Source organism: Coffea arabica, chromosome 2e (genome assembly GCF_036785885.1).
Source record: "Coffea arabica cultivar ET-39 chromosome 2e, Coffea Arabica ET-39 HiFi, whole genome shotgun sequence".
In the NCBI taxonomy this organism is placed as follows: domain Eukaryota; kingdom Viridiplantae; phylum Streptophyta; class Magnoliopsida; order Gentianales; family Rubiaceae; genus Coffea; species Coffea arabica.
Window position 1 is genome coordinate 32,641,764 of NC_092313.1, and position 72,089 is coordinate 32,713,852.

Here is a 72,089-nt window from a genome sequence, read left to right on the forward strand (position 1 = left end):
TATAGTCACGAAAGTGAATTTTCTATCAAATCTAGCTGTTCATCTAAACAGCAAAAATCAAACTTTATATATATATATATATATATATGTAAACCCCCTGCCGTGTTGAGTCAACACGGCAAGGGACAACTTTTTTGAAAAAAAAAATAGTGAAAGGCTGTCACTGTGACAGCCTTTGCCAGACAGATTCTCCACGTGACCCCCTCTTTTTTTGACTTGACCGAATAGCTACCATGCTGACTGTGCATTGTAGCATCAAGCTTTTTTTTTTTAACTAACTTACCGTGGTACGTCAACATGGCAGATATAGATTAGTACATCCTCTATGTCAAAGCTACATATGACCGATTTTTTTTTTTTTTTACTTATAATCTGAGGAATTAGCCTCCTAAACTAGATTTGCCATCATGAAACACATTTAGTCAGATCTTTGATGGGAAACTCCGCTACAAAAGCAGCCTTTGGACGCATTCTTGAAGATTCAAGATTGTTTAATAGCTTAGGAGACAATGTCAATATGTTTTTAAGTTCAGCTATTTATGTCAACTCTTAGTTAATTATCTGTTCTCGAAGGTGCTCGAACCATTGGATATCATCATTCAGTTCATTCACTATGATAAGCAATTGTTTGGGTAACATGACTGAATGGGGAGATTTGAAGCATACATACACGGACTCATTTAATTTTAGGAACATCGAATTGTTGATGCATATTTTGCGTACAATATTATGCATACTATTCATCGAAGTTGATAAACATAGCTCCATAAAAGCTCATAGTTTAGCCGTTATTACCAGAGTCATTTAACCTTTGATTGTAGCACATATACAGTAAATGAACGAAACTTTTTCGGTTGATAAAACACAGAGAGTATTCAAGTTAGTAGGCATGTTCCACACCACAATATTACTTCTAAATAATTTGCTTGATCTCGAAATTCACTACTCATCAATAGAAATTAGCATACCATAACATATTCCAAATCCATGCTGTCTAGAGCATATTCAACAGCTTACAAATTCTCTTAAAAATAGATGTTTGCTTAAAATCCCCCAAGCTAGTTCATTAGCATACAGTATAGGAAGCGAGTCTTTGCAAGCTGTCTGCAAAAATAGAAGCTAAAGCTTTCCTCAAAATAGAAATATAATAAGCGTAAAGGACAGTGACGTCCACATATGCAATGAAAAGCAATTTTCTACAAGAGAAATAACAGAAATGTGTTCAAAAGAATCATTAGAAAGAAATAGCACAGAAAGAGGAGAGAAAGGAGATGCCCGCTTAACCAAGAGAAAGTATTACCAATTTGAGTAATAAATTTCAAATTGGTGAAGAGATGTTAAAAAAATCCGGTCAATTTCTTGAACCTTAGCTTCTAATCTGTCACAAACACGTAGACATATAATCACTTTTGATGGTTGCATGGATGAGAATGTGCATAACAAAATATAGTGTGTGAATGACAAAGCATAAGGTAGATAATGAAAATCTCTATCTATCAAAAAGTTCGAAGTAACTTCAAGGGTCTTTCAGAACCAACACCTTGAGACCTAGATAGCTAGTTGTCGCGCCCCATTTTTATAAGATAAATATAAATGGTTTAAAAAAGTGAATTTTGGATTTTGAAAAAATTGATTTTTGATTTAAAAAGAAAATGGGCCTAAATGGGGTTTGAAAGTACGACGATTTTGGGCCCAAATTTATAGTTTAAAAAGGGTTTTTTGAATAAAAAATTGGAGCCGCCACTTGGTATAGAGTTAAGGTGTACCAAGTCACCTAAAATGAGTTCTCAAAGGAAAAAGTAAAAAAAAAACCCCTTTTAAACGACTCCTAATCTACGAAAATCAAAGGAAAGGTTCGGGAGTCACATTTGACGAAGGAGAAGGCAAGGATAAAAATCCAAGGCACCCTTTCGACCTAGCCAAGGCTAGTTGCGTGATTTTGTCAAAAATTTTCTCATTTTAACCTAAAGATTTATCACATTTGGATGTATTATATGAATGCAAACCCTAGACCTAGGGGGACATCAGGGGACAAAATTTCTCTTCAAAACTTGAATGGTGCCAATCACATTAATTGTAATGCCCAATAATGATCCTTTGGAGAAGTCACGAATAATGCAAAAATATGAGACTCTAAGAAAAGGAAAAGGAAAAGGATAAAATAATTATAGAAATATACGTGTCTTAAAGGAATGCATCATGTCGGGTACGGGGGACTAATGTTTGTGACTCAATTTTCCCTTTTAATAGAGGGAATACGAGCGTGCTAAAGCTAGAAAGCCAAACTCGTCCATATCCCATATTAAAGGGGTAATCTCTAGTCTAATCAGGCAAAATGCACTAATCTACCCCCTTAATTTTCTAAATGAGATGCAAATCTAAATGTTATATATACATAGGGGTAAGGGATATTTTATTAGAGGAAATATTATGTGAAAATGATAAAGATCCTAAAAATGGAAAAATATGCATAAAGTGTAATGTAATCATACAAACATGATCTAGCAAGGGAGGTCCCTAAGGGTCTAGCATTGGACTACCCCATGTCTATAAATCCTCACTAGCATTGGACTAGTGGAAAATCGGAACAAAGAGCCACAACTAGCGTTGGACTAGTGTGGTGACGGGAAAGAAATCACAGCTAGCATTGGACTAGTGTGATAACATGCATTTATTATAGGCTAAGAAATCAGATAAAGCATAATAAAGAAAATAAACATGTAAATCACATAAGACACATAGCACATAGGCATGATATCTAGATGCACGTCCTAAGAAAGCGGTAACACATAGCACATAGGCATGCAAACCACACACAACAAAAAAACAAAACAAATAAATCCCTATCTATTACATTAGGGAGGCCCTACTACAATCTAAAATGGGGAAATGGAATAAGTAATTAAAATAAATACCTAACTATTACAAATTTGGCATTCAAGTGCCTTACAAATGATCAAAATTGAACTAAAATAAAGATACCAAAACTAAAGCCAATAAAAAATAATAAATATAAAACACTTTCAATAAGCATGCAATTAAACATGTAAAGTCACATAGGGCATGTAGGATCAAATCAAGTGAGAAATAAGGGTCAGGGTGTACATCCCTTGAGTTGAGGCCCCTAATGAAGTGAAATGACTTATTTACCCTCCAAAAATAATAAAGATGTCAAGGTACCATTTTAATTGAGAAAATCAAAGAAAGTATGCAAACACAAGCTCACTTGGTCAGAAAAGCCCTTAAAATTATGAATTAAATGCAAATCAAACAAAGGATGGTGGCTAATTGAAGTAAACAAGCAATGGAGTTGCCAAATTAGGGCGGCCAAGGACCCAATTGTAAATATTAGAAAGTTTTTAGGGCCTGATCAGGATTTACCAGGACTTTGGGGCTAAATTGTAATTTTTGAATGTTATCATCTTCTTCACCGAGAAACTGAAGCAATCATCAGTTAGCATTTCCGTTGTTGTTGATCAACAATACCAGAGATTTGTTTCAATTCCAAACCAACGAAATCCACCCAGAACATACCAAAACAAAATTCATCTCCTATCGCTGATTCGGATTGGAGCAAGAAACAGAGAAACAAAACAAAACATCAATTCATCAAGATTTCTGAAATGCAAGGAAGTAAGCTCACGGACTTATCCGCCTTCTCACAAAAATGCAGATGAATCATTTTCCAGGAAGAATTTTCAATCCGGCATTTCATCGAACATTAAATAGACATTAAAATTTCACTGCCCTCTTAGCTAAATTGAGTTTATAATCTGCCCCAAAATTATCAAAAACCAGAGATTTCAATCCAGTCAACACAGAAAGCGCGTATGTACCAAAATCCATGGACAATCAGCATAAAAATTGAAATAACAACTTCAGGGAAAACATGCTTTGACAGAAAACTGAAGTGTAAAGGAAAAGGTTACCTTCCATTGGCTTCTCACGGTGACAATTGGCGGGCGGCAGTGGCGGATTCCGACGAATTTGGTGACAATTCTGATTCTTCCCGTAGCTAATTTCCTTCTTTTCCTTGCTTGCTTCACTCTCAATCAGCCCGAGGTTTCCATTGCTTTTTCTTTGTTTGATTTCTTGCTTTTCCTAAATTTCTCTAAGCTGTCCGAGGCCCTCTCCCAATTTTTAGATTTTCCTTTTCTTTCTCTGTTTTCTTCCAACCCTCCATCCGCCGCCCCTGTTTTATTTTCCTTGCTCCACCTCTCCTTTCTCGGTTTTTACTTCAGCCTTTCGCTCTCTTTTCCTTTTGTTCTTTATTTTTCCAGATTTTCCCTACTCTTGCTCTCTCTCATCTGACCCCGAAGTTCGCCCCCTCCAAATTCCAGATTTCCCCGTTGCCTTTCTTTCCTCTGTTTTTCCTCCAACAAAGATGAAGCCTCCTCTATTTTCCCTCTTTTTGTTCCCTGTTCCGCCGCCCCCTTTTCCTTCCCTCTATTTTTCTCTTTTCTGTTGTTTTTTCTCGAAGCTTTCATGCCCAAAACCTAGCCGTTCTTTTTCTCCAGCTCACTCCCTTGCGTTGCTCTCCTTCAATCTCCCTGTTTTTTTATTCACCTCCCCCAAATCTCCCTTCTAATTTTCCCTTGACCGAAGCTCCCTCTATTGCTCCCCCTCAAAAAAAATTTTTGTTCCCTCTCCTTGGCTTTTTCTTTTTTTCCCCCAGCCGGCTCCCCCAAATCCTTTCCTTTTTGATTCTTTTATTTTTTGTTCCCCCCAAAATTTCTTAAGCCACCAAGTGTCTAGACATCTAATCCCTTAGGTGTTGTGTTGTCTAATATCCAAAGGGACACTTGTCCCTATTGCATATTCTCCTTTTGTCTAGCATGCAAACTTCCACCTATTTCACACATTATTTTGTATTTTTGTATTTTTCATTTTTTCCCTTTTTTTTGAAATTTAGCATGAAGACAAAACTAAATAGATAATAAAATAAAATGAACTAGAACAAAATAAAATAAAACCCTAGAATTGCAGCAAAATTAAATTAATTAAACCAATAAAGTTAAAAAATCAAAAATTTGGTGTCTACTTACCTGTGTCATTCGGTTGCCATTATTCGAACGACTGCCGTCTTTGAAATGAGCACTGACCCCGACAAAATTTTTAAAAAATGGGACTGACTCAGATGAGAAATTTAAAACGAGACTGACCTGAACAAGAAATTTAAAAGGGACTGACCCCAACAAGAAAATTTAAATCATGGGACTGACCCGAACAAAACTTAAAAATCATACAAAACTTAAAATCATGGGACTGATTCGAACAAAACTTAAAATCATGGGACTGATCCGAACAAAATTTGATGTACTCATTAGTGGGACTGACCCATGTTTAGTGGCAATGCAAATGAAGTGCTCACTGGTGGGACTGACCCATGTTCAGTGACAGTGTAAATGAAATGCTCACTAGTGGGACTGACACAACGGCTAGTGGCGGTGCAAAATGAAATGCTCACTAGTGGGACTGACCCAATGGCTAGTGGCAGAATAAAAAAAATGCGCACTAGTGGGACTGACCCAACGGCTAGTGACAGTGAAAAAAATGAAATGCTCACTAGTGGGACTGACCCAACGGCTAATGGCAGAATAAAAGAAATGCGCACTAGTGGGACTGACCCAACGATTAGTGGCAGTGAAAATAAAATGCTCACTAGTGGGACTGACCCAACGGCTAGTGGCAGAATAAAAGAAATGCGCACTAGTGGGACTGACCCAACGGCTAGTGGCAGTGAAAATGAAATGCTCACTAGTGGGACTGACCCAACAGCTAGTGGCAGTGAAAATGCACGCTAGTGGGACTGACCCATGTTTAGCGGCAATGCAAATGAAGTGCTCACTGGTGGGACTAACCCATGTTCAGTGGCAGTGAAATGGAAGGTTCACTAGTGGGACTGACCCAACGGCTAGTGGCAATAATGATGAAATGCGTGCTAGTGGGACCGACCCATGTTTAGCGGCAATGCAAATGAAGTGCACACTGGTGGGACTGACCCATGTTCAGTGGCAATGAAAATGAAATGCACACTAGTGGGACTGACCCATGTTTAGTGGCAATGTAAATGAAATGTTCACTAGTGGGACTGACCCATGTTTAGCGGCAATGAAAATGAAATGCACATTGGTGGGACTGACCCATGTTCAGTGGCAATGAAAATGAAATGCACACTTGTGGGACTGACCCATGTTTAGTGACAATGCAAATGAAGTGCTCACTAGTGGGACTGACCCAACGACTAGTGGCAGTGCCAATGAAGTGCTCACTAGTGGGACTGACCCAACGGCTAGTGGCAGTGCCAAAATGAAATGCTGATTTTGTATGAAGAAGCTGTATAAGACTTAATTGAAATTTATCCAAAGATTTGCCCCAGTGTGTTGTGTTGTTATTTTCATTTGAAATTTTCCTGTAAAAGAGAAAAATAAAGAAATTGCCACCATCATTGTATCCGCTCGCCTTCGAAAATCGTGTAAACATGAGTTTTTGTACGACCTTCGTCAACTTTTTGCTGTGGCATTTTTCCAGGCTGATCCGGTAAGCACTTTGCCATGTTGTGAAACTTGCGTAGCCGGCTTTGCTGAATCTCAACCATTTCCGAAAGATGACTGAACCCAAGTATGCTTTGCATAAACCATGGGGGTTGTTATTCACCAAAATTCGATGATTAAGAAAAAGTAATTTCACATGTCATGCAGAAATGAATAGGCAAAAGAATGTAAACACAAACAACTGTGCTTAAATCTACAAAATGCCATGAATACAAGCAATCGAGGAAAATTGAGTTCCATAAAAAAAAGGTATTTGCAAAAGAATATTTTTACAAAGTAACACAGTTTTTGGCCAACGGATGTCATATTCGAATCACCGGATATCTTTGTTCTGGAATTCAACATTGACGGAAGTATTACAAAACGAAGAGAAATCTAAATGAACCAAGTCACCAGCTATTCCTCCTCGTGCGTGCTTACTACAAAACCTACCTTGACGCCCTTTCGGGTTTTCACCAAGGTTGCCCCCACCCCTTTTATTTTGTTTTTCTTTACTTTTTCTTCTTTTCTCTTTTCCTTTCTCCTTTTTTTTTTGAGGTGCCCTTTCGGGTTTTCACTTAAAGAACGATGGAAAAACTCGGCCATGATCGACTCAAGAATGTGAGTTGAGGATTACTGGCATCAATAAAATGCGCTTCCCTTATAAGTTTAGGTGAAGGCATTATGGACATCACTTGCCAGTTGATTAGTGAATTTCTTAATAGAAATACAGCAAGTGACGAAAGCCAGGACTTTGGATTTTTGTAATGAGGTCAGGTGGGGTGTTTTCAAAAAAAGTTGAGGCTTGAAAGCAAATTTTTGATGAGAGGTGTAAAATAACCTGAGATTGCATCATTTTGAGATCATCTCCAATTTTTGAGCGAAACTGAGGAGAATTTGCCCCAACTTGATTGAATTCTTCTCTTTTTGCATTTTCTTCATTACAGTTTCCTCACTTTTACATTTTTCTAAAAACTAAATTTGCTCCAGTGTGGGGTTTGCAATTCTCAGGGGTTGCCAAATGAAAATGATTGTTCTGAAAGCTCAAAGGGGATGACTAGAGGTGAAATGTTTTGATTGGAAAGGAAGATGGCCTGACTTTTGTCTCGTCCCTTGCATGACTTCCTAAAAGAAATTTGCATAATCAAATAAAGAATTTCTTACATATGTCTGAGTTGACAAGTTGAAGGAATGTCTGTCCATCCATCTCTGTTAGGACAAGTGCTCCGTCCGGTAGCATCTTTTGAATGACAAATGGGCCTTGCCAGTTTAGAACAAATTCGCCTTCGACTTCATCTCGCATTAGCAAATTCACTGTAGCACTTTGTTCCCTTCTTCAAAGATCGCCGGTGGACTTTGAGTCATGTGTTTTGGTAGTTTCGGCCGTGACATAGCATTCAGACATTTTTTATCAATCAGAACCAATTGTTCATGATGTTACTTTGGTCAATCAGCTTCTTCCAACTTGGCTTCCATTAAAATACGCAATGAAGGGACTTCAATCTCGGCAAGCAACACAACTTCCCTTTTCCTGCTTTTCATTCAAACGTCTACTGATCTTTATTTCTTTGGCTTCTGTCTCGGTGCCATTGTTAACAATCTCTGTCTCTTCTAGGTTCGGTTTGGATTTCTCTTCATATTGTTCGAGACCTTTTGAAAAAAGAACCATATACTTTCTCATTATCACTCTCGTTTTGAATTTCGGATTTCATAATCTCAAAGTCTTGAGTGATATTGAGATTGCCATCATCGGATTCCAGAACAGTGACGTCCAAAGGTTAAATAATTTTACTTTTTGTTTTGGCCATCTGAAAGAGTTTAGAGTGAAATTAAAACTAATAAACAATTAATATAAACAAAAATGGTATTAACAAAATAATGAAAAGATGTGACTATGCATGCTATTGAAAGATTCAAAAAACAACATAGGAACTTGATAATGTAAAAATTATTTTAGTCAAAACTTGATTGAACATGATAAAACTATTTACACAAAAGCAAACAGTGACGATTTTCAGGAATTTTAACAAATGACAATCCCCAAATTTATCAAAATTCCCTTCGAGAGGGAAAATACCCGGCAATCCAATTGTGCAAAGCTCCTTCAAGATTTTCAAATTTCTTCGTTGGAGGTGGATGCCTCAAAGGTGCCCTTGTGTTCAGGAAAAAGATTTGTACTTATGCTCGGCCCTTGTTCACCCTTTTTCCTTAGCACTATTTCCCCTGCCTCGATCATGTCTTGGACTTTGTGTTTAAGTGCTTTGCAATCGGCGGTGGAGTGGCCTGGTGCTTCCGAATGATAAGCGCAAGTGTACTGTGGGTTGTATCCGCCAGGGAAGCCATGAGGGTAAGCTGGAGGGGGAATTACGCCGATTTTACCGGTGACTTTTAATTGTTCGTACAATTGGTCCAGAGGCCTGCCAAGATTGATGAAGGTGCGATAACGGTTCTGATTTTGGGGTTCAATAGGTTGGGGGTGATCATAGGTGGGTCTATTTGGTGGAGAAAATTGTTGATTGTAGGGAGTTCGGGGTCGAACTTGTTAGAAGTTAGGTTGAGATATTTGGAAAGGGACTATAGGCAAGTTGGTGTAATTACCGCGAGGTCGAGGATGAGTGATATTGGTGTGATAAACAGGACGAGGGTTTGAATAGTAAGGGTAAGGGTTTGAGTAAGTAGGGTATTGTCGAGGTCTGGGTCTTGGGATAGGGTTTCGATCCCAGACAAAAGCGATTTTCCCCTCTTTCTTTTGGAGTTGTTGTTTCTTCCCACCATTACTTTGGCCTTGCAAAGCTTCCACTTGAGTTTTCAGGGCAGACACATTAACAATCTTTCCAGCCTTCATAAAATCATCATATTCTTCAAGCTTATTGACAATAGCAGCAAATGAGCATCCAGTCATGCGAAAGATTTCCTCAAAATACGGGGGATCGTGTGCTTTAATAAAGGTGCGAATGATTTCATTTTCAGTCATTGGCGGCTCAACGTTTGCAGCTATTTTCCTCCATCTTTTAGCATAGGCTTTATGATCTTCAGATGGCTTCCTCTTTGTCCCCTCTAGTGTGGTCCTTGTCAGTGCTAATTCACAGTTCTATTCATATTGCCTTATAAACGCATTGGACAGGTCCAGCCAAGTCTTTATCTCATCAGACTTCAAATTTGAATACCAATCAAGTGCGTCGCCTTCCAGACTTTCTGGGAATAGCCTTAAAGGTAGATTTTCATCATCTGTTGGCCTACCCAACTTGTTGGCGAACAATCAGAGGTGTGTCTTGGGATTGCTGGTGCCATCATACTTGTTAAATTTTGGAGTTTTGAACCCCTCAGGCAATTGCACATTTGAAAAGAGATAAAGCTCATCATAATCCAGCACTCCTTGCTTGTTTAACCCCTGACTTTTCCTCATAAATTCATCAAAACGGTCAAGGCGCTTGAGCAACTTCATATCCATAGGAGCAGAAGATTCTCCTACTTCTGGTTTAGCTTGGACAGTATGGTCTGGCAGGAAAGGCTCTGCAGTGGTGTGATAAAAGATATGCTGCTCGGGGCGTATATTCGAAGTGATTTGGGGTTGTAGGCCTTGCATGTGACTAGGAAAGAATGAAGGATTAGGCGGGTAAGTGTATGTCAAATTTACGGTGGTATAGGTGAAGGTTTCTTCGGGTGGAATAATGAAGGGTGGAGTAAAAGTGGTTTGGGTCGTGGGCATGACAAACGATTCTGGCCCCGGTTGACTGACGGGTTCAGGCTCGGGTTGAACTCCGCTGCTAATTAGTTCGTCAATCAATTTCCTTTGGGCCACCATCTCGGTAGCCATCTCACCAAACTTAGTAAGGATTTCGGTTAGCTGAACCCCTAAACTCGTAGTCTCAGGTTGAGTTGCAGTAACAGACCTATCTGATGGTTCCGCCTGAGAACTCATGTTTACACGATTCTTCCGGGCTCGACTACGGGATCGCGTTATGATGGGGTTTCGACGAGAAGCTATGTTTAAATATTACCTGAGAATTTGGAAAGAAATTGCCTTTAGATTTAGCCCTCGCTCAGCTATTGCAATAAAGAAAAGGAAAAAGGAAAAGACAAGAGTTAGTAAATATCCAAAAGAATTCGGATGCATGTCCTATGGGGGGAACCCTTTTTGTGCCAAGGGTAGGCCTAGCATGAAAATGCAATCCTCTAGGGTAGGCACTATACCATACCTGAGAGATCCGATCAACTTATTGACATTTGATTAGAAAGTAATTTGGAAATTTCGGACCAATTGAACAGCGGGAGATCTTCCAACAAAATGAGGACAAATCCGAATGAATGATTGGTTTTGGCTGGCACAAGAATTTATACAAATTAATTTAACTTTGACGAGCTTGTTATTGAAGAAATTTGAAATTTCCTAACACAGATCAAAACCCTAATTCATCCAAATCAAATAAATGCAATGGGTGATTTTCTTAAAAACAACTAGGTTTCTCAATTTGAAATTTGACATTAAAACCCTAATTAGTCGACTAGGTTGGATGAAATTGATGATTTATTCAAAAATTAACCGGATCACCTTAAAAAGGGTAAAATGGTCAAATGCATTGAATGAAATTTGATTATTTATTCAAAATTGAATGGATAACCCTGAAAATGAATTAAACTAATCAAATAAATTGAATAAAATCAATTGATCAAACGGATCGAGTGAAATGATGATTTATTCAAAATCGACCGAATTGTCCTAAAAATAGGTAAATTGGTCAAATGGATCAGACGAATTTGATGATTTATTCAAAATTGATAAGAGTGCCCTAAGAACTAATCAAATGAATTGAATGAAATTGGTGATCTATTCAAAATCGACTAAATTGCCCTAAAATGGGTAAACTAGTCAAATGAATTCAAAATCGATTAGGTTGCCCTAAAAATGAACAAATTGATAAAATGGATTGGATGAAATTGATGAATAGAATGGTCCAATGGATTGAATGGAATTGACAGCTTATTAAAAAAAATTAATCTATCCATTGGTAGTTTCAAAAATTTATTGCGATGCATTAGTCTATGAGCCTTCTAATATCAAAATTTGGCCTCAATTTATTTATTGTCTCAACAGTGAGGAAATATTTGTGAATTTGTTCCAATTAATGTCCTTTACGCCAGGGATTTTTACCAATTTTGATAAAGTGGCCAAAAAGTGATTATTAGACGCTCATATTCCAAAGATCGCTATATGAAAATGATCGGATCCTACCTTACCTTATGCACTACCCCTTTGGATGGTACAAAAATATAAACGTGCAAGTCTCCTTGGATTAAATATTCGAAACACAAGGCGGTTTAGTCCTAACGTGGGATCCCCTAAATGGCATTCCCTTTCTATGGTTTATGCGTGATGCCAGTTTATTAAAGCAGTAAAATATGCAATTTGAAATGAAACATGACCTAAGGGACTCTTTATTTGCCAGGGTAAGCCTAAAATGAAATGTATTTATGGTACCAATGTGAAGTATTTAATTTAAACGTGTCACATCAAATAGGGTAGGCTCCTAGGGAGTACCATGCCGGGACTCCTATTTTCTAGGGCTTATGAGTGCAATGAAGACAAAAACCAATAAAAGTTAGTTCAATCAGATAAATACACATAACACATAATACATTGTAGCAAATCAATACAAAGAGATAAATCAATAAAAAAAAGAAATAGAGGGGTTGGATCCCTCCCCTCGTGAATAGTGTCCCTAATAGGGTAAGACAGACTCTATCCTAGGTAAACTATCATGGATGCATGAGGTATTGGCCCACTAATGCATCTAGTCTCGACAAGTTTTAGGTCCCCGAGCCTTCAGACTTGGAAACCAAAGGTCATCAATCCCAAGGTTCTTTGTCGGTGGCTCGAGCGATTCCCCAGACATTGCTACGCACACGTCGTGTTACGACTACATGTCTGAGTGAATCTATCAAAAATTCTCAACCTTCGACTAAAAGCTAAAAGCTATTAACCTAAAGCTTAAAGCGGAAGATTAAGTGACCCCTTGGATCATGCTACGCACACGTCGTGTCGCGATCACACGTCCAAGTGGGTCGCCTAATCCTAATAGGGTGGAGTGGCGTGACAAGCCACTAAAAGAAAAATAAATGAGGGGTAAAAAATTAAAACGTATGCACGTATGCTAGTGCTCGTTTGGAGGGGAGAGATCGAGAACCAACGCGAGGCTCTAGGGTAATGTCCCCCACCCAAATGCAATGCAAATCGCGGGATCACATAGATAAACCATTCATCCATCAAATCAATCGTACGCAAATGTGTGAGGGAGTGAGTTGATACGCGCGAAATGTAAAACCCCTAAAACGAAAACATGCAACCCTAAACATCCAAATGCGATATATGAAGAGGTTAAAAGAAGAAAAAGATTGACTAAATCAAATTTGCTCGGACTCTCTAAGTCCCCAGTGGAGTCGCCAGCTGTCGCGCCCTATTTTTATAAGATAAATATAAATGGTTTAAAAAAATGAATTTTGGATTTTGAAAAAATTGATTTTTGATTTAAAAAGAAAATGGGCCTAAATGGGGTTTGAAAGTGCGACGATTTTGGGCCCAAATTTATAGTTTAAAAAGGGTTTTTTGAATAAAAAATTGGAGCCGCCACTTGGTATAGAGTTAAGGTGTACCAAGTCACCTAAAATGAGTTCTCAAAGGAAAAAGTAAAAAAAAAAACCCCTTTTAAACGACTCCTAGTCTACAAAAATCAAAGGAAAGGTTCGGGAGTCACATTTGACGAAGGAGAAGGCAAGGATAAAAATCTAAGGCACCCCTTCGACCTAGCCAAGGCTAGTTACATGATTTAGTCAAAAATTTTCTCATTTTAATCTAAAGATTTATCACATTTGGATGTACTATATGAATGCAAACCCTAGACCTAGGGGGACATCGGGGGGCAAAATTTCTCTTCAAAGCTTGAATGGTGCCAATCACATTAATTGTGATGCCCAATAATGATCTTTTGGAGAAGTCACGAATAATGCAAAAATATGATACTCTAAGAAAAGGAAAAGGATAAAATAATTATAGAAATATACGTGTCTTAAAGGAATGCATCATGTCGGGTACGGGGGACTAATGTTCGTGACTCAATTTTCCCTTTTAATAGAGGGAATACGAGCGTGCTAAGGCTAGAAAGCCAAACTCGTCCATATCCCATATTCAAGGGGTAATCTCTAGTCTAATCAGGCAAAATGCACTAATCTACCCCTTAATTTCCTAAATGAGATGCAAATCTAAATGTTATATATACATAGGGGTAAGGGATATTTTATTAGAGGAAATATTATGTGAAAATGATAAAGATCCTAAAAATGGAAAAATATGCATAAAGTATAATGTTATCATACAAACATGATCTAGCAAGGGAGGTCCCTAAGGGTCTAGCATTGGACTAACCCATGTCTATGAATCCTCGCTAGCATTGGACTAGTGGGAAATCGGAACAAAGAGCCACAACTAGCGTTGGACTAGTGTGGTGACGGTAAAGAAATCACAGCTAGCATTGGACTAGTGTGATAACATGCATTTATTACAGTCTAAAATATCAGATAAAACATAATAAAGCAAATAAACACGTAAATCACATAAGACACATAGCACATAGGCATGATATCTAGATGCACGTCCTAAGAAAGCGGTAACACATAGCACATAGGCATGCAAATCACACACAGCAAAAAAACAAAACAAATAATTCCCTATCTATTACATTAGGGAGGCCCTACTGCAATCTAAAAGGGGGAAATGGAATAAGTAATTAAAATAAATACCTAACTATTACAAATTTGGCATTCAAGTGCCTTACAAATGATCAAAATTGAACTAAAATAAAGATACCAAAACTAAAGCCAATAAAAAATAATAAATATAAAACACTTTCAATAAGCATGCAATTAAACATGTAAAGTCACATAGGGCACGTAGGATCAAATCAAGTGAGAAATAAGGGTCAGGGTGTACATCCCTTGAGTTGAGGCCCCTAATGAAGTGAAATGACTTATTTACCCTCCAAAAATAATAAAGATGTCAAGGTACCATTTTAATTGAGAAAATCAAAGAAAGTATGCAAACACAAGCTCACTTGGTCAGAAAAGCCCTTAAAATTATGAATTAAATGCAAATCAAACAAAGGATGGTGGCTAATTGAAGTAAACAAGCAATGGAGTTGCCAAATTAGGGCGGCCAAGGACCCAATTGTAAATATTAGAAAGTTTTTAGGGCCTGATCAGGATTTTCCAGGACTTTGGGGCTAAATTGTAATTTTTGAATGTTATCATCTTCTTCACCGAGAAACTGAAGCAATCATCAGTTAGCATTTCCGTTGTTGTTGATCAACAATACCAGAGATTTGTTTCAATTCCAAACCAACGAAATCCACCCAGAACATACAAAAACAAAATTCATCTCCTATCGCTGATTCGGATTGGAGCAAGAAACAGAGAAACAAAACAAAACATCAATTCATCAAGATTTCTCAAATGTAAGGAAGTAAGCTCACGGACTTATCCGCCTTCTCACAAAAATGCAGATGAATCATTTTCCAGGAAGAATTTTCAATCCGGCATTTCATCGAACATTAAATAGACATTAAAATTTCACTGCCCTCTTTGCTAAATTGAGTTTATAATCTGCCCCAAAATTATCAAAAACCAGAGATTTCAATCCAGTCAACACAGGAAGCGCGTATGTACCAAAATCCTTGGACAATCAGCATAGAAATTGAAATAACAACTTCAGGGAAAACATGCTTTGACAGAAAACTGAAGTGTAAAGGAAAAGGTTACCTTCCATTGGCTTCTCACGGTGACAATTGGCGGGCGACAGTGGCGGATTCCGACGAATTTGGTGACAATTCTGATTCTTCCCGTAGCTAATTTCCTTCTTTTCCTTGCTTGCTTCACTCTCAATCAGCCCGAGGTTTCCATTGCTTTTTCTTTGTTTGATTTCTTGCTTTTCCTAAATTTCTCTAAGCTGTCCGAGGCCCTCTCCCAATTTTCAGATTTTCCTTTTCTTCCTCTGTTTTCTTCCAACCCTCCATCCGCCACCCCTGTTTTCTTTTCCTTGCTCCACCTCTCCTTTCTCCGTTTTTACTTCAGCCTTTCGCTCTCTTTTCCTTTTGTTCTTTATTTTTCCAGATTTTCCCTACTCTTGCTCTCTCTCGTTTGACCCCGAAGTTTGCCCCCTCCAAATTCCAGATTTCCCCGTTGCCTTTCTTTCCTCTGTTTTTCCTCCAACAAAGATGAAGCCTCCTCTATTTTCCCTCTTTTTGTTCCCTGTTCCGCCGCCCCCTTTTCCTTCCCTCTGTTTTTCTCTTTTCTGTTGTTTTTTGTCGAAGCTTTCATGCCCAAAACCTAGCCGTTCTTTTTCTCCAGCTCACTCCCTTGCGTTGCTCTCCTTCAATCTCCCTATTTTTTTGATTCACCCCCCCCCAAATCTCCCTTCTAATTTTCCCCTGACCGAAGCTCCCTCTATTGCTCCCCCTCAAAAAAAATTTTTCGTTCCCTCTCCTCGGCTTTTTCTTTTTTTCCCCCAGCCGGCTCCCCCAAATCCTTTCCTTTTTTATTCTTTTATTTTTTGTTTCCCCCAAAATTCCTTAAGCCACCAAGTGTCTAGACACCTAATCCCTTAGGTGTTGTGTTGTCTAATATCCAAAGGGACACTTGTCCCTATTGCATATTCTCCATTTGTCTAGCATGCAAACTTCCACCTATTTCACACATTATTTTGTATTTTTGTATTTTTCATTTTTCCCTTTTTTTTTGAAATTTAGCATGAAGACAAAAATAAATAGATAATAAAATAAAATGAACTAGAACAAAATAAAATAAAATAAAATAAAACCCTAGAATTGCAGCAAAATTAAATTAATTAAACCAATAAAGTTAAAAAATCAAAAATTTGGTGTCTACACTAGTTTTAGCTGAACATGTTTGGAAGAGGTTGTACTGCCATAAATGCATCAACCATCTGATAAAGACAAGAAAGTAAACTATTTGAAATAACTGAGAACAACTACAAACATTTTAGCCAATCACTTGAGTCAGATAAGAAAAGAGAAACTTAAAAAACTTAAAACAAGTGGAAGCACATGGTTTGACAAAACCCAGCATATACAACATTGATGGCATTTAGAAATGCTCCACAAACTAACAATTAAAAAACCTGCTGTTTTAGGGGAAAAATAACTATCTCTAGTACTAGCATAATGGATGATAGAAGGCAAAAAGTGTCGACTAAAATTACAATCAGTTGGAAAATATATACTAATTGAAGCCTTTCCCACATACAATGAAGGGGGAACGGAAAGGAATAATGGAGGAAGTGACGAACAAAAGCAGGACATTTCTCAGTATAAACATTCCACAAGTTTCTTAGATGGTTTGTTCTAGACACACTGCTATAACATAACTTTCCTTTGGTCTTTGAATCTTTGTTAGCCAGCAGGTTTAAATCCAATGTTCAAGCTCACATCAATGAGAGGTTCCGACACTAAAGATATGCACTTGCAATGGTGTGTAACTTTTAAATTAGATAACGCAAACATCTTATTGGGAAAAGAAATGAGCACCAGTTCGTAATATGATACATACTCACTACAAGAAATGAGCACCAGTTCGTAATATGATACATACTCACTACAAGAAATGTGCACCAGTTCGTACTATGATACATACTCACTACATAGTGTTTTTCTTACTCTTGGAAGCTCAAGACATGATTATTGCAAGGACAATTATAAAGACATAATCAAATTGAGCAGAACCACCATGCCAAGGTATGCATGTTAGCTGTATATACACATATATACAAATCTATACAAGTATACATGCTAGCTGCACATGTAGACACACACGAATATGCCTGCAGGACTGGATACATGTTAGTTGTATATATACATGCATATCTATAGATGCATTTATATTAGCTATATACACATTTTAGTGCAGTTTGACAGCTTGCAAGATGGCCAGCGAAGCCATGTTATCATGAGGGTGCGCAATTGACCCACCCCCTTTAAATTTTGGAAAAATCCTAATCTTTTGGTGTCCTATAATTATTTTAATTATGCTTTAAATTAGATATGATTAGTTGTTTTTACATCCTCAAAACCACAAAAATTATGTATTGTAACCTCTCAAACAAAAAGTGAGGGGCAGCCACTAAGAGTTAAATATATTGAAATCCAATGTATCACAAGAAAAAAGTCAAGAAAAAATAGTAATTAAAAAAATAGATAATTTAGGCATAAAATATCAACCCACCATGATGGAGTAGGAGCAATAATTAAGGAACGCATAGATGAATATAACTGATGCTTTTAAGAAAGAAACAAGCTAGTTATATGGAGAAGAGTAAATGGACAGAGAGAAAAGACTTGGATACTGTGTAACAAAATGCACTTAAGATGTTTCTTTGTCTTTTTTTTAATTTGAATTACTCCTTCCCCTTATCATTATTTTATTTTGGTCAATTAGCAACTAAGTTTTACTTGGACGATTTTTGATTGTATATCTTATTTATTTATTAAACAGTTTACAATTCAATGGGTGACCGATTACAAATTAATTTGTGTAATACTAGTACTCATGATGCAGCTAATTGCTATAAAACTTAAGATGCCAAATTTACTTTCGTTCAAGCAACACTAACATGAATAATGCAAGAAATTACTTTGAATACTAAGACAAATTAAGCACATTATATGTATTATGATTAGCCAATCTGATTAACCACTCACTCATATTACATTAATTCACAAATCATATAACTAATTGCTAAATCAATTTTGTATGTGTGGTTATAGGTACTACTGAGATAGTTGCTTTAAACGCTCAAATGTTCCATTACTCTACCGTAGAAGATTGCAACCCTTGACTTCAGGTCCTAACTCCTTCACATTATAGATGGCCAAAGGTACACGTTGAAAGAAATAAACATCCACTAAGATCAAATGAAAGCTGCTCTTCCTTAATAGTTAAAAAAAAATCAAAGCTTCTCTTGAACATTCTCCATTCCAAGGAGCTATCAAAGAGGAAAGACAATTAGCTACACTTGGGTTTTACAACAACAACAAAATTTGAAAAAATAATCTTGTTGTTGTCCATATTATGAATCAAAGGATTCGAACTCAGCTTTTTATAGGGTCATTTAAGAATTATTTTGTCAATACTTGAACCAACATGAGGAATTCATGATGAAAAAGGCAATAGTCTGTTACCTCATCAATCGCTGCAGCACGGGCTCGGCGATGTCTTTCTACCAATTCAGTTAGAACTTCAATAATCCGCTTTTTAACTTCACCTATTAGCAAACGCCCAGCTCCATATTCCTGAAGAGAAAAAAACACAAGTTTTAAGGTGAAGCTAAACATCCATCGCCTATGGTTTCTGAAAATGCAATTTCAAAATTAAGCTTTGGCCAGAAGAACAGTAATAGATGGCTGCTTACCCTCTTAATATGTTCCAGTTCAGCATCATCATCAAGAAAAAACTCAAGATACTTAATGGGTATATCCACCTGAGAGAGATAGAGAGAGAGATCGATCAGGACACATATATATAGGTACAAAATAATCAATTGTGAAAACAACCATAACCCGTAGGTCACTAACAAAACCCATACATACAAGATGTATCTGAAGAAGAAAAGTTGCATATGGATGTCATAAAAATGATTTCTTAATAGGTTGGAACTTGGGAAGATAACTACAGTTACCAGTGTTTTGAAATCCAGAATAGGCAGGTCATTCTAACTGGTTAGTTCAAGAACTGGATGACCAGGCAGTATGAATATATGTTACAGCAAGAAAATACAAAAAAGAAAAAGAAAAACAGTCAAACTAAGTCAAAACTGCTAAACCACGCCGACCGACCAGTTGAATCGCTGTGCATAGTGTAGGCCCACATTTTTGGGTTTTCTGACTTTTCACGTGCATACGTCATTAGTCGGATCCATTGTAGGAACTATTCATAAACAAAAATGCATGTTCCCTAGCTTTATTTTATTTTCTTTTTAAGTTTTTCTTTCTTTTATTTATGTAACTCCATTTAACAAATTGAATTTAAAAAAAAAAACCCAAAAAGAGAACAGACTAAATAAATGAAGAGGAGCAACACTTCTCAGAACAAACCCCACTACCTCACATTCTTTTCAGCTCCTGTGCTCCTTTGAATGAGAGGTGATGTCAATTTGTTGGGATCTTATTATAATGAAAGATTTTAAATCCTATAATTGGCTAATTTACTTTGAGAAATGAGAGTTTCAAACAACTATGAGTTGAACTGTTTAACTTGATTTTCTATTTGTAAAATTCATCATTTTAACTATTTTCCTTATTTTTCAATAATTATAATCACTAACAGATTTTTTTCCCTGACTTTTCATGAATGTTGTTAAAGTTCATTATAGGGGATTTAGCAATTTCCAAATTGTTCTTCGTTATCCCAGAAGTCATATTGAAAGTTTCAAAACTTTGGTGAATTTTCTAACTAATTGTCGTTCTGTACTAGCATAACAAGGTTCTTAACACTGCTCAACGGAAGTCTGATTGGAGGCTTAGAATTATAGCCAGTTAATGGATGTGATTCATTTCCGTCCTTGCTAGTCTGGTTAATGAAAATCCCTGACAACTATTTAATAAGCAAAGTCACCTCAAAGGGGAAGGAAACTCTCATGGTTACCACCCACGGGGGTTAGCTAAACTGGGTGCCCTTTCTACCCTTTTTCGGGGGAAAGATCAGTTAATGTTATTGTGGTTTTGAGAAGAAATTCTATCATCTAAAAGCTACTCTAAGTTGATTAAAAACTAGTAGCTCTATGAAGGAAGGCAAGATCAGATAGTTCCACCTTTGATATGAAATTAAGTTATGGATATAGTGGGGAGAAGAATGATCAGAAGTACACACTCCTTTACCTAATTTTTTAAATCATTTTTCACTCTGCTAGCCTCAGTTGCACAGATGCTAGAGCAAATACAAAGAAGTTTTGTAGGATGCAATGATGCAGGAACAAAATTCCCATCTTTTGCAAATACAAAGAAAATGTGTAGTAATAGATTTGCATGAATAGACATGTATCTGTGGGTATTTTCAACTAACATTTATGAAAATGCTGATTACCAATTTTGTTCCATTTCATTGTAACAAAACTCCATACAACAGCCTACCAATTTCCATTGTCTTATTTGGTAGACATCAACAATAGTAAAACAGAAAAAATAGATACCACAACACAACCTCCAACTAGCAACTTCAAGTTCTTCATCTCATTATCAAAATTTTCCAGTTTTGAGAGCACAACATCCAAATATGAATATTCTTGAATGGGTTGGCTCACAAATAGTTATCTCGATCTGGTTCATCTCTGTAAATGGGATTACATCATGAAAAGAACCCACATTCATCTTTTTCACACACAAAATATAACATTCCCTTAGATGGCCTTTTTGACTCAACAATATTTACCTTCGCCTACCTTCAATAATTATACATCTTGTACTGGTATCGAAGATCTCTAGCTCCATTTCCCCCGTTGGCTGGTCAAGAGCTTGAGGAAGACATCATCATATGGTTCCTTAATTTCCCTTCAATATTTACACAAAAAAATGTATAGTTCACATTTTTACTTTAAATCCTTGCAATAGACCCTATAAGAATATATTGCATCTGCAAATTGCAAATGGTTAAAATTTTACCTTTGCCGGCTTGCAACCTCATTTGATTTGTCTCCTATCTTCGTCAGCTTCTTGTTGCTATGTTTCTTGCAATTTTGGCCGAATACCCACAACAGCATGGCATTTTTATTAAGGTGTGAAGGGCACAACAGGTATATTTGGTAAAAGTTTGTATTAAAAACTTATTTTTCAAAAGAAACACTCGTCTTTCCCATGGATGTAATACAAACACGTTACATTTGACAATTTCTGTCGATGATTCACCTTTTTTAAACCATGATGTACCGACGCGTATGATATGAAATCATAAGGGGTGTTTTTTGTATGATAGCTATACCACAGGGAGCTTTTCTGTTTTTAACCCTTTACTTAAAGATGCAAATTTTTTACTTTTAGTATTACTAAGTTTAATTTAAACAAAAATAACTTTTGTCAAATTATAAGTAAATTACATTACTCAAAGTGTAAATTTTTATTTCTGACTAAAACTTACTATTTCAGACATATACTTACTAATTTTAATTAAAAACTTACTAAAGCTGATATTTAAAAAGATGCTAAAAAACTTGATGTGTCACTAAAATTAATAGAAACCTACAATAGTAGGTTATCCTAATATCGTTACCATAACTATAGACACTATAGCATTATATCAATGATTCAATGGATGCTTAAAGTTGGGTCATTTCCATATTATAGTTCTAAGAACAAATTAAAAAAAAGGAATTAATAGTCAAGTAGACCATGGCCATGGAGAAAAGATGCAATTCATTAAGTTGGAAACATGTATATTGCACCACTAAACCTAAATTCTAAGCAAAGAAGACCAATGAAATTCTTTAAAAGTCTTATTCCACTTATATTAGTATTGGTAAAAATAGTGAAGACTTATATGGTATACAAACTTTATAAATTTCCTTTTGGATAAAAAATAAAAAACCCCTTGTGGTAAATCTAATTTACAAAAAAACCTCCCGTGGTTTCAAAATATACAAAACGACACTTCATGCTTTGAACTATATTGTAAAGGTGACAGAATCTATTAAAATTAACGGAAATGACTTATTGGAACCTAAAAATAAATTTTTTTTACCTAATTTTTAACAAATATACTTGTTCTACCCCTTAGGCTCCAATTCTCTCTCTCTCTAGAGAATGAAACAAATGATTTTGTTGAACTGCCTTTTGCTTAATTATATTAGGACATTTTTGTCATTTCGTCCATCTCCTTTAATTTTAATGGATTTCGTCACCTTTACAATTTAGTTCAAAGTATGAGATATTGTGTTGTATGTTTTGAAACCATGAGGGGGCTTTTCTGTATATTTGGTTTACCACATGAGGCTTTTTTGTTTTTTACCCTTTCCTTTTTCATATAGACATCTTTAGTTGTTTTTACTTTGATCTTTTTTTTTTGCTTTCTTTTTTGTTCAAGATATTTTATTTAGATTTTCTGATTTCTTATATCCATGCTTTAAATTATTGTCTAACCTAGTGTGTAACACATAAAGTAACATCCTTTTCAAAATTAGCAAAATGATCTTTCTCTTTTTTGAGAATATTTGAAATAGTATAATGGATAAATTTCATATGAATTCTCAGTTTATTTCGTATCTGAAAAGGGTCAAATTTGTATTAAAGTATATAATTTCACAAGTTCATATAATTTATAATTTCAATATTATTTAGGTATGATTTTTATTACACTATGAATACATAGTTGAGTAGAATTTGTGAAAAATGAATACGTACTTGAGGAATTATAACAATGATTCTTATTATCTAAATAAAGGAGCTTAATAATAAGTCCCAGGAGGATTGAACATGAAAAAACCTAATAGGATATTAACCTATTAGTAGATATTAAAATCTTTATTTTCTTCTTAGTCTTGACGTTGAGGTAGTTGACACGAATAGCATTTGTGATTTATGGACTCATTCATTCTTTGGTTTTTCATTTTACAGACAACTCTTCCAGATTGACTATGAGATTTCTAGTTTGATTTTCAAACCCAACCAATTCCCCCTTATAAGGTTTTGAGTCTCCATTTGACTTATAGAAATGATTAAAAAAAACTCTACTACCTATGCAAAAAAAAATCCTTTTTACATTTATTAAAGATTTACTTTGGTAATTGTTGGGGCTATGTTGTTTAGTCTTGAGACCGGAAATTCATATAACTTTCAACTTTTCACTAATTGCTAATTCTGATAATATTGCTTGTGCACTTTTGGTTTTTATTATACAAAGAATAAGCATTTTGACTCCATATATAACTTTGAATTTTCATTCTCACTATCCCCTTGCACTTTTTTTTTCTCCTTCCATTGGTAAAACATTTTAAAAGGATTGAAAACTAAAAATTTACCAAGAAACAAAGATGAATTAAAAAGTTTGGAAATCTCAATAACTTGACACCTAATAATCAGTGCATAAACTCCAATATTTTCCAAGCCAAACGCTAATAGAAGATTCGGAAAGTCCAAAAGCTAAGGAAGATTTATCTCTTTTCAATTTTTTATTTATATATACCAAATTTTTTCAAATAATATTTTGCTTGATCATAAACACATTTTCCAACCCACCTTTTCATATTCTCAATTATCTTTTTATCTCACATACATCAGATCACAAAAAGTGTTACAGTAATTATTTCAAATAATATTCCAAATAATACTCTATCCAAACAAACCCCTAGTTATCATAAAATTTATCCTAAATACACTGTGCAATCAAGAAAGCTCACATACAACTAATTCTTTGAGAGGATTATATACCAAATTTAGGAATTTTTTTTAGTATTTAGAAGAAAAATCAATTAGAATAGTAGACAACATAGAAAGCTTCCATTTTTAATCATGATAGAGCATGTGGAGATTCACTATTTTCATCTTGGATTGTTCCTGCTTTCTTCTTGACTCTTTGTTTTTAATATATAATTTAGATCCTACATGCACTTATGCCCATTTCTAAATGTTTTATTGCATACTGTCAGAATAACTTGTAATCAAGTATAACCTTACTTTTAATAGTAACAGTCTTGGACATTACAACACCATTGAAATCTTCTCGTTGTCATGTTCTTTAGTTCTTCTAGTAAAAAGTCATAAGGCTTGTATTTTTAAAAAATGATTTCATTGTCATGTTTTTGGTTTTATAGTAAAAGTCATAAAACTTGCTGTATATATGATGTATATACGATTTTCACCATGCTAAAAAATATAAGTTGGTTATACAAAAAAGTTAAAAGTTTGATGAATTATCTATATCCTACATACATTAATTGAAAAGCCTTAGTTGTTACAAAAGTTAGTTTTTGCAAATGATTTGTTATTTATTGAAATTTAGAGTTTTCAATAGATCATATTTTTCAATCTAGTAATAGGCAAAATGATTAGAAGGTTTCCACAACATCACATGTTCTTCAACCTGAAAGAAACTAATTTACATGCGAAGATGTATACCAAACTATTCTAACACACTCTTGTATGCACTATCAATTTATAATTGTCATGACGCCCAAACTATTAATATATAATTACATGATGTCATAATAAGTAGTTTTTTAACTCTTGAATTTTGATTGTCAAATCTTGATTATTTGCAAAGTTATTAAATTAAAGTTTAGAAGTTGCAATGTAGATAAGATACAACAATATGTTATATTACTAAAAATCACATAAAAATCAAGTTTGGAAGATAAAACCTAGATAGTATATGGAGGATGAAGATGTGATATCCTTCTACTTCATCTTTTTCTTCTTTAATCTCATGAATCTTCCTCTACGTGATTTGAATTCCTATTGATATAGACTCTCATTTGAATACTTGTATTTTAGAGCTTCAATAGCTAACAGTCCACCAGCAAAAGTTGGAAGAGAGAGAGAGAGAAAGAAAGTATTTACATTAAGAAGAGTTCTTAAACTAGAGTTATGATTATATTACTAAAGATCATGTAAAAATCAAGTTTGGAAGATAAAATTTGGAAGGTATATGGAGGATGGAGTGATATACTTCTACTTCATCTTTTTCTTCTTTAATCTTGTGAATGTTCTCCCTCCACATGATTTGAATTCCAATTGATACAGACTCTCATTTGATACTTGTACTTTAGAGCCTCAATGGCTAACAATCCACCAGCAAAAGTTGGAAGAGAGAGAGAGAGAGAGAGAGGGAGAGCAAGGAAGTATTTACATTGAGAAGAGTTCTTAAACTAAAGTTATGGGACCCATAATACAAACTTGGTCACTGACGGGTTTTTGATATAAGTACAAGTTTAATTCCAAAATACATCTTTTTGACTGCAAGTATACAGGTCAAATAGTAGTTTAGAGCATATATCGGGTCGATCTCAGAAGAAACAAATATTGCAAGTACTAGGTCCTTATCAACAAAAACAAAAGAAATCACAATTACTCACTAATTTAACTAGATAACTGCAAGATAGCAATAGAGAAAACTGACTAAATACTTGAAGCTATGGTATAGAATCCACTTATGGCACAAATGATACAAATGAATAGATTTACCTCTTGTTACTACTTTTGTTTAACTAGGGATTTATTTCCATATTTATCAAAACTCACTCTGATGATGTAGTGGCTTAGACTAGCCTAGTTTTCTCTGTTCTCATAGTGAATAATTAAATCTACCCTTTTGTTCTTCATGAAATGCAAAGATAATCCACGTAAGTGCACCTATATTCTCATGAGTCTACTCCTTAAGTTCCATTTATGTTGTTTCTTCATTATTACTAATTTTCATTGAGTAACAACAATTAAAAACTTTCTAATGGTGATCAAGCAATGACAAGTGATAAGCACGCATAAATGGACAAGTTAATACAAGAGATAACAAGTGTAAATCATATTTAACTCATATTAAGTAACCACAAACTTCATCTACTCCCTAGATCTAGAAATTTAGCTACTCACGTTAAAAGAACATAATTTCATTGCATGAACACATATTGAATCACAAGGAAAGAGACAGATAGAAAAAGTTTAGCCAAGATCTTCTATTTTTTCAACAAATGAGTTGTACAATGAATTCTCCAAGTGTTTCTTACAAGTTCCTAACTAAAGAGAGTTAGAAAAAGCTATAACTAAACTCTCTTCCTAATAACTAATAGTAACTCTCCCTCTCTTCTCTCCTCAATGATTCTTACATATATAATGTTAAGAGAGTCAAAAAGTGCCAAAATGAAATAACATAAAACCTCCTTTGCACTTCCCTAAAGATTCTTGAGCATGTGTAGCCAAAATTCTGTGCTGGAATTGAGCTGGAAAGAAGTGTGAATGCAGGGTAAGTTGCAGAACAAGTTGCAGAAAAACAGCAAAAATACGCGACCTATGAATACGCAACATGAGCTCGCATTTTCAGTTCAGTCACATTTCCTTACTTCTTTTCTACTCCAATTCACCACTAAGACCGCAAACAAGATGTCCATATTGTTTTCATGCATTTCACCAATAATACTTGCATTAGATGCTCTATTTCCCTTCCAATTCATCGTTAAATCAGGCACTAGTGACGCTTAAATGAATTCGTCTCGATCCAATGTTTAAATCGTGACTCAAATCCTGCAAATATAACCACATTTGCACGTTACTCTGCTCAAACGAAACTCGCAACAATTAGAGACTTAGACAGCAAGTTACACCTTAAAAACCCTAATTTATACAAAAAAAAAAATAAACATATAATGCCACTAATAAACATATATAATAAACACTTATCAAATTTTTCCACACTTAAATCATTACTTGTTCTCAGACAATAAGAAAAATCATCAAACAATGATTTAAGAAATGAAATGAATCAAGTGAACTTGAAATTCAATCTCTCTCAACTTGGCAAGCTTTCATTATGCAACCTTTCATATTACCTACAATATTTATCATATCATATTAAAAAGAGATAATTATACCCAAAATTCAACCAAACAAATTTAAACTCTCTATCTCACCTAATTTCTCAAATTACCAAATTATATAGTCACTTTGGAGATTTTCTTCCTTCAAAATGAGATGTTTAACTTCACAAACCTTAAAAAGGGAATTTATTCACTTTCTTTTGACTTTATTTATTCCTAAATTGTGAAAATGTCTTTTGATGTGAAGATCAACATTTTTAGATGAAAATCCCGGTTACTCAACACTCCTAATTCAAATACCTTTTTACGCGAAAGTCGACATTTGTAGATGAAAATTCCCGATTACTCAGTACAAGAATTTATTGGAGCTTTCTCTTTTTTTTTTTGGGCAAATTTCCCTCAATAAAGTAAACATTAAGAAGAAAATAACTCAAGCAACTATATAAATCAATTACTTTTAAAAGTAAGTAAGATGAGTGATCTCATTTATCAAGCAAAATTTTAGACATAATTTTTTCTATTTTACAAGGTATACTTTCTCGCATGCAATAGTTCTAATCACATAGTAATTGCTTTCAAGTCAAATGAAAATTGAATTTTCAAATTACCTAAATCATCTCACCGACATAGGAGAGTTTGACAAAAAGGACATGAACTTAATGCACTTGTGGCAAAATATGAAAAACTAAAAGCAAATTTGAAAATTTGGACAAGATGTTGAAAAAATTTTGATAGAGTTTTCCCTTAATACTGGATAAAACTCCCCGCCAGCAAACCCAGAAATCAACGATTCCAAGCACAAGATAGATTTCCAGCATCAAGTCTAAGCATTTCAAACCATATAAGCATAAAAGTAACCCCTACTTCACACCATATCTCCTCCCCCACACTTAACATACACATTGTCCTCAATGTGTAGGGAAAAAATAACAAAAAGTAAGAACAACTTACTTTCCAGTTCAATAGCTGAGATTCAGTTCAACCATGATTCACTAACCATCGATGAATCTACAACCAACATCTACTAATACTGCCACAAGTCCAAATGCAAAAGCATAAGTTCAAATTAAACTCCTACAATGAAAATGTTTAAAAGAAAACTACAAGGAAATATGGAAGCAAAAGTGAGAAAAGCATCGAGAGGTCGGCTAGTCTTCTCCTTGCTCATCACAATCTAAGCGCAAATGATCCTGTATATGACATGTGCGAGCATCAATCTGGGCCAACTGAGTCTCTATGTCATCAAGTCAACTAAAAAACCTCTCAATTTCATAGGGAAGAGGATGGAGGTGGTCAAGTTGAAGTGGAAGGCCTGGTTTCATCTTGACAAGGACATGCACTCCATCATCTCTCCCTCCGAGATGGAACAATGTGATTGTGGAAATGCCCATCCCATGGAGTGTAGAGACCATTAACTCTTCACCAGACCGAATAACTACACGAGCGACTCCAGTCAAATTAACTCCCATGCACTCAAAAATGAGGAAAAGGAGACGGGGAAATCCAAGCTTAAAAGAGGTAGTATGTCTCCTTGTCGTTGTTCTCGTATAACTGATGATGATATTCGGGAGCGGAATGTGGGGGTAAAAGGACTTCCGAATGTGAAACATGTGGTCCAAAAAATAAATGTCACTTTTTCGGACCTCTATATGACCACTCTTCTTCGGGATCATATTATGTGCCATCATATAGATAATGAGGCAAGGACAAGTGTCAAAGACATTAGCAACCAAAGTCTTTTTTCTTGAGGAGCAGAAAGGTTGGTACTCAATGTCGAAACGAGACATAGCTTGTGAGGGATCCCATCTCTTATTGGGTGCAGTGAATCTTTTCTTCAAATTGACAGTCGGGCTATCGCCATTGCAACCTAATATCCGAGATAGGAGATCACGAGTAAGTAGTATTCGAGTACCGTGGATCCAAGAGCCCATCATCTCCCCACTATGACTTGCCTTGTTGACTATATTAGCATAAAACTCACGCATCAAATCCGAATAGTAATGAGGAGGCAGAGAAAGAATTGTGCCCATCAAAGTTGGTTGAATGCCTCCATGATATGATAAGCCGTCTCGATCTCCGGATTGATGTGCTTCTCAAAGATGAACTGTAAATTTGCATGCTCTTCATGCCACTCCTGATTCTTAAGAGTCGTGAACCTAACACTATCAAAAATTATAATTTCAGAGCAGCAGGACATGCTCCCACTTTGACGCCTCACCATTGGTTGGGTTGACAGAGACCTTTCTTCCTCACTCTCCTCTATTGTCTCACTCATTTCCATCTCCTCACTCCTTTCACTCTTCTTACTCTCATGAGAGGAAGATGATTCACGAATAATAGCCCTTCAACCTCTTACTATAGTGCCTAAACAAAGAGAAATTACAAATATCTTTATATATCAGGCTAAAATTAGTATACTTCACACATAATACAAGAAGTAATTCTTATAAAACACCTAAAGAAAAATCCTTTCACTTATATATTAATCGTAGACATTTTGTAAAATCACCATTCATGTATAAGGATTAAAATTGGCGTAAATAACCACAAGTACACATCCTTATGTCATAAAGAATCAATTAAACATTCAAAAATGTCTGAAATTATAACATTAAAGACATGACATTAAAAATGCGAAAAATTTTGTTAAAATTACCAATTTATTAAACTGGACAACAATTAAGGTCAATTGAGTGACTTTAACAATAATCATGTTTATAGCAAGCCTAAACTAGCAACAAATAATCTATATTTAACCATAAACATGATTAAGAAAAATTATACCCAATAATTACAAAATTCATCAAAATTACTCTTTACAAACAATGTACATACTAATAACATCATCAACCAATCAACTTTTAGTTAAGAACATCAATGAAAGGAGCTCACTAACAATCCAAACTAATTTTTCAATTTTATCCAAATATAGCAAATTTAAAATTTTAACAACTAAAGAAGCATCAAGTTGCTACATTTGAACCGAAGAACTTGCTTAAATATCCTTAATAAGCAGATTAGAGGCCATTAACATCCATAATAATCATAAAAAATTCAAAATTAGAAGATTTCAGAAAATTCAGGAACTTGAAAAATGCCAACTTCTAAAATACAAAAATTCAATGAAGAAACTTATCTCAATCATGTAGAAGGATGTTTGGTGATGAAAATTATGTAAAAAACCCTATGAAAATCACCTCAATTGACCCTCAATTGATGAATTTAGAACCTATGAACCCTAACTTCCAATCTCCTTGAAACCAAATTTTGGGATATTTTTCTTGGATTTCAATTGGTTAAAAAAATCTCTAAGAAGGTTAAAGGTGTTAAGTTGATGATTACTTACAAGGAAATGGAGTTAAAATGAGATGTTGTGAAGAGTGTGTGTGTGTGTGTATGAATTACGTAAGGTGAAAGAGAAGAAGAGCAAGAAGAAAAGAGGTTGTGTTTTCTTCTTTAAAACAAGGACCTAAAAACATGAACTCAAAACTCAAGCTAGAGCTTGCATTTTCCAGGTCACATTTTCTGCTATAAAATTACAAAATCCAATACATGAGCTGATGAAAATATGACCATAAGCTCATGTTTTCTGCTTTATTTTTATAGAAGACAATACGCGAGTTATTGAAAATGTAACCTTGAACTCACATTTTAAGCTTGCGTTTTCTATGTAAGTTTTGCCGAAGACAAAACGTGAGCTGTGAAATTGTGAGCTCATGCCACGTTTTCAGAGCTTGCATTTTCTAATATGCAGTTTTTTTGCAGAAATTTTTAACTTTTCAAAAATTACACACTTTACCCCAATTGCTCAAAATGTAGTCTAGATCATTCTTTTGTCAAAATGATCAATGCACACACATGTAAAATGATCAAAACATGCATTCTAACCCTCTTTAACAAATTAAAAACAGCAATTACTCAAATCGAAGGGTGGAGTTCCTTGATCAAAGTTTACCGTTTTCACCTCAAATGACCATCTTTGCTTTTATTTCCAATTCCTACAAATGAAAAACAACAAAACAACTTAAACACATGATTTAAATATAAAATTACACCAAATTAACATAAATCACCAAAACATTGGGTTGCCTTACCATTAGTGCTTTTGTTAATAATCGTTAGCTTGACTTTCGTCTTAAAGTTCTTTTAGTTTGAAGAAGAATCGCCTAATGGACAAGTGAGTCCCTTCGGGATGATTTCACCCACCAAATAGGGTTTCAACCTTTGTCCATTGACTTTGAACCTTTTATTTCTTGCATTTATGATCTCGACTGCTCCATAAGGAAATACTTGAAATATTTCAAATGGTCCCGACCATTTTGACTTGAGTTTTCTCGAAAACAATCTAAGGTATGAGTTATATAAAAGTACCTTTTTTCCAACCTCAAATTGTTTCGGGATAATAAGCTTATCATGCTAAAATTTGATCTTTTCTTTATATATCTTGACATTTTCATAAGCATTTAGTTGATGTTCTTCTAATTTGCTCAACTCAAGCAATTTTCTCCCATTTGTAAGATTAAAATTCATATTAATCGGCTTAATGTTCCAATAAGCCTTATGTTTAATCTCTACAAGTAAGTGACAAACTTTTTCATAAACTAAACGATACGGCGACAACCCTAAGGGTGTCTTAAATGCTGTTTGATAAGTCCAAAGTGCATCATCTAATTACTTGCCCAATCTTTTTGTGATTTATTCACCATTTTCTCCAAAATGAGCTTGATTTGCCAATTTGCTAATTTTGCTTGTCCTTTGGCTTGAGGGTGGTATGGAAGTGATGTCTTGTACCTAAAGCCATATTTGAGTAATAAGGAATCAAGTTATTTATTATAAAATTATTTTTCCTCATCACTCACTATGACTCTAGATATACCAAACCTACTAAAAATGTTCTTTTTAAGAAATCTAAGTACAACAAACAGTTGCCTTTATCCATTTAGAAACATAATCTACAGCTACTAAAATGTACTTATTATTAAAAGAACTAGAAAATGGTCTCATAAAATCCATACCCCACACATCAAATAATTCAATTTTTAAGAAAGTAGTGAGGGGCATCTCATTCTTTCTAGAATATTGCCGATTCTTTGACAAACATCATAACTTTTAACATATTCCCTAACATCTAGCTACATAGTTGGCCAACAAAACCTTGATTGCCATATCTTTGTTACAGTTTTTTAAGTACTAAAATGACTGCCCATTTCTAGATTATGACAATGATATAAGATATTACGTACCTCATTTTCGGGAATATATCTACGTACCATACCATCAGCACAATATTTATATAACAACGGTTCCTTTCAAAAATAACTTTTAACATCATACAAGAATTTTTTCTTTTGGTGATAATTGAAACCCTTTGGTATTACTCCACTTACCAAATAATTAGAAAAGTCTGCATGCTATGGAGAATTAACAAGTGTTAGGACAAATTCATCCAGAAAATTCTCTTTAATTGAAAGTTGGTTATCAGTAGAGATGTATTTTAGTCGCAAGATGATTCGTCACAAGGTTCTCCAATCCTTTTTTATCTTTTATTTTCACATCAAATTCCTGCAATAATAAAATCCATCGGATTATATGGGGTTTTGCATCTTTCTTATGTTGCAAATATTTAAGAGTCGAATGATCTATATAGATGATAACTTTAGATTCTATTAACTATGATCTAAAGCAAATATCACCATCAATAGCTTTTTTCCATAGTTGCATAATTGAGTTGTACTTTATGTAGCAATTTGCTAGCGCAATAAATCACATGCAACCTTCCTTCCCATCTTTGCCCTAGAACGACTCCTACCGCACAATCACTTGCATTACACATTAACTCGAATGGTAGCGGCAATTCTGATGAAGTCACAATATGGGCTAAAGTTAATTCCTTCTTCAACCTATCAAATGCAATCAAACATTTATTATCAAAATGAAAAGAGTTATCTTTATATAATAAATCACACAATGGTTTAGCTATTTTGGAAAAATTCTTAATAAATTGTCTATAAAATCCCACATGTCCAAGGAAGCTACGAATCCCCTTGACATTATTTGGAGGTGACATCTTCTCAATTACTTCTATCTTTGCATTGTCCACCACAATTCCTTTAGAGGAAATCTTGTGCCTTAAAAAATAATTTCTTCATGAACCATGAAATGACACTTTTTCCAATTGAGAACAAGATTGGTTTCTTCACATCGCTACAAAATTAATTCCAAATTATGAAGATAATTGCCAAATGAAGAACTAAACACACAAAAATTATTCATAAATATCTCCATAATTTTATCAATATAATCGGAGAAAATTACCATCATGACATTGAAATATTGTGGGGGCATTGCAAACACCAAATGGCATCCTTCGAAACGCAAAAGTGCCATAGGGACATGTGAATGTCGTTTTCTCTTTATCCTTAGGAGCTATAGCTATTTGATTGTAACCTGAAAATTCATCAAGGAAATAATAAAATTTATATCTGACTATATACTCTAATAATTGATCAAGAAAGGATAAAGGAAAGTGGTCTTTTCTAGTAACCATGTTGAGCGTTCGATAATCAATACACACTCTCCATTCTACCACAAGTCTAGACGGAATAATTTCATCATTTTTACCCTTGACTATGGTAGTTCCACCTTTCTTTGGGACAACATGAATTGGACTAATCCATACACTATCGGAGATAGGAAAGATTATACCTGCATCAAGCCACTTGATAATTTCTAATATTGCTACTCTTTCGTGTTTGGGTTGAGCCTTTTTTGCAATTTTACCACCGATTTGCAATTGTCCTCCAAGAGAATGCGATGCATGCAAATAGTAGGACATATTCCTTGAATGTCCAAGATGGTCCATCCAATAGCCTTTTTATGATTCTTAGAACTCTTAATAACTTTTCATGTTGTTCCCCCTCTAAGTAAGCACTAACAATCACCAGTAAAGTTTCATTAGGTCCAAGAAACTCATACCTCAAATGACTATGAAGTGATTTGAACCTAAACTTTGGAGCTTCTATCTCTGAAGATGATGGAAATTCTTTTTCTTGTTCAAAACTCTCATACATATTTCCTCTTCTATAAGGCGATTGAGCATCCAAATATTGGACCAATTCTTCAATTCCCTCATTATCTCCTTCTTGCCATCCTAAATGCATCAAACAAAACTCAAGAGGATCTAAACCAAGATTGACTTGACTTCTCTCTTGGGTTAGTTTATCGATAGTGCCAATAGCACAAGCATGATCGGCGAAAGAAGTGTATTTTTCTGTAGGGAAAATCATTCAAAATATCTCTCATATTTTACAAAATGACTTTTTTCGTTCCCCACTTTTAAAAGTGTAATTTTATGTCCCTTACAAATTCATATTGATCAAATTTGGTCCCTATCTAGGTTTCCGACTAATTTTTGGTCAAAATCTACTACGTACCTTTCACGTGATCATTTTTTAAAAGCAAAATTGTCAAATCAAATTTTATATAATCCAATTTATAGTCTCTCATATTTCAGAAAATGAATTTTTTCATCTCCAATAGTTTACAAAATGAATTATTTCGTCCCTCACATTTCACAAAATGAATTTTTTCATCTCTCACATTTTTCAAAATGAATTTTTTCATTCCTTATTAATCATGTGTACGAATAACTTTTTTTTCTTTAAACCTATGCATATATCTATTTGATCTCATTTGAACAGTATGAATAGCATGTAATATATTTCTATTTAATTTCACCTAAACATGTTAATTGTAGTTGTACACATGCTATTCAATAGATACATACAGGTGTTTAAAACTAATAATTTTATTTTAAACCCATGTATATATTTATATGATTTCAACATGTGAACCTATTCAATATTTGTGACATTTCTCTTTTGGTAATAATTTATTTATTGAGTTGTATAATAAGACTATCTAATTAATGGATCCTAACTCAAATTCTATAATTCGTGCTAACAAATTGCAGTTTAAATCTGAAGTTTCTACTCGCCACTTTTAAAAGTAATAGTTGAATTACATGTTTTATGATTTTTTTAAAATTTGAAAGTGCTAATCACTTACTTTTTTTATCATACTTTTTCTTTGTTTATTTTTTCTCTCCAAATTTAATTCGATAATATTTTGGATTAAATGTCTTCTTTATTTTCAATTTTTGAATAAAAATGAATATAAATAAAAAGCTAACAATTTTTTAAAAACCAATGGATATATCTATTTGATTTCACTTGAGTAGTGTGAATAGTATATAATATATCTTTATTTGATTGCGAAATAAAACATAAATATATTACATGTTATTTGTAGTGCTTAGGTGAAATCAAATATATATATATACATGAATCTAAAAAAACTATAAGCACACATGATCAATAAGGGATGAAAAAATTAATTTTGAAAAATGTGAAGGATGAAAACATTTATATTGTGAAATGTGAGGGACGAAAAAAATTTATTTTGTGAAATGTAATGGATTATGAATCAAATTATATAAAATTTGATTTGATAATTTTGCCCTTAAAAAAAAATCACGTGCAAGGCACGTGGTAAATTTTGGCCAAAAACTAGTCAGAAACTTAGGTAGAGACCAAATTTGACTAATATGAATTTGTAAGGGACGTAAAATTACACTTTTAAAAGTGAGGGACGAAAAAAATCATTTTACAAAATGTGATGGACATTTTGAACGATTTTCCCTTTTCCATATTATTCAATTTAAACTCTACTTCTTATTCACCTACTTGAAACTTAAGCTTGCTATTTTTAACATCAATAATAGTACCTGCAGTTGCTAAAAATGGTTTATCTAGAATGATAGGTATAGACATATCTCTCCCAATATCTAACACCATAAAATCTATAGGAATGATAAATTTTTACATTTTAATTAATGCATTCTCCAACACCGCCAATGGATATCTAATAGACCTATCGACTAATTGCAAAATAATATTAGTACATTTTAACTCATGCAACCCTAATTGTCTAGCCATAGCCAAAGGAATTAAAGATAAATTTGCACCAAGGTCACATAAAGCGTTTGAAAATTCAATGTTGCCAATAGTGCATGATATAGAAAAACTCTCAAGATCCTTCAACTTTGGTAGTAGCTTGTTTTGAATAATAGCACTATACTCCTCGGTTAATGCTATCATTTCGCAATCCTCCAATTTCCTCTTTAGAGTCATGATCTGCTTGAGAAACTTAGCATATGAGGGAATCTGCAAAATAGCATTAGCAAATGGAATATTAATATGCAATTGCTTAAAAAGTTTCACAAAATTTCAAATTCTTTATCAAGCTTGTTCGACTTGAGCCTTTGAGGGAATGGAATCGCCAGAGGTATAGGAATGGTGGTGGAGGATGAAGGTTTATCTTCACTTTGTTTTCCCTCGTTATTTTCCCCCACACCTGTTTCCTTTTTCTTCCTCTCAATTTCTATTTCTTCAATCTCATCTTGCTTTTCTTTTTCTAACAGTGGAGGGTCTTCTAGTTGCCTACCACTACGAAGGGTAATGGCTTTCACATACTCCCTTGGGTTCAGCTCCGTTTTACTTGGTAACTCCCTTTGGTTTTTGTTGGTAATAGAAGTAACAATTTGCCCGATTTGGAACTCTACATTTCTATTTAAACTCATGAGTTAGTTCATTCTCCCCTCCAACCTGTTAAATCTCTCTGAGATGCCCTTGGCTAGCTTTTTCACCGCAATTTAGTGTTCGATTGGTAGCTGCCTTGGTTGGAATCCCAATGGATTAGTTGGTCTTTGTACATTATTTTGGTCTTTTCATCCAAAATTTGGATGATTACTCCACTCCCAGGTTGTAAGTGTTTAAGTAAGGGTTATTTTGAGACATCCAATTGTAATTGTTCACAATTTGAACTTGCTCAAAATCAACACATTCATTAGTATCATGTTCTCCTCCATATATGGCACAACATGAAACACTTGCATTAGATGAAAAACTCAAACCAACTCCAACCTGTTTGCTAAACAATTTAATCACATTGTTCATTTGAGCATTAAGCAAGTTAAGAGTGTCTGTTTCTAGTATACCTACATACCGTCTAGAGTTTCTTCTCTCATTGATCCACTGGTAATTGTTAGTCGGCATCTCCTCTATTAAAATTGAGCTTTTTCAAGCGACTTTCCCGTTAGTGCTCCACCTACTGCTGTATCAATGGTAATTTTAGTTTGACAGGCTAAGCCGTTATAAAAAGTTTGGATGATAAGTCAATCGGGTAGTCCATTGTGAAGACACTTCTGAAGCAAGTCCCAAATCTTTCCCATACTTCATATAATGACTCGATATCGTATTGACTAAAACTAGTAATGTCCATCCTAAGATTGGCAGTCTTATCCAGTGGGAAATATTTACTCAAAAAGGCTCTAGATAGGGCATCCCAAGTGGTAAAGGGATTGGGAGGATGAAATTGCAACCATACCTTGGCTTTATCACACAATGAAAAGGGAACAACCTAAGTCTAGTTGTGTCTTCACTTACTCCGTTTATTTTGATAGTATCACATATTTCCAAGAAAGTAGCAAATTGTGCATTTGGGCCTTTTACGGCATTACCTTCAAATTGAGATTGTTGAACTATCCTCTCACAATTCCATACCACTTCAATGGAATCTACCCTTACACAACTAATTATTAAGGATATGAGTCCCTCTAGTTAGCCAGCTAGCTGCAGTGTTTGTTCCAAGAATCCCCAACTCACCCTATCATATGTTTTTCTAAGTCCACTTTAACCATTATAATGCATTTCTTCTCCTATAGTCTCCTGGCCATGTGAATTATTTCTAGACTACCACTATATTATCAGCAGTTTGTTTACTTGGTATAAAACTACATTGGGCTACTCTGATCAACTCTCTGATTAAAGATTTGATTGTTGCCACTATAATCTTAGTGATAATCTTGTACAGGACATTACACAATGAGATTGGCTTGACGTGTGCTACTTTCTCAGGGCCTTCCACTTTTACTATCAGTGAAATAATTGTATTATTTATTTCTACTTGGACCTTCTTATTCTGAAACACCCTTACTACAAACTGCATCAATGACCTTCCTATGATTCCCCAGCCTTTCTGATATAGTTGAGCATGAATTCCGTCTGGACCTAGAACTTTATTTCCATTTATATCAAACACTACCTTTTTTTACTTCAATTGCTGTCATGGGTCTATACAAGCTCTGCAGTGTCCAGTTCTCTACTCCTAGGAATCCTCCCATGCACGGTGAGTCACCTTTAATTTTTCCATCCGCATAGTACAAACTCATGTAGAATTTCCTCACCATTCGTTGAAGCACTTCTAGATCAACCTATCATTCCTCTTGATCATCTTTCAAACATGTCACTTTTTGTCTATTTCTCTTATCCTCTGGATCCAACTCCTGTTTCCTTTTTCCTCATTTTGTTTCACCCCAATTTACTTTTCCTTGATGAGGGTTTTGGATATTTGGGCTCAATATAAGAAAGTTATCCTTGTTCAAATCAAACAATTGATGAGTATGCTTCATTTGACTTCCCTTTCCAAATCTGTTCATACTCCTTGGTCTTCCTCCATTTAGACCTAAACTACTTTCTTTTGACTTAGGTGAGTTGTTCACACTTAGAGTCTTACTGATTTGATTGGATTTTTTAGCTTGGCCTAATGATCTCCTCACATTTCTTCCTCTCATCTTTACTTGAATTCCCTACTTCTTCCTTCTGAAGCTTACTATTTGGGATGGTTTTAGGATCTTAGATATTTTCCCTTTACTACAGACCTATCATCCTCTGCCTTTGAGTCCCTCTTTTCTTTTTCCAATCCTTAGATTACATTATACCTTGACCCCAAATTTTCATTCTATTCTTTTCATCCCCCAAATATATATGGTTCTCTCCCCTTACTCGTGGATGCCCCCTCCTTTTCCCCATACCCATTTTTCCATCATGCTGCCTTCCCTCTGCCAAATCCCTATTTTTCTTTAGCAGTTCAACTTGTTATTCCTCTCCTTTATCCTATTCTCACATAAGGGCCTTCCCTCAAATACCAAGTCACTTCCTATTTGACTTCTTATGTTCTAGTTCCTCTCTTTTCTTGAGTTTGCTACTATCCAAGACCCGTAGGGATTTGTTTCAGCTCCTTTCTCCTTACCCACTTCATTCGACTTTGCCCTCATTTCCTCTTCACCACTTGCCTTTCCCCTATACTTCCCAATAATACGGCTATATTTGCTACAATTGAAACAAATTTATAATAGTCCTTCATATTTAATTGCTTGAAGTTCTTTGTTTACCCAAATAAAAGGCACCATTGGTTTTGTTAGATCCACGTCCATACACATTCTCGCATACTTCCCTATGCTTGCCAATGCCGTCTATCTGTCAATCTTAATAGCTTTGCCTATTTTGTTTCCTAGATGCATTATCAAATCCTCATTGTAATATTCCATTGGCAGCTTACGAAGATGAATCCATACTAAAGTAGAGTTGATTCCTGCCTTCTCCGCTTTGAAATCTGGCTTCCACTTAGAGACTGTTACATAGTGACCTTACATCAGCCATGGACGTTCATGCATCACTTGGTGATAGTTTAGCTTAGTTTTAAATCTCACAATATAAAAGCCTTGTTCCGGTGCTGTTAATTCGAAACCACTTTCTAGTCCCCACATCTTCGTTAATTTCTATTCTAGTATTTGAAGCTGACCATTCTTCCCCAAAACTTTCAAAAATATAGTTTTCCTTCGGGTTGTCCAAGTAACTTTCATTTTCTAAACTGTAAGGAAGAATATGCGGGAATTTGGATGCAGCAATCTCTTCATCCTTCTTCCTCAGTTCTTTATGCTCCATGTCTTCCTCATCACAGTCTTCCTCTTCATCAAATACAAAAGATTTAACCCAAATTTATCCCCTTTGCTGTGTTATCACTTCTTATTCCTTGGTCAAATCTATTACCTGAGCTAGGGTTTGCAATCTGGATTGCCTCTCCAATCAATTTGCATTTGAATTTCTTTGGTTCTCTTCAAGAAGTCTCTCCATCTTTCCCTTCCACATCATTCTGGTTTGGATTTGGATTATCCATTTCCATGATTGGACTTAAGGACCCAATGTTGGGTTGAAATACTACAAGAAGCTCTTAGACTGTTACTTTCTCTCTTTGCAAGTACTTCCAGGTGACCACCTTCTCAAATCTCTCATTCTATTTAGTAATTAGTTTGCACATGTTTTAAATGTGTTTGTGTTTATGTTTGTTTGTGTATTTTTAGTTGTTTAAGAGCCAAATGGCTAAGTTTTTTTTTGTTGTTTCTGTGCATTTTGATTAAGTTGAATAAAGGTGAATTTGCTTATACTTCAACACTTGATTTAATTGACAATGAAATGTAGCTTCGGTGGTAAGACGCTTCACCTATAACCTTTAGGTTATGAGTTCAACTCATCAAGGGGTGAGTAGATAACCACTATTGAGCCTTTTTTTATAAAAAAAAAAGGAAGAAAAAAAGAACACTTTATTTGGTTGTTTAGTAGGATTTACCAATTTAAAAGATTTGGGTGATCTATCAAGTATTTTGGACAACTTGATCAAGAAAAAAGAGTGCAAGAAAATGCCCAAAGGGTGTCAAATATTAAACACATATGCAATCGAACCAAAGCATAAAAAAGTGAAGCATTGTAGAGTCAAACTTGCACCCATAATTGGCCGAGTATCATGGCTATTAGCATGTTTTGTTGCATTAGGATATTCATGGCTGTCCGCATTGGACCCATAATTGGCCAAGTATCATTTCTTTTAGCATTACTTTAGCTATTCCTAATTTGTTGATTGAATCAGAAACGTACGACGACAAATTATTAGTCTAGATGCATTTGAAAGCGTACAACATCAAACTACGGCCATGGCCGTCTACCTAAATGGACACATTTTTGTACCACATCCCAATTACTGATTTTGAAAATTTGATACTTTCTAGCAAAAAATTACAAATAAGACAAAAACGACAGAAGATCTAGTTAGTAATATAAAGGGCAAGGAAGATGTTATAGTACTAATACTTGCATCATTTTAATACATAGGAGGGACAAGTGTCGAGGGAATTTTGTACACGAGAACTTGTCCTTTTGGATTGTAGTTTTTTGTAAAAAAAAAAAAAATTAACTTTTTTCTAGAAAAATTACTGATAAATTAATTAATAGGGAGGGGGTTTAAATTTTGATTTGGATGCATTAACATGATTGCTCCTTAGACATGCCAAGTGATTTTAGTTAAATTAAGGGTACTAAAATCGGTTGGCGCTTGTTCAAAGCGGTTTGGAAAGACGGCTAGGATATTTCTCACGTATATCTCATCACCTTTTGTCTTTCTATAAATATAATACCAAGGGAGAAGAGACATCTAGGTATTATTGATGAAGCAAAAAATAATGTAGATCTTAAACAATAACTTATTTTTCTAATGTTTAGTGTAAAACTATTGTGTTTATGTATTTTGTAGTTAAACTTTGGAAGAAGGTTAGAGATTGAAGAAAATTGAGCTTTTCTTCCACTTTTGGCTAAGTTCTTTCCCCTTAAACTCTCAATTCTTATAATCTTACGTCAATATTTAGTTTTAGATGAAGTTTGTTATTTTCATGGGTGTAGGATGGATTCACTACTTTTTGTTTAATGAATTGAACTTAGTTATTGTTATTATATTTCATGTAAGTTATTTCATACTTTTTGTATTTGATAATTCAACTGGCCATTAATTGATAGTTGTTAACTATCTAAAATGTTGAATTACAAATAGAAGTTGAAAATTCAATACTGATTAATAAAAGGACGAAACCTAGGATGTAGACTTGCAAAAATAGAGGTTCATTTTTCAGTTAAAACTTAAAAACAAATAATTTCTTATTCTATCACAACAACTAGTTTTTCTTCATTGTATTTTATCAAAATCATCAAAATGTGATGTCAACACAAAATCCATCTTCCTTTGCATCTATTCTTTGCATATTAACTCCATGACCCTTGATGAATTGAAACTTATGCACAATGAATACTTTAACTTCACTATTTTATTTGGCAAAACTCTTAACTTACCATCTACATAGAGGGTTTATACATCAATTTAACTATATTTAAATATCGAAACCTATTTCCATCTTTCATCACAATTGATACTTATGTTTTGACATTATATTATCAAAATCCTTTAAAATTTCATCCACATAATACTGTTTGGTTATTCTGCAAGCACCCTACTATGATGAAATTTGAGTGTAGTTATCAGAGTTTCAAACTATTTTAATCTTTCAAAGAAACAACTAACAACTTAGTTGAACAACCAAGATCATGAAATTTTCAATTTTTTTTTATGAATCACAAAAGAAACCACAATACTACAATTTATGGACCAACGGAAAACAATATCACAAAAAAATTCTCATTTAACATTTAGAAATCAACATTTGTGCCAATATGTAGGAATAATTCGAATTAAACTCCTACCTCATTAGATGGTAGAACCAACAAATGAACTTTCTACAAGTAAAACACAAGTAAAGAGCTACTTATTCAAGTGAAAAACTAATATCTAAAGAAAATTAGTTGTACTTATTATATGTGGTTGATGAAACATTCTAAAATCATTTTTTGGTGCATTCCAAAGTACAATTCTAGAAATCCTTGCAGAATCCAAACCCTTCAATCCTTTTATCCAATAAGAATTAGGCAGATGCTAGCAACTATTTTATTAAACTATGCGTGTATTTTTCTCTCCAATTGTTGTCATTCATAATTGTCTCAAATTTCAATAAAAATGATGAAAGTTGTTCATTTAAGTGTAAAAGGATTGACTTGTAGCTCCTAAATTTCCATTGATTGCTTGATATTTTTGTGCCAAAAAAATTTCTTTGTGGTACCATCACAAAAGGATTAAATTGGATGTAAGATTAAACTCTAAGAACAGATTGGCTAAAATAAAAATTGAGGAACAAAACTAGTTTAGGCTAAAAGCTTAAATGACTAAATTGGTCACTTTCCCAAATTAGGGTCTTGGATGGTGAGACTTAGGGATTTGGATTTGAATTCCAAATCTCTCATAATTTATTCAACAATTTTGAGTATTTGGTTTGGAACTGAGATCCATCAAGCAGTGGATGGAATTTAAATGATTAAAATTAGTGATTATTTTTTTAAACATCAGTCTCATTGCATTATATATGCACTCGTGACAAACCAAAAAAAAATCAAACGTGCAGAAAATATAATACATTTGAAGATCTACAGATACAATAGATGTGAAAATTAAGAAAGACCACACTTTGAGCATCTAATATCATCCACATTGAGATAAAAATCATTTGTAATTCAACAATATATGTGCATGTCTTGCATTGTCAAATCTCCTATTTAACTACATCAAGATCCAATATCAAATTGAGTTTGACAAATAAACGTAAGAATTTTCAATTCTCACAAACAAATTCTAAAAAATCTCAGATTTAACAAAGAAAATAAAAAGTTTCACTAGAAAACCCTAGAAGAGGAGAAAATTCAAACTAAAAAAAATCATACGAAAGGAGAAAACTCTCATTAATTTTTTAGAGAGATTAGGAACCTATGAGAGACTTCATTACACATCAAATCAAAAGAAAGCCACCAGAAGAGAATAATTTCTTGAAAAATATAAAAACTATATAGTAGGAAAAGTTAGAGAGAAGAGTCACATAAAATCAATGGAATTCAAGTTCACTTAATTCACATGTCATTTCTGATTTTACCTTCATATCTCTCTAATTTTCGCCTTGGTTATCGACTTTACAATGTGTACGGAGTTGAGATCATCCAATCTATACAATCTCATCATGGTCTACTAGCGCAAGTAATATGTATGCTTGAGAGAAAATCTAAATCTCTTTGTGTATCGAAAAATATGGACAGATAATGTAAAAAATTTAGGATTTGAAAAGCAACAAACATAAATGACAGCATAAATATCTATTTCACGAACTCGTGGAAAAATGGGAAAATTTTGATATTTATTCTGAAACTTTTTGAGTTTTTATTTTTTACCACAACTAGTGCAAATTGTAAATTCCCCTAATAGTTAAATTATTAGCCAAATAGATTACTTCAGTTACGCGAGCATTACATTACAATTTCCAACCCATTCGTTTCAAATCCTCTACTTGAATCCTTCATTAAATCCACGGATCCAAACACAACCTAAGATCATCAGGGCCTCAATCCGTCTTCCACTTGCAAGCTTAATTCTTTTCTTCGAATGGTACAAAAATTATTTTTCTCAACTTTGGGGGTTTACTTGTAATTAAATTATCCAAACTTTTGTAGTCGTTAGAAATGGAAAACTGAACTCCTATATAAACATCTCCCTTCAAATTTTCAACCCTTAAATCCCTGATGACCTGCCATTTCCGAGTATCTCAAAGACGACCTTAGGCAAGTTAATCTCTTGAACCCATGCAGCAAAATGGGCTCAGTTCAACTGGGATGTTCGTATTTCATCAGTAAAGCATAGACTCATTTTTCTTTGAATAGAGGTAATACTGCCAGTGCTGCATATTATTGCATTTTTATGTGAAATGGTGCCTAAAATTATTTAGTTTCTGTTGCTTTTAACTATTTTGCGTGTCGTCATAGTCTATTGATATTACTGATTACAAGTTATTTTGTTTTGATATAATTTTGGGAAAGCAGTATATAGTTAATCTCGGGAATTGGATTTGAGCCTGTGTAATTGGATTTGCTGAGAATTATTTTTATGTTTCTCCTGAAGGGCCCTTTTCCTTTTCTCCCTTGGAGAAAATTTAGTGTTGATTCGAAAGTTCAAAATGTGGAAATTAGTCCAATCAACTCTATAAGAGCATATTTGGTATCGGAGGTTGATGGATCATGGATGGCATCTTTGGTTTCTCTTGTAGCCAAAAGATTTCCATGCTCATGTTGCTTGAAAACTATCTTGAAATTCGAAAGTGTGAATTAAGAAAAGTAGTATATACTTGGAGAATCAGGAGGTTCATCTCCTAAGAAATATCGCTCTTTTGTCAATGACTAATTACTACCTCTGCTTGACCACTAGGCCTAGCTGATGTTGATGTGTGAATTAGTGACTGATTTAATGGGTTTGCTTTTAATTTTTGGTTGTATTATATATGGCCGTTGGTGGTGATATCTATCTTCTCTATTTATATTAACTGGTCTGGAAACACTTGATACTTTCTTGTTCAGTTCTCTTATTTGAGAATTGATTTCTAGAACGTATTTAAAAGGAGTTGCCTTTTTCAGTTATACTCTGTTGCAAATGACTACATTCTCCATTGATAAGGCTGGATTTATTACTGATTTGTTGTCCATCTTGATTTTGAGACTTATTCTAGCACCCTTCTGATAGAGCTTCTAAACAGATATATCAAACAATAATTTTGAGTTGATTCTTGGATGCTGACTTTTCCAAATAATTCCTTTAAGGTAAAAGCCCTTTTTTTTTGGTGGGGGGGCATCGCATGTCAAAGTCTCTTTCATGTTTACATAGATTATATCGGATAATTATGATACACTATTTCTTTGCTCCAAAGTTCTCAACGTTTTGTAGAACCTCTTCATTCTTGACATTGTACAAGCCTCTATCATGTTTACATAGATTATGTCGGACAATTATGATACACTAATTCTTTGCTCCAAAGTTCTCAACTTTTTGTAGAACTTCTTCATTCTATCATGTTTACATGATTATATCATGTTCACTTGACATTGTACAAGTCTCTATAATGTTTACATAGATTATATCAGATAATCATGATACACTAATTCTTTGCTCCAGAGTTCTCACTTTTTGTAGAACTTCATTCTTGACATTGTACAACCACTAAAGCACTGATACACAAGGCTGTACAATCTTCGAAACCGTATAGCCCTAGGCGAAGCTTATTGGGGTAAATTGCTTATAGAGGAGATAAAGGTTCTTAATATTCTTCCTAAATTTTGTTATGAGATAACTCAACTGTGGTCCTGATTTCTGAAGATAATTTTCCATAGACAGAATGTCAATGATCTTCGCTATTTGAAATGAATGAGTCAATCTTATTGCTCAGGACAGTAACACTAAATCCAGTGTGACAACTTTGTGAAATGATTAGTTTCTGCGTCACTTTGTTTTTCTTTTGTTGGTTCTTAGAGTTTTAACTGCAAAAAATATTCTAAAATGCTGCTACTTCAAAGGCATGTCCTGTGCTCTGATTGTTTGTTTGTCATTGTTTAACTCCTATGTTCAACAACTTGACAGCACTTTTCCCTTTTGTTTCAGATATCAACTCATGCAGGCTATTCAGGTTTCACACAGTGGTGGATTTGCTTTGTATAGGTCTTGTGACATATTCTACGAGTTAACCCACTATATTGTTCCTTCACGTATGCTCATTTAGATACTTACATTGAACCGAATGCAGTGGTTTAACAATTCAGAGATTTTAATAATGGAGTAATTTCTAACTCTTGAGTTTTTTCCAATATCACAAACAGAACTTATGTTTTGCCTGTAAAATGCCATTGCTTCAGGTCTATTTCATGCCTTAGTTTATTTTTCAGTCAAGATACTATGAAATTGGCTATGTCTGTTGTCCTTCATCTTCTTTTGGTTAAAGAAATGCTTGAACATCCTCTGAAAGTAATGCTTGAGCCCGTTCTTAGTCAAACACATAGTTAATTAATGATTACCTGGATACAGTTCTACAATAAGAAAATTGACTTAATAATTGAGCAGAGATGTTGAAGTATCAATTTATATTTTGCGAACTTGATTATATGATTTCTGCTGGAATATGTTGTAGGTTGTCTTTGATAAGTGAGATACCATAATTGTGTTCAGCTGTTTATTCTCTTAAGAGATTTTTTCCTCACAGTGATCTTCATATTAAAACAGTTGTGGTATACTGGAAGGTAAAATTATACAGATTTTGTAAATCTTGTTAAATCCCATGGTCATCTTTTGTTTCTCTTGGTTTTCTGCTGCTATGTTTACCTTCTTTTTCCTTTGCAGTTTTTTGTTTCTTAATGACTTTCCATTTTCCGGTACAGAGTGTTTTTGTCGTTACTTGTTGTGTGGTTTTGGATGGTCGCAATTATGAAACCAAAGATTGAACTGGCCTTTCGATCTTAAAGAATGATGTTTTACTTCTCAAAGAGAATAGAGAGTGGCTCAATAAGTTTCAGAATTTATCGGTACTGAACTGGGTGTATATCTACAAATAACTTTATTGATTATTCAAAGATGATCATATTTCCTTCTGATCATTAGTGGATTTTGGCTATGAATTTTCATATTCTCTGTTATTTCACTGTGGCAAGAATGCAGATCATTTGTTAAACACCACATACAGGGAAGATAAGCTTTTGAGAAATGCAATGCAAACAAGAATGTGTATGCACTCCATCTCTGTTAACAGATGCATAAATAACCTATATCCAGTCGATATGGTGATAATTTGAATCTGGAAAGCGGCAACTTTACACATACCATTTTGTTAATGTGATCTGACCAACATTTTAGGCCGCTGATATTATGCTGACTACTGTGTTTGAATGTATTTACTATGGGAAAGTTTTATTCATTGATTATGGTCCTTCACTCGGTTTCTGAACAAAGCTGCATGACTATTTCTTTTTCAGGTTTCCCTTTTTCTTTTTGGTAAGGTCTTGTGGCAAAGAATGGCTTTATTTGTTTTGAAGGAAGTGACTTGATCTGGCTAAAGCCTAAAAATGTTTTGAGTGTTTGTTGCTTCCATAAATTAGACTGCTTTCTGTCTTGCAAAACACTGTGTGCTTTTCCAGTTTCAGCATGATGAAAAAAGCTAATGATACACTGATATACTCAAGAAAGAAATCATTGATTAGCAGAACTCGTTGTGCAGAAACATACTGGCCTTTTTGTCATGAACGCTGACACATTCTGGAATTCTACTTGCTGCCCTGTTCAGCAACATTGTGTGTTAAGGTCACCCTTAAAGCAACATGAAGGTGAGATTGTACTGAGGCAGGGCAAGCTTCTGCTGTTAGAGGTATCTATAGATGTTGGAAATTTACATTCTCGAGTAGTTTTTTAGGATATTCTAGTTAATGATGGCTATCATGTTGCAGTTTGTATGATCTTGTACTCTACCACAATTAAAACTTCCTTTAGGTCAATACTCGGAAGGAGTTAGTGTACAAGCAATAATGCTGGGATGGCCCTGATTAAGTGTTCACTTGGGTCTATGTGATATCACATATTCCTATACAATGGTTTTTCGTTTTCAACTTTTTTGTGAAACAGTCTTAATTTGAGTGACAAGTGGCTTCACGCTTTGGGAGGTTCTAAACTTTGGAGTTTTTGGCAATTGCTTGAAGTCTCTAATTCTTTTGAAGCTGGACGAAGTACCAATAAAGGATGTATTGTGAAATGTATTTCATTTTATATAGTGTATTAAGGGAAAGTCAGTTCTTCTGTAGCTTACAACATCGCATCTGAACCGAAGTTGAAACGAATACATGCAGGACATTAGCGTCTTATCCTTCCTTTTATTTTTCTCAATTCTAATACTTTGCTTTCTTTTAGGTCTTTTCTATCTGGCAGGTGTCTGAAGAACATAGATATTCTGAACATAGCAAATTGACAAACTCTTATTCAAAACAGGAGATATGTAATGTGCTTAATATCCTTTTAAGGGACTCCTATGTTGAAAGTTTGTTCAGCGAGCAGAAAATTTTCTTATCTTTATTCATTAGGATATTGTTTTCATGCAATATTTTGTTTCGTCTATTGCAATTTTTGTCATTTGTAAAATTAGTGCATGGTGTAGTTAAACTTTTGAGGAAAAATAAGCAGCTACAAACTTGTAATCAAGTCAACTACTGAATGGTAGATGGAGTTACATGTAGTCTCACAACCTATTCTTTGCTTAATTCTAGTCTCAGGTTGCTAACCAGTATCTGATTACTCATGCTAATAATCAGCTTTTCATATTTATTGCGGACTCCTAATATTTTTTTTTCTCTACTTGTGTAATTGATGGATCATCATGTATAAAAGAATGTCTAAATAGTAAGGGCACTGAGTTTGTGAAGTCAGCAAGCTGGAGTAACATGGTGCTTCAATAATTAGATATGCCCGCCAAGATAATTAGTAGACTAGTACTGATTGGAAGTTTTACCTGGACTAGGTTCTTAGCTTTATGCTTCATGGGCGTCTTACTTGTATGTTATCAAGGAAATGAATTTGGGAAATATCGTCTGTTCATTTGAGATTAGTTGAAAATGGTACATCGCTGTTGTGATCACATTGTCTCTCATTTTCATAGAAATATTGCAGCTAATGATTTTGCCCAAAATGTTTTCATGCATCCTAATCATACTGTTGATATTCTGTATACAAGTTTATAGTCTGTCATTCTATATATGGAAATGTGTTCCTAATGCCACATTGCATCTAATCATTATCTTCGTTGGTGTGTGTCATTTAGTCACGAGTAGCGCTGTGCATGGTGCTGCAAATTGGATAAACTCTGTATGTGTATTTTGTTTTTCCAATTTACCAGATACTTTGATCAATTTGTCTCCTTGTTAGGTTCCCTGTTTCTTTAGTGTTATCAGTGTCAATAAATATCAATAGTTTTTAGGCAACAAAGCATTATGAGACTTTTTTTTTTTTTGTTTTTTAGGGGGGGGGGGGGGGGTATAAAAAATTGATGACATGTTTGTCCTGGGCCTACATCATCCCATACCTTCTACAAACACCCATATAATACATAAGATTTTTCATTTGAAGTTATAATACTGTAGTATTCCTAGTTGAATTTCGAACCAGTTACCGCAGCCTCGCATTATACTTATATTTGCTGAGAAGGGATAATCAATATTGAACTAGTAATTACCCATTTACACTAATTACAGATGAGTCATTTGCTTTATGGAACCCTTTAGTTGCTTCAATAATAATTTGCGGCGGCCTGCTGCTGCATAGCAATTGGTGGTCTTGCTGCAGACCTTTCTTTCATTTTGTCGTAATGTTATCTGTGTTATAAAATAGATACGCGCTTTTGGAAAATTCTCTGCCCTGGAGCTAGGATGGCTAGAGGGTCATAAGTCGATTTCCTCTGTGTGAAGACTTCCCACCGTTGACCAAAATGGGCCTGCCATTGTTCCTGCGTGGTATAATGAGCTAGATATTGTTTAACTCCAAGGTGGGCCACTGCACAGAAGTCTAAAATTCTTTTGTTCAAAGTTAAGAAGTGTTCTAAGCCATTAGTTCCAGCGGATGAAGGAACTGCATGGAAAAGGAACGCCACCATGTAGAAAATATCTTCTTCTGGGAAAACAAATGAAGTTCTGTTGTCCCACCTGTAAAATATGCAAATTATTTTATTAAGAAATATGACCCTTTAAAATTCAGTTGTTGAGTTGACGTTTGTATGAGACTTTTACTTTGATTTGTTAACTGGGTAGATGAGCACAGGCCCGCTCTTCGTATCTTTCAGAATATTGCCGAAAACTCCTTGAGCAAAATATTTTATTTTGCTTCTGGGGATGAGAAGATTTAGCCATGGGTGCGGAACATCCCACATTCCTTTCGATCGTAGTTTTAACTCTGAGGTATGAACTCTATCCAGGAACTCGACATATGAGACTTCTGTCATAAGAAGTGTTGATTGGATATAGCTTAGCTTTGATAGTAAATTCTCAACTTCCTGCATAGAGAAAAAGCTGTGAGACTCATTTGGTTAACATACTGAGAAGGTAGAATCAAGTAGATCATAGTGCCACGGTATGCTCACCTTGTTTGCTGTGTCAACCTCGTCAGGATTGAAATTTTTGGTTAACTCAAGGCAGAACAGTGTTCTTCCATCTGAAACGAATTTACTTGCTTGGGCTGGGTCTTGAGGGCTGAAGGATGATCTCCAGCTATTTAAGACATCAGTCCTGTTTATTATCACAAGTCCTTCAATGTAATCAAATGTGTGTTCTGCAGATATCAAAAGCTCCTGGTCTCGGGAAAATGTGGAGAAATCTGAGTAGAGCACCCTGATCCATTTGACCTGGTGATAATTGAAGAATAATCTTTATAAGACTGAAGCTTCCTTTAAGATGCTTTCTTTATAGGATCATTGCATTATATAATTACCATCTTTGGTGCTGGCTCCAGGGAGATTCTTGCTTTGGTTATTATCCCGAATTGCCCAAGTCCTCCAAGAACACTGTGAAAGAGGTCAGCATTCTGCTTCTCTGAGCAATTGACTACTTCTCCCTTTCCTGCAATCAGTTCCATCCTCTTTTTAATAAGTATTACTTCAAACAAGATTGTTTAATGATTAGATAATTCTTTCCAAAAAGTAAAGTTTTTTTTGAGGGAAATATTTGTCAATTTGCAGCTCATGAGACTAGGAGAAGTGGTAAGTTGCGTCTGTAGTTACCCGCTACTAGAAAATAAGATGGGACAAATGAAAAGCCACCACCTATGCGGTCTTCTTAATTAACCTTTTGACCCCGTCTTTTGTTCTACAAACTATAGCATCAAAAGGTTCTTGTTTTCCCATACAAACCTGTAACAACCTCCAGCTGGTGGACATTACTGATCTGGGGGCCATGGCGAAATGCTTGCCCGCTTATTCCTGCATTTGACAGCGTACCACCAACCGTGAGATGAAGGTAGTCTGTCCAAGACTTCGGTGCTAGCCCATGTTTTAAGCTTTCATGCAAAATATTGATCCACAGGTCACCAGCGGACACATCCACATAAGGCAGTTGTCCTGTATTGAACTGCATTACTTGTCCACCAAGGGACTCCATGTTAATCACGATACCTTGGTCAGCTTGCGCCTGACCGCGGGTGGAGTGGCCATGGCCTCTAGCTGCAACTGTCAGCTTTGAAAGGGGACCCATATGCCAAATATGCTTTATGGTGTTTGCAATATCAGAAACTGATTTCGGATGTAGGACTGCCAAAGGCAGGAAATGGTACTGATTTCCGTAGTCTCTAGCTGCAAATTCATTTTCTGTAAAAGTGAAATTTCCTTCAAGAGGAAGTGCTCTCAATGAAGTTGGGACGCTAGAGAAACAGAAATCGACTCGAATAGTTGCACAACTCAGTAACAAAATCATGAGAGTTCTAATGAACAGGATGTTGTTGTGTTTGGCAAAGCTAACATATGGGAAGTTCATTGTTTCTATCCTTCTACAGAGACTTGAAAGGCAGGGATTGAAGGTTTTTAAATTTCCGTGTACGTTCTCTGGATGTAAGAGGGAAGGTAGAGGTACACGGTTCAAAGGCCTGAGGAGGGAATTTAAAGAGAGATTTGGGTGGCAGAGTCAACCTATCTTCAGTGTCAAGAATCCGTAAGAAGACTGCCTACTTTGTTATAGGAGGAGTTTGATGGTTTTACTTTTAGTTCTTTATAATCTTGACTCTATAGTTGCCAACTAAAAGCCATCACACATGCCAAGTTGAAGAGAAAAGTTAACAAGCAAGAAACATTTCACCGGTCTTTGCCCCTTTTTTACACAATTTCAACCATATTTTCACCCTTTCCATCAAAGACAAAGATGTCATGGTCCTGATCTATCTCATTTACCACGTTTGAGGATCACTGTACCATTTATAGCAAAAGGTACTGGCCTCACCAGAAAGTGCACCCTTCTTTCCTCCGGTCCTTTTACTTCCTCCTATGGGCTATGGCTGGCTGAAGTTTGTGTCTTAATTGCACTGATTTGATCATTTTATTCCTTGAAGCCATTGTTGTTGAAAAGCAAACATCGCGTATCTAATTTCAGATTGGATGAGAAGGACTGGGTGACCAGCCCTGGATCATTTTGCAGGCATGGCCTCAACGGGTCCACGGGACACGTGAATTTCCAAAAGAATTTTGTGCTTGGTTGGGGGAAGAGCTGTGATTTGCTATGCTTGGGACCTCTTTTTGCCACTGTCCTCAGCCTAAGAAGATGAAAACTGGACACGGAAAGGACATCTTGGAGGAAAATCTTAAGATCTATCTTTGAAGATATGTGTATACTGTTGTTTTGGTGCCTTTGTTCCCAACAAAAGAACAAAAGCTGGAATCCTTCTCTGTTCAGGACGATAGTGTTTGATTTGTAATTTGAAAACCAGCTAGTGCTTATGTATCATCATTAACAAATTTTCCTTTGTTTATGTATTGCGTTTTTGCATGTTGATAGAACCCTCTTTGTTGCTTCAAATTAGAGTATTTCCTGATAGGCCCTGAAATCAGATTCAGTAAATATAATAAGAATTTAGATGCTGCCTTTCACAGAGACGGTATTTTCTTTTGTGAACACGGGTTCAGCAGCAGGGGTAGATTCACATATGTGGCTCTTCTTGCTGGAGGATCATTTTGTCTTTGAAAGCTAGATCGAACTGTTTCAAGGTCCATGATGCATCATTTTCAGTATTATATGGAAAGCTCCGAAATAGATTTTCTATTATTTCGCTGACACCAACTCAACGATATCATAGATACGTGTGTGTATATATACACGCACGTACACTTACCTTATTTCCTTTTCTCAATAATAACAACAGAAAAATGACATGTCCCGTTACATATTGAGTCATCTTTATCACAATTATATCAATTTTCAAAGTCCTTTTGAACCGTCGATAATAACAACGGAAAAATGATATGTCACATTATATATTGAGTCATCTCTTTCGCAATTATATCAAAGTAAAAGTTTCAAAATTCTTTTGAACCGTCGATAATCGTTTCCTAAATGCATTAGAGATAAAAAAAAATGTCACTCCCTTTATTTATTTGTGCGTTTTCTTCCCCTAATATTTGGCCTTCTTGTCCTAGCGCTCTCTTCTAACAGAAGATCAACTAGCTGCCAAAGTATTGTTGTTGGAGCAAAAGCCAAATGAAAATTTCTTGTGACATTCCTTAGAGCCTTCATTTTCCAAACCATTTGCGCCTGCGCCCATGGGACCACAAAAGTAAAATCTATGCGGATTCTAATGGACAACAAAATATGGAAACCCAAAAGTGGCCCTCATCAGTGTCCCAATCAGGATTCCAGCTTTGCATTACCCAAGAATATTAAAATAACACTGTAATAATTTGGAATAGATTATTGCACCCACTTTCCTCAGATTATGGATTCTTACTGTGAAATGGGAACTGGCTAGAAGCAATAGTTCTTTTCGCTTGGTGGTTCCCAACCTAATCCTCATGCCACATTTATTCTCTAGAAGGAGACCGACCATTAGTGAACAGATCAGCAAGGCTTATGCCGACTTAGGGCATAAAATGAAAGGTTTACTATGTATTAATGATGATTGAAGTGTTGATTACATGAGAAGCAGCTCATAACACGATTCAACGAAGCCATATGCTCATGGACCTCTCTCTTTGTCTTTGACTCTTTCCCTTTACTTGTTAACCCCCCCACCCCCCCCCCCCCAAAACAAAAAAACCACCATTTTTTTAGTAAAACTTAGTCTTAACTAGTTGAATATTGCGATAAAGCCCGATCGTTGTAAAAATCACGTGTTATATTTTTTTGAAAGAAATTCGATTCTTCGATAATAAACGAAGTAAAAATTCGTAATGCAAAAACTTTTCAAGAAAAATGGTAAGCGAACAAAAGTTTCTTTTTATTTTTCTTTTTATCTTGGGGTGTGTGGAACTTAGATTTGATGATTAAAGGACACGGATGTTATAAAGGGGGTTGGCAATTGTCATGAAGTAATTTGAGAATCTTATTGGTCCATTAAAAGATCAAAGATTAACGAATGATAACTAGACAAATTGATTGAGTTGCCACTAAGCCGGCCATGATAGGGTGGCTTGCCACGTCTCCACCTGGTCAACATCCTTGTCATCATGCCATTGAGGTTAAACTTTAAAGAAGATAAAAAGTCTTATTATAAAAAAAAAAACAAAAAAGGAAGAAGAAGAAGATAAAAAGTCTTACAAGTTAGTAGGACACAAACTGATTTATGAGCTGGTTAAGCCTATTGATTAGGGGATAATCGACATTTTCTTATCTTGTTCCCCATCCCACTTTCATTCCACTTTAATCAGGGTCCCCTTGTCTCATTTCTTATCCTTTGTGTGGAGTTAAAAAGCCTAGTTGTAGCAAATTTTTTTTAACTCGGGCATTCTCTTTCTCAAATTCTATTAAAGAGGATCCTAGAAAGAATCATATAAGGTGGCATGCCACATGCCTTGTTTAGATTCTCTTGGCTTGCAATAAAGAGATCATGAGGATCTGGATGTGGTTGAAATAACATTGATAGTTTGTTGATAAGACATTGGTCTGTTCATGGAGAAATGAGTTAAAAAAGCTTTGAGATTCTGAGATTTGATTCTAATCCCATTTTATTTTCCTTAGAACGACAAGTCACATAAGGTTATGAATGCATAGTTCTTGGTCATGTCAGCTGCATAAAGCTAGTTCTTGATCATGTCAGTTGTACGAGTCCAATGTACGCAAACTTGAAATTTATTATGTAATCTTGAGGTTTTAAGAATTAGTGGTTCTGGATTCAAATTTTTCCTTCCTTTCCCTATTTCCTCTTAAGTTAAATTCTCCTCTTCTACAAAAAAAAAAAAAAAAAAAAAACTATGTAATTTTGTAATTCTTTTTCTTTAGGCAATATAATGGCATGATTGTAGCTGATCGGCAAACCTTCAAAGTTATGGATCACTTGCAAAATATGTTGTACCCGACCAACCCTGCTTATGCTTTGTAAATGAACCCGAAGAATTACTCGTGGTGAGGATCGAACATCACAGATTTCGTGCCATTGAAGCACATATTTTGCTTTGCCATCTCTAGAGTAATTGGCCACCAACGTGAGGTTTAAAACTCTTCTTGGGTGTAGGTCAAGAGATTTGCATTCTTCTCTAAGATTTTCTGAAAAATTCACCAGCAGTATAAAGATATCCGTCTAGTCTAATGGCAATTTAAACCCCTCCGAGCTTTCCTTTGGCCCCTTTGGATCCATCCCTTCCCCTTTATACTAGGAGTAAGTGTAGAAGAAAAAATATCGTGTCAACAAAAACAAAAAAAAAAAGCACTTATTTATTTGCTATAATCCGTGCATCTCTTTCAGTTGTAATTGGATTTTGTTCATGCAGATGGAACAACAAACTAATGGTTAGCTTTTGCGATTCCACAAGTGCAAAAGCACAATTACTAGAAGAAATCACCAAAACTGTTCTAGTTAAATTACAATGCTTGCATCACTAGAACTAATCATTCAAAATTTTTAAAAATTAGAGGTCTTGGGTTCAATTCCCTTGTTCTCCTTTATCACTCCTTAAAATCTTATCCCTCCTTTATTAAAAAATTAGAAAAAACTAATCACTTAAAACCTTTTTTTTAACTTTAACATTAGTTGCAAATAAACATGTAGCACACAAAGAGCTGGAGATTTAACCTTCAAGTTTTATGTGAAGACAATTTACCTCTTAAACTTGACCAAGCTTGACAGACCAAGTCATCAAAAGCTAACCAAAGACAAGGTTATTTCTATTGGGAAAATGACGGAATTAGTCTCTCACATTTCCAAAAATATCCTTTTTTGGTCATTGACATATAAAATGGTAGAAATAGTTTCTCACACATAAAAAACATCCTAATTTGGTCTACAACCTATTTTCAACTGAAAAAATGCACTTTCCAATTATGTGCGCATACTTCTAGGTAAAAAATATAAAAAAGAATAATATTTTCCTCGAAAAAGTACTCCTTCATCCCCCTTCCACACTACCAACCTGCCACATTCCTCCTTCTCCCTCTCTTCCCTACCTACCTGCATCCTTTCCTCCATTCACCCCAACCACCCATAGCCCCTCTCTCCTTCTTCTCCTCTTTCCCCCTACCAATTTGCACCTTCGCCTTTCTCTCATCCTCTCCCCCACCCCCCAAAAAAAACAAAAATCCTCCTCTTAGATTGGGTCTTTGAAGACCAATATTAGATCCAGTCTAATCTTCAAAGACCAAATGAAGGAGAGGGATGGGTTGGTGGGGAAAAGGAGTGTGGTAAGTTGGCTGGAGGAAGAGGAAGAAAGAGGAGGGTGGCGTGTTGATGATGGGGAAGGGTGGGGGGAGGAGGAAGGGTTTGTGGGTGTGTTTTTTTAAGAGAAACATTATTCTTACTCGTATTTTATCCAAAGTTTAATCACATAACTTGGGCATACAATTTTTAGTTAGAAATTTGATCAAAAATAGGTTTTGGATATCCAACGGTTATCTATGTATAGTTTCATTGTCTATAACTATAAATAAATTATGTGACAATTGGTTATAAGCAATTACAAAATGAAATTCAAATATAAGTAAAAAAAATCAGCATCGAAACATGTTTTTTTAAACAGCAAACCCTATTCACAAGGGAGGGACATCACCCCAAGTTTTATTAACTACCAAAAAGAAAAATTACAAGGAGGGGGACATAGAGTTAACCTCCAAAGCTTATATGGAAAGTAGACATTAAAAGCCAAAAGGGAGAAGGGACTACTACTCCCTTACATAATGAAGATAAGGAAATTATGTAGAATCTAAACACGTAATCTCTATAATTGGTGGCGGCAATGAAGCAGCGTCAAAGATGGCTGAAACTCAAGTCTATATTGGCCTTTTTTGCAAGGCCATTTGCAGCGGAATTGACTTCTCTATAGTAATGTGTCAAAATGAATACTGCCTTGATTAATACATCATAAACCCGTATTACTTCCGCATCAATTCACCAAGGACACCTTTGCAGTCCTTTAACGGAGTTCAGCAAAGTTATGGAGTACATTTCTACAATAATGTTATGTAGACCCAAGGTTAACACACAATTGTAGTCCTCCAGAAGAGCCATGATTTCAGTTTTCATATTTGTTTGAAATCCATAGAATGATGAAAATGCTCCTAAGGTGTGGCTGTGAGAGTCTCTGACAATGCCTCCACCTCCTGAGTCTCTTGGATTTCCAAATGAAGTAATTTCATGATGTTATATCAACTAATTACGTGCTTCAAAAAGTTCCACTGTTTGTTGTTATTGCAGAAGCTATATGATTATGCAATTTGAATTTTGCTTATGGAAATTAATTAGTGAAATTTGATTTTACAATGAAAAGAGTGTTAGTGATTTCAAACTATTTTTCAAGAAAAGTATTTTTGGGTAATAAAACATAATAAGACATAATTACATTGGATTTTGAATCTATAATCAAAGTATGCGTATGGGTCTGGATAGGTCAGTATCTAGATTTAGAAGTTCATTATCAAGGTGTTTTTTTAGGTATTTAGATAAATTTTTATTGTCAAATTTGTAGAAAAACTTTTGTCTATTTGAAAGTTTATGAAAATTAAGAAACTTTCTTTTTTTTCTCCTTCTTTTCTCTCTTCTTCTTCCTCTCTTGCTCACACTATAGCCACTATGGAGTTTCTAGTGGCAGTGCCGCCATTGACCAATAGTGGTTGGCCACCAGCCGCTAGCCGCTACCTCCTCTATTGACCAAAATTCATCAAAATTACACCATTCACTCAATTTTTTGTTTTTTCTTTTTTCAGCAACGGTAGTTTTTGTATTGAATAGACAAAAGGATATACACTTATATGAGCAAAGGCTCAAGCAGTACTATACACAAGTGTTAGACACACTGAGGATTGATCCATTCACTCAATTTTTTGTGTAGATTCCATTTTTGGTGTTAATTTTCATAGAAAATGAGCAAAAAGTGATCACAATGGTAAGAATAGTCGATGTTAGTTTTTTTCTCCCTCACTCTCTTCCTCCATCTTCCCCCTTCTTCTCCCTCCCTCCCTTCCCCCTTTCGATGACCCCTCTCCTTTCCCTCGCCACAATCTAGACTAGGGGAGGGGAACGGGAGTTGCAAGAAGAGAGGGAGGGAGGAGAAGAAGGAAGAGGGAAAGAGAAAAAAAAGGAGGGAAAAAAGGGATGGTGGGGGAAGAAGGAGGAGAGGGAAGAAGAGAGGAGAGGAGGAGGATGGATGTAAGGAGGCAGAAAGAGGGAGAGAGAGAGAGAGAGAAACAAATAGAGAGGGTGAGATGATGACAATGGCATGCAGTGGTGTCAATGGTGGTGGGTTGAGGTTGAAGAGTGGTGGCAAAAGAGATAAATGAGTGTGTGTTTTGGAGTGTTTTGTGGTATATATTTTAAAACTTTTGGAGTGTTTTTAGAAAATACTATAGACAAAGTTTGATAAAAATTTGTCTATTAAAAACAAACAAAAAAAGGCTTTCAAATAGACCCTAGATTTTAATGTGGATCCAGATTTGAAATTTAATTATACAAAATCACACTCTACTTGTACTCATAATTTTCTTATAAGATATGAATTTGGGTTTTAAAATTTGGATTTAGACCCTTTACAAACTCCTTAGAGTCTAAGCAATAAATGCTACCTAAATTCCAAAATTAACTATTTTCAACCATTCGAATTTTTGAATGGAAATAGACTTACTATAGCTCCAAAACCCACAACCAAATCCACCAAATTACTTATATCGAAAATCAGACTAGAACTTAATGGGATTAAAGAAAGATAACCACTCCCAAACTCATTTGAATCTAGGTTATAGTTTCAAAACATTGTAGGTAATTTTTTTTTTTTAGTGTAAGTAGAAAGTCTCGCGTTCAAGATCTATCACTTATACTATCATCCAACCTATTCCTCCCCCCAAAACTTTGTAGGTTAAATGCATGAACACTTACAAAATTCAAATTCGATGTCATTCTCATAGAGCATAATTAAATTTAGCTAACTTAGATTTCTTAGTTACTAACTACCATACATGTGCATGGTTTTTGGTTTAACATAGACCTTTCCTCAAATTTGTAATTTTTTTTAGGGTTTGGATTTAAACAGATTTAGACATGAAATAATGAACTTTGACAAACGAAAACATCGGACACTCCTACGTGTTTTGTGTGGGGTTTCATGCTTTGCAACACTACAACTATGTTATTTTACTAGGTTTGAAGTAGAGTAATATTATGAGTGTGTTTGGATAAGAGATTATATGAGATAATTTTAAAAAAAATACTGTAACATTTTTTTCATATGATATATATATAAGATAAAAAGATGGTTGAAAAATACTATAATACTTTTTTGTAATACTGCGACTATGTTATTTGTGTTATGTTGAATGCCCTTCGCGTATTAATGCTATTAATAGTAAAATACGTAACAAAATTGATAATTTCACATGCAATGCATGTGTCATGCGGTACTAGCACGCTGGGCCATGGAGCAAAGGACGATAGAAGTAATGTTATAATCACAACAAACACAAATTTACAACTTCTCTCTGTGAGACAATATTTGTAGGGTCTCCCACTAGATCTGATATGTTCCCAAGTTTATCATATATATTTGTCAGTGGTTAACTTTGATTGACTTCTTTCCTCCACTAGGTAGACTCAATAAAGTAAAGAAAAAGGTTGAAGTCGTGTGGGTTTTGGGTTTTGAGTATGTTGGTAAACTTTTTAAGTATTAGTTAATTAAGATTTTCTTTTTCTTTTTTTAAAGCTCAGGCTCTAGCTAAGTTCTGCGAATCCTAGGTAGGCTTACATTAGACAAGTCAAGTAAAAATGCCTTTGTAAGTTGCAAATCCCAGGCAATCTTGCATTGTATAAGCCACGAATTGAAACCAAAATCTCAAAACAATTAGAACCAAAGATTATAAAAGAGACGGGTCAAAAAACAAAAAGGGCTGCGAGAAGGTGTCTCATTTTTTTTATTTTCTTTGGGGGGTTTGGGGAATGAAAAGCTCTGGAGGGCTAGAAACCCTTCATTTGGCTGTCCAAATAATATATAGTCTTTCAACCATAGCAAAAATAATTTGCAGATGAATAAGAAATAAATGCTTGGGTAGATAAGTGTTCAATCCTAAAAACCAAAAGCACTAGCAGAAATTTAAAAATTAATGTTTTTCTTAATTTCAAAAAAAAAAAACTTTTTGCACTAATTGGTATACATTCACGCAATGACACATCATTGTTGTTCACATTTCAAATCAAACATTAATACAAAACATAATCTTATCTCAAGTAACAAATAGAAGTGCCCAAGGCCAAATCAATTCGTGAATTTTTGTAGTCACGTATACTAGGAAGAGCATTTCATTAATATCATTCTTAACTGGTTGAGATTAGACCACGTTGAAGCCCCACCAGTTATTTAGCCACTTCCCCGTGTCTGATAAAATAATCAGCTAGCACAAGTTACCATAAGAACATTCCATTTCTGATTTGACCACAAGAGCCAAAATCGAAAAAGGCTTAATTAATTGAGCCTCCCCTTTTTTTTTTAATGGCTTTTTTGTTTGGCTTGTTGCTGAGAGTCGTCCAATGTGCATGGTTTTGACTCTTTGGTTTCAAATTATTGAAATTGCACTGTCACAAGGCATGATCATGAAGGCAGTCCTAGTACTCATCGACTTAGTTGTCTGAGCCTAAGTAGACCCTAATTAAAGCTTTTTGGTTGTTTAACACGAGTAAGAATAATTACATCAACGACAAGGGAGATTGAAAACATGATATTTTTTTCCCCTTGTTCCCCATATGGTCAAAAATGTAGGCTAGACCATCTATATGCACCCCATATAATTGCTCATTAGACAAATTTTGTCTTGCTCTCTACTAAAAATCATTACAAGTTTAGAATGTATGTAGGTCTAAATGATAGTGGATGAGGGAAACTCAATGATCATTGACTCAAAAAAAAAAAAAGGGAAACTCATAACATTATGAAACAAGAAGGGAAGAGGGATGAATCTAGCACCGTTTATCCAAAATAATCAACTTGTGTAGAATCAGCTTCATTTACATCATCCTTTCCAGGCAAATCGAGCTTCTGCACTGAAGTGGCTAGATGCATGGATATTAACAAGGAGATGGTTCTCGAGCTAAGAGTTATAATATGATAAACCAAAACATTAAATAAAAAAAAAAAGAATTTTACATGCCCTAAAACCTCCATTTTGGACCCAAAATTCGATTTCTTTAGGCCTTCAACCGTGTGAAATGGTTGCAAGAATATGTTATACAAGCATGCATGGTACCAACTTCAAATTATACTCAAATTATACAAGCATGCATGGTACCAAATTATACTCAAATAACTTCAAATTATACATTACGAACAAAATAGAACTTAACTTACTATGAACTAACTATATATAGAAGATTATTTTTAGGGTAATTTTTTTATACACTGTCAGTCTTAATATATATTATACTGTATATTTTTTGTTCCTATCAACATTTTCTTTCCTTTTCTCTGTATTTCCTAATTTGACTCATCATTTGTATGTATAAATGTCAAGGTATGCACACTAATTTTTGTTAATAAAAAAACACGGCAGCCAAAAAATGTGATTATGTTGTTTGTAACTAGGTTTACAAGAATCAATAAGAAGTTGTCTAGCCATGCCCAGACGGAAGGAAACCCTTCCTAAACCCAAGCCAAATATAAAATGGTCTAATAAAGTTTACTAATTGTCCAAATTTGACTCCCTAAGGGACCAAGCGTGACAAATTAGAACATGGAGGGACTAGACTAGGTCAAATCTTGGGAGACAGGATTGAAATTGAATGACTAATCTCAGGAGACAGGATTGAAAGTGAATGACTATTACAACCACGGGATTGCATTACTCCCCTCGTAGAACACTAAACTAACAAAAGTTCTTCCTTAATTCCAATCTTTCCTCTTTTCATTTCAGGAAAATTGTAGAAAAAATTCTTCACATCTTATTATTCCCTCAATTTTAAATGTAATTTTAGTCCGTCAAATATACAAAATGCAATACTTTGTTCGGTCGCATGTTACTTATTGGCTTGAAGAAGTCAGGTGCCCACTAAATGATACTTATTTCAAGGGCAAAAATGATATCATACCTATTTCTGACCATATACGAACATATGGTAATGAGATGCCTGATCCTCTAAAAATTTAAAAGCAAAGCCCTCGATAGAGGGTAATAAAGCAAAATCAAACTCGTTATGGTAACAAAAATTTTGTTTGAGAAACAAAAAAATGAAATGCGGGTAGTTTCCAGATTTCAATCGATAGTAACCAATTGAACAATTCCAAAGATGAAAGAAGAAATTATGATTTACCAAATTAGAGAATTTCTTATCCTTGTCTTGGATTGCTCTAGGGTTCAATTAATATCAAAGTTGGACTGAAATTATCCTATATTAATCATGAAACCAGCCCAACTTACTTTGAATGTACCCAGCCTGAATCGGCTAATTTTTTCCACTATGGGTAGAAATATAGTTCCGTTTATCCGACCCGAACTCGAACCCATTTTTTCTTAATAAAAAAGCAGGTTGAATGCAGAATATTGCATTTCGACCCGTATTCGACTGAAACCTATTTAAATAAATTAATAATCATAAAATATATATATTTATTATAAAATTTGACCCGTATTCGACTTGACTCGTATCCGGGATCCGTTGAGTCTGGATCTAAAAAATCAAGTATAAGACTCGTCGGGAATGCGGGTCGAATCCAGAACATTTATACTAAAACGGGTCCGGATTAGGAATGTTGAATTTGGTTCAATACCCAACCCGTTGAAAGGTATATTCAAAGGTCATATGGTTGTTTTATTTTCAAATTTGCATCACATAGTCGGCACGTGAGATTTTTCAAGTAAAAAATAGTGGCCTAAAATGGTAAGGTGTAAACTGCATCGCCTTAAAATTAAGGAAACAAATAAGAACAAACACAAAATGTGAAGTACCGATTCCTTTTTGCTGTTTTCCCTTTCTTTTTATATACCCCTTGAGGATTCTCTATCTAGATTTTGTAATCTGGTAGTCGAATGGACTGCCAAATCAACATGCACCATTAAGCTTACCACCATGCTTCGCAAAAGAGGTAGGGAGGGCCTAGGTCCAAAGTAGCACCACGTCTGCATATCTCTGCCAAAGGTGGAAAGAATCTTCAACTGGACATACGAATAAACAAGAAAATATGAACTTTGTTCTTAAACGGAGAATATTCCTGTCAATGGGGTGCCTTCCCTCATCAGGGCATGTGCTTATTGATCATTACCTTTCAATCCTTAAACACTACCACGACCATTCAGTCAGCTGAAACTTATCCAATTGTCTCTCTTCCACACAATGCGGTTTCCATCAAGATTCGTTCTCATCAGAAGGCATGTAACATCACACAGATATGGTATGCAGAAAGATTACGAAAAGGATATGCAGATTGATATGGAATGCAGAAAGATTAGGTGGAGCGTATATTGAGAGACTGTTGCTATACCATCGAATTCGACAGGGTCAGTGCAACCGCACCATACTAATTGCCGAGATGGGCCGGGAGAGCTTTGGTTGATCTTCGCCGTAAATTTCAAATGGACAACCGAGATCAGTTGCATTTCAAATGAACGGTCAAGATCAATCTGAGCACTCCTTAGTTCATCTTGGCCGTTGTCTGTTCTCTACAGTTGCACCTGCAAACGCAGATGACCTTGATCCACTTTGACATGATCGAAAAGTATGTCGTTGGGAAGTGCAAGTTTTATCCCGTCACCTCTCATTAGCTTTCGGCACTACAGAAATTTTACTTTTTTTTTTTTTTATAAAAAGCAAACTTCATTAATGAATTATTGGAAATCGCTTAGCACGATTTGATTTATATTGTTGTTTTAATGACAGATTAAATATGCACTAAAATTAACAGATCATATTTGTACTTTAACAGATATAACAGATCTGAAAAATGTTACAGATTTGAAAAATATAAGAAAATTTTAAATTGTCTTTATAAATCGTTGTAACTATATTTTGTGCATATTACAATTATCAGATCTGCTAATCAATGATTTTGAGTTCGAATAATGATGATGAGGTCTTTCGAAAGGGACCTAAAATCCAAAAAAAAAAAAAAAATCAGATCTGACAACTACAACTGAAATAATTTGGATCCAACAACAAAAGAAGGAAAAAACATAAAGTGCTCATTAAGAATCCTTGAAGAAATAGAAAATTCTCACTAAAAACCCCTAAGAGAAATAGAGAACTTTCACTAAGAAAATTTAGAAGAGACTGTATTAAAAAAATAATAAAACGAAATCTATGGAACAGAGACCAAGCCTCATTAAAAGAGGAAAAAGAACAGAGAAAAATTGGAGAAAATGAGGAGAGGAGAGAGCATGAGCAGAGTACATAAACTTTACTTTCGGCGCGCAAGAATTTACCATAGTTAATTAGAATCAGTTATCATTTGTGAATTTTGAAACCTTTAGTTCGTATTACAACAGCGTGGGCAGAGCTGATAAGCAACTGTACATTTGTACATCTTCGTTGGACTAGACGAAAACAAAGCAATAGTAATTGAAAGAAGAAAACATTGGGAAAGCTACAAACATTGCGATTTTGAAGATTACGATAATTTACAACCACCAATTACCCTATTTCCCATCTCCAAAAAATTAAAAAAAATCCTATACCCTTTCCCTTAAATTTTAGGTACATCCACCATCTATTTTTTTTTTAAAGCACTCATATTTTGAATAGGTGGTCAGAGAAAAGGATGGGTTAGATGGTACAGAGGAAACAAAGTGTAAATGAGAGATATCGGATTCGAGAGCCTCCTACTTATATTTAAAAAAATTTTAAAAAAAGGCAGTAAAAATCAAATTTAGGTACCTATATGTGTTGAAAACTCTCAAAATCTCAAGTGCGTGTGATGCTACCAGGATTTATTGAAATACATGTCTTACACTTGGGCAAGTCTAATCATAAAAAAGAAAAGAAAAAGTCTAACCATCAACATTTAATAGTAGTAAATAAACAGATAAAATGAAAAATAAAATATTTTCATTACGGCATATTCATTTGCAACACGATTACAATACTGACGGAGTGCTAATAATTTTTTAAAAATATATTTAATTAACGGGTCGATGATTTAATTGGGTCATTTGTAAAGATTACAGTATTGGGAAAAGGATTAAGTAAGTTAAGAATCAATAAAAGAGCCACAAACATAATTTTGGTACATTAATTTCGCTTGCAACTCAACACGCTTTTAGCGCACACAGAAAAAAGGACGCGTCAACTACCTCATTATGGTCTGGCGATTACCGAGTGAGAGCCCACGTTTTCAATTTCGGGTTGGTGTCTAGTTTTCTTCCAAAGTCGGTACATTACAAAGACTTCGGAGCTGCCGGCCGTGACGTCTACCCCTCAAACAGTGATCCTAATATGTGGCCTGTATGGTAAATTGACCCCCAATATTTTGACCAAAACAAATTTTATCCTTAAAATTTCTAATTTAAGGCAAATTTATGACAACTAAGTGAATTTTACAATACCTAACCATGAAAATCAAATTAGAGTTAGACGAAGGACTTTTTATCCCTAAAGCTGGAAGTTTTTTTTTTTTTTTTTATCAATATGTGGTCTCTTATATTTCAAATAGTTATATTCAATAGTTTCAAATAAAATAAAAGGTAAATTAAATTAAATGTATAACAACTGTGTTCTCAAATCCTTAAAAATGCAGCTAAAAGCACTTCACATTGATACAACACTATTCTTCAGCCTAAAGAGTATCTCTTTGTTAAATTATTTACAAAATAAAATTTCATCGTAATACACAAAAAGAAAAATTATTGGAAAGAGCAGAATCTTAATTTTGAGATATAACTTTATTCTAAATATTAGTACAGAAATTGGTGCATGACTTGTGGATCTAGGTTTCAATCAGTTATGATTAAGATTCATGGTTACATTAACAAGCAAAAGTAATTACCAACATGAAGTACTCATTGGATTCTCATAAAAGCTTCAAGTTGTTTTTTCTTGTCTTTCCTTCGCATTTAATCAAATATTTCACCAATAAAGTTCAAAGTACTAATAATATGTTCGTGTACATTTAAAACTGTATTCAATAATTCAAATAATTATACAAAATACTTGTTTCATTTGAAATGTAATTGATACCCAATTGAAATGCCAAAAAAAAAGAAAAAGAAAAATTGTAGTTCAATCAATTTAATTTACATATAGTTGTTTATATTTTAAAGGGATATTTAATTGTCAATATAAGCAAAAAAAAAGTTTATTAAGCTTTCTCTTGATTTTTAATATTAAAATTTCTAGTATATATCACATAATTTCAACCCAATTGACATCTAATTTTATCCTACAACCCTCAACATCACTATTTGAAACTTAAGAGGTATAATGATTCAAATTCTAAACATTGGAGACTAAAAGTGTAAAATCAAACCTATTGGCTAATGGAAATTTGATTTTTGCCTGGTAAGAATGGTTGAATTTCCATCAATTATCCTAATCCTAAATCCACCCAAAATTAGAATTTTAGGACTATCTTTATTTTGGTCGAACCATTAGAGACCAATTTGACACAGACTAAATATGTTCTCCCTTTCAAATATGTTTACTTGAAGCTAGTGTAACAAGTTTCGCATTAGCGAAGAGATGAAGGGGATAACAGAGTGAGTGGTAAAGTCGGTACCCAAGGTTAGAGATAATTACTTTGGTATACAAAAAACTACAGCTAATGACAAAATATTTCCTATGGGAGCTATGTTCTGTACAATAGCCAGCTATAGAGGTTGAAAAATGAAATAAATGTTATGAAACAATTAAAAGTATGGATGTCCCTTTGTATTCCCAAGAGGATTAATTCATGATTTTATGGCTACATTATGTATAGAAGTTACAATCCATTAATCTATACATGTAGTGGAGAAACCGTTTCATAGGTTTCTTCATATTATTGTAGTAGTGGATGTTTAATAGGATTTATGTACCTTTAATCTTGTAGTACCTATATATAGAGGTACATTGATACCCTATGGAAGGACTTTTGTATCTTATTGAAATATAAGAATATCATTCTCCCTTTCTCTACCCCTTCTTCAATTCGTATTGTAGTATTTCATTTTATTAGTTTTATAACACGTTATCAGCACGAAATCTCTACTTTTGAGCAAAAGGTGAAAACGGGGGCTCTACCTTAAACAAAGGTGAAGTAAAATATTTTGTCGAAATTCTGTTCATATTTCTTCAAGAAAATTCTGAGGTAAATTTCTAACTCAAAAACTTATTTCAATTTCTTATGGCTAATATTTGAATTATCGCAAAATACAAGTAGTACCTACTGTTGAACAACCACTAAACACAAACATATATTGTTTGATATCTTTGAGGTAATATTTCTCCTTTTAATTTTACTTATTTATCTTTATAATTATTTGTTATAAATAATTATATTCTGATGCATTGAGTTTTGGAGATGTTATTATAAAAAATCAATTATATTTGAGGATCTACTTGTCCTTTGAAATACTTAAAGAAAAAGATTCGACCACCTGAAGATGGTCGTTGTTTAACGAAAATATTTGCCACTAGAAGATGGTCATTATTTCAAAAGCCTGGTATGATAAATTTACCTATGGCTACAAGAACATAATTTTGCAATTTTCAGAATTACTTCTCAGTTGAAATTGTGTCGAGAAAATTTTACCCATAAGATATATTGAAAATGATATTCTCTACAATTGATTTCTCGAACATGCTCCTATAGTAGCAATATTAAGAGAAATTTTGAGAAGTATTTTGTACTTATTGCATGCTAATTCTAGTCCATTCCTAGAAGTGAATGCGACTAAATTTCAATTTATTAGTTATGGTTGTTGCCATGACTATGATTCTGGTAAATATATATTTTACCATGACAAGAAAAAAATTACCACTTAAAGTGGGATGATAATGATAAGGACAAGAAAATAAGAATCCTGAATATAAATGTCCCGAAGTACATTTGATGAATCAAAATTATAATCGCATCTTCACATGGCCAATTTCTTTAAACACCCTGAAGGTATATGATGCTTGATTTAATTTATGATAGTAATTAGCTTTTCTTCCTGAAGAAGAAATGAATGTTAAATATTTGGGATCAAAAAAATTATGGTGATGATATTTGTCCCATAAGAATTATGGTGACAATGATATGTGTCTCATTAATAAGTGCTACTATATACACTATATTCCAATGAGAGAGACAAATACAATCAGTTGTAGTGTATAAGTGATTGAAAATTCCAGAAGAGCCACTACTATATTTCTCCCTATAGGAGAAAAGTTTATCATGAATAAAGTACTACTTTTTATCATGTCTCGGAAAATTTATTGAATTTGAATATCCGTCGAAATGGATATCAAATTGAGACACTAAATAAGACAATAATAGAGATCATGTTTAGAAATCAAATGAGATAAAGGTTAATTATATCATAATAACCATTCGAGAGAGAAATGGTTATCGATATAGTTGTTTTCATTCTCATTTGATTTATTATTTTCACTTGCAGTAAACCAGAAGTTTACTGATCCCAATGGATACATGATTTGACGAAAGTGAAAATATTTGAGAGCCGACAAATATTTATACATACTCCTTTATATTATATATGACTCCAAAAGAAATTTAAATTTTATGTTGGGTATGAATCAGTTTTTACGATTAAATATCGTAAAATATTGATGGATGATCTATTGAATGATTTATTTATTCTGATGAACTACGATTCCCAACATTAGGGGGAGGAAAAAATCAACCGAAAGGAAATCATCTGAAAAATTGAATTTCCTCGATCCTCATACAAAATAATGTGAACTAGAACTTCAAGAAATTATTCATTTGCAGAAAACTGCAAATCAATTGTCAGATATACTTATCGACTCCAGAAGAGTCATTAAATCAACTATTCCTGCAGGAAATATCTTGATTAAAATTGATGTCCCTGAAGGACATGCACAAGTGCTACATATAAATTTAAGGCCGACTTACCTAAATCAGGTATAAATTGATTTCCAATATCTTCGGAGATTAAATGTCATGACAAAATTCAACCTCTTGAAGAGGTCGCTCCTGAAGAGCCAACTCCTGAAGAGAATGAAATCATAGAAAATTTAATTGGAGCCTAATAAAATGTAGCACTTGATATTATAGAAGTTGATGAGGATCATGAATCTAAATCGGTTGATGAATGTCGGTGTAGAAATAATTGTTCAAAATGGAAAGATGCGATCCAATCTGAATTGGACTCACTGGTTAAAAGAAAAGTTTTTGGACCTGTAGTCCAAACACTTGAAGGTGTAAAATCAATAGAATATAAATGGGTATTTGTGATAAAGAGAAATGAGAAAAAGGAAATTGTGAGGTATAAAGCAAGACTTGTAGTCCAAGTCTTGTGAAATGTATTCACCTATAGTGGATGCTATCACATTTAGATATCTTGTGAGTTTTGCAGTACATGAAAAATTAGATATGCGTCTAATCGACGTTGTTACTGCATATTTATATGAAAATCTTGAAAATGATATTTATATGAGAATCTCCGAAGGATTCAACATGCCTGAAGCATGCAAATCAAATCCTAAAGATATTTATTCTATTAAATTACAAAGGTCTTTGTATGACCTAAAACAATCTAGACGTATGTGGTATAACCGCCTCAATGAATGTCTAACTAAAGAAGGTTATACCAATGATCCAATATGTCCATGTGTTTTTATTAAGAAAAATGGATCAAATTTTGCGATAATTGCGGTATATGTCGATGATCTAAATTTGATTGGAACTCTTGAAGAGATTCAAAATAGTGTTGAATATTTGAAGAAGGAATTTGATATCAAAGATTTTGAAAAAATAAAATTCCTTAATTTACAAATTGAATATTTGAAGAGTGAAATTTTTGTCCACCAAACTGCATATACCCGGAAGGTATTAAAGCGATTTTATATAGATAAGGCACATATATTAAGTACTCCAATGGTCGTCAGATCATTAGATCCTAATAAGGATCCTTTTAGATCGCAAGAGGAAGATGAAGAGACACTTGGTCCTGAAGTACCATATCTCAGTGTAATTGAAGAATATTGGAATGCGACGATTAAAAGATCTCAAATGATGTTTGCATCAGGGGGAGAAATTAATACACAAGAATAGTGTACTCTTTTTCATTCACTAGGGTTTTTGTCCCGATGGGTTTTTCCCTAGTAAGGTTTTAACGAGGCATATTCTTTGTGTAATGGACATCCAAGGGGGAGTGTTATGAAACAATTAAAAGTATGGATGTCCCTTTGTATTCCCAAGAGGATTAATTCATGATTTTATGGCTACATTATGTATAGAAGTTACAATCCATTAATCTATACATGTAGTGGAGAAACCGTTTCATAGGTTTCTTCATATTATTGTAGTAGTGGATGTTTAATAGGATTTATGTACCTTTAATCTTGTAGTACCTATATATAGAGGTACATTGATACCCTATGGAAGGACTTTTGTATCTTGAAATATAAGAATATCATTCTCCCTTTCTCTACTCCTTCTTCAATTCCTATTGTAGTATTTCATTTTATTAGTTTTATAACAATAAACAAATCTTTTTATGTTTATTTTTATATAGAAAAGGTTTTTAAATGTTTTCTTTTTTGTTGTAAAAAAAAAGTTCTTTCTTGTTTTTACTAGTACTTGGTTTTCAGTTCCACTATGACATCCTTTTTAAAGTTGGTGATAATTGTAAACTTCAAGAACCTAAGGGGAAAGCACTAGAGCTCATGATGAATAACTAATTTCTAAACAATAAAAAGTAACCAAACTCCAAAAATTAAAAGAATGAGTGATAGCATTTAAAAAAGCAAATTTTTACACAGAATAAATAAAAATTCCATTATCTATATTTTTAATTTTATCACACATAATTCATAGTCTTTTGTTGAAGAGAGAGATTAAGTGCATCATCTCTTTTAATTTTTAAGGTTTGGAAAACTCTTTTAACTTGTATAATACATAGCAATTCATGTAATTACTCTTCATCAAGCTAAAAAAAAAATTGGTTTCTCTCTATATTGAAAAATGACAATTATGACCTCAAGTGCAATTCAATGGGCAAGCTTTTTATATTAGC

General features: G+C 34.4%; 1 protein-coding gene, 2 long non-coding RNA genes and 1 other non-coding gene across 4 annotated transcripts; 3 read left to right on the top strand and 1 right to left on the bottom strand.

The window, feature by feature from the left end:
• Positions 1-37,349: 37,349 nt before the first annotated feature.
• Positions 37,350-37,455, top strand: LOC140037410 (small nucleolar RNA R71). The gene has a single exon (XR_011841315.1). It is a non-coding gene; the product is annotated as a small nucleolar RNA R71 (small nucleolar RNA).
• Positions 37,456-44,303: 6,848 nt separating this feature from the next.
• LOC140036988 (uncharacterized) lies at positions 44,304-49,762 on the top strand. The gene is made up of 3 exons (XR_011840718.1): positions 44,304-44,641; positions 46,405-46,461; positions 48,008-49,762. It is a non-coding gene; the product is annotated as an uncharacterized lncRNA (long non-coding RNA).
• Positions 49,763-49,873: 111 nt separating this feature from the next.
• On the bottom strand, positions 49,874-52,289 carry LOC113732424 (cytokinin dehydrogenase 6-like). The gene is made up of 5 exons (XM_027258169.2): positions 51,671-52,289; positions 51,253-51,380; positions 50,906-51,166; positions 50,556-50,818; positions 49,874-50,471 (listed from the first exon to the last, which is right to left on the bottom strand). The coding sequence occupies exons 1-5, from the start codon at positions 52,287-52,289 to the stop codon at positions 50,150-50,152; spliced, it is 1,593 nt and encodes a 530-aa protein (XP_027113970.2). The 3' UTR covers positions 49,874-50,149.
• Positions 51,043-53,394, top strand: LOC113732425 (uncharacterized). The gene is made up of 3 exons (XR_003458744.2): positions 51,043-51,169; positions 51,274-51,336; positions 51,500-53,394. It is a non-coding gene; the product is annotated as an uncharacterized lncRNA (long non-coding RNA).
• Positions 53,395-72,089: the final 18,695 nt, after the last annotated feature.

Bases quoted from the DNA above. Each gene is read 5' to 3' on its own strand.
- LOC113732424 (XM_027258169.2), bottom strand. From the start codon at position 52,289: ATGAACTTCCCATATGTTAGCTTTGCCAAACACAACAACATCCTGTTC. The intron at 51,381-51,670 runs GTTTGTATGGGA...AACTGATTGCAG, and splicing joins CCAGCTGGAGGTTGTTACAG to GAAAGGGAGAAGTAGTCAAT. The intron at 51,167-51,252 runs GTAATTATATAA...AATTATCACCAG, and splicing joins TGGAGCCAGCACCAAAGATG to GTCAAATGGATCAGGGTGCT.